The following is a 72,089-nucleotide window of genomic DNA, read 5'->3' on the forward strand; positions in this document are numbered from 1 at the left end:
GTATACATCCAACCATCCATCCATTCATCCATCAATCTATGTATACATCCATTCATCCATCAATTTATGTATACATTCATTCATCCATCCATCCATTCATCCATCTATGTACGTATACATCCACTCATCCATCCATACGTCCGTCCATCAATCTATGTATACATCCATTCATCCATCCATCTGTGTATACATCCTTTCATCCATCCATCCATTCATCCATCAATCTATGTATCCATCCATTCATCCATCAATATATGTATACATCCATTCATCCATCCATCCATCAATCTAAGTATACATCCATTCATCATTCAATCTATGTATACATCCATTCATCCATCAATATATGTATACATCCATTCATCCATCCATCCTTTCATCCATCAATCTATGTATTCATCCATCCATCCATCTATGCATCCATCCATTCATCCATCAATCTATGTATACATCCATTCATCCATCCATCCATTCATCCATCTATCATGTATCATCCATCCATACATCCATCCATTCTCCATGTATCATTAGACATCCATACATCCATCCATCTATGTATACATCCATTCATCCATCCATCCATCCATCTATGTATACACTATACATCCATCATCCATCCATACTATGTCCATCAAGATTTATTCATCCATCCATTTATGCATACATCCATCCAACATCCAGTATTCATCCATGTCCATTCCATCTATCTCGTATACATCCATCCATCCATCCATCTCTGTATACATCCATATCCATCCATATGTATTCATCCATCCATGTATAAATCTAAGTATACCCATCTAATCCATATAATCCATCCATCCATCCATTCATTCATCCATCTCATGTATACATCCCATCCATATATATGTATACACATGCATCTATCCATCCATGTATGCATCCATCCATCCATCAATCTATATCCATCCATCCATCATCCATATACATCCATCCATCCATGTATACTACATCCACTCATCCATACGTGCATCCATCCATATATGCATACCCTGTGCATGCATCCATCCATCAATCCTCTGTATACATCCATTCATCACCATCCTGCATATCCCATCTGTGTATATACATCCATTCATCTATCCATATCCATCCATCCTATTTGTATCCACCCATCGCACACATCACTTAGAGGGATCCATTGAGGTGGGCTTGTCTATGTATACATCTTATCCAAACACTACGCACATCCATTCATCCATGCATCACGCATGATATATTTGCGTAAGCCCGTTCTCCGTCTATAATTCTCTGTATACATATATCATCCCGATTCATCCATCCATGCATAATGCAGATCTATGCATCAATCCATCCGGGCCATTACATCCCCTGATGCATATGTGATGCTATGGATACATAAAAGCAGAGCTTGCAGTATCAAAGACGCTGACCTAGGCCATCCATCCAAGTATCCCATGATCCATCATGTATGCATCATCCATCCTCCAACACATCCATCGCCTCCGTCCATCCATCCATAGCCCATGTATACATACACTCAGTGCATTTAATAAGTCCATGATAGCATACACCTGTGAGCATCCATCCTAGAATCCAGAGAGAGAGAGAGAGATGCATAATATAGAGATTCAGATCCATGTATCCATGATCCATATCGCAGACAATCATAGAGGGAACAGAGATGGGCTTGTGAGGGCGTTCTATACAACAAACACACGCACACACATGCATCACGCATGCTATATTTGCGTAAGCCCGCTCGTCTATAATTCCCCCGTTTGAATCATCCCTGTTCCATAAACGTAATGCAGATGTGCATACGGCGATGACGTGATGATGATGTGATGCTATACACACCGATACAGAAGCAGAGCTTGCAGATCAAAGACGCTGGACCTAGGCCTATATTAGATATAGATGACCTGGTTGCGCTGAACCCAAACACCGCTCCCTAGCCTCCGTTATCACCTAGCACCCTGTCAGTGACAAAAGTTCATTTAATAAGTTTATGAGAGTTATTTATAGATATAGAGTTAGAGAGAGAGAGAGAGAGAGAGCGAAGAGAGAGAGAGAGAGGAGAGAGAGATATAGAGAGAGAGAGAGAGATAGAGAGAGAGAGAAACGGAGGAGAGAAACGGAGAGGGAGAGAGGATTAAGAGAGAGGGAGAGGGAATAGGCAGAATAGACAGAGAGACATCGTATGGAGATTGGAGAGGAGGACAATAGAGACATCGAACACACAGATAGAGCGACAACGTGAGAGAGAGAGAGAGACATACATAGAGAAGAGAGAGAGAGAGAGATGGGATTTCAGTATATAGAGAGACTTGGATAGAAAGGAGAGAGATGAGAGAGAGAGAGACACACACACACACAGATATGCATATTATAAAATATATACTATATATATATATGAGATAGTTAGAGAGAGGAGAGAGAGAGAGAGAGGAGATAGAGAGAGAGAGGTTAGACGAGAGAATAGAGAGAAGAGCAGAGATAGGATTATGGAAGGTAGACTTATAGATATCGTTTAGGTATTATGGATGGAGAGAGTCTAGTTATATACAGAGTCGTTATGGTCGTCTTAGATAGTTCTTAGAATCCCATAGACTTGATTTTTGTCAATCAGAATAAGAGAGATATAGCGAAAAGGACAATAGACCGAGATGTAAATAAATGCAAATATAAATAGTATAAATATTAGATCGATATATAAAATTCATAGAGAGCCAGAGGGAGATAGACAGTTTTTCGACCAGAGAAGAGAGAGACACAGATAGAGCGACAGACAGAGAGAGATAGAGGCCATACTAGGAGAGAGAGTTAGAGAGACATTCTGAGAGAGGAGAGAGAGAGAGAGATAGAGGAGAGAAAGACATCTTTAGAGAGCAGAGACAAGAGGAGAGAGAGAGAGAGACATACATAGAGAGAGTTATCGAGAGAGAGAGAGAGAGAAGAGAGAGAGAGAGACGAGAGAGAACACACACACACACACAACAGATATTATATATATAATATTATATTATATATATTGTTAGAGATAAAGAGAGAGAATTCAGAGAGAGAGAGAGAGAGAGAGAGAAGAGAGAGTTAGAGAGAGAAGAGAGAGAAATTGAAGAGAGAGAGAGTTAGCGCAAATATGAATCCCTTTACAACCATTACTAAGCTACGAAAGACAGACAGAGGGATAGAGATAACAGAGTCATTCTTTTGTATTTCTGTCACTTCAAGAGAGCGTTTTTAAACTCATATTCATAAATGAATAAATATACAAGTTAATAAGCTTTGTATCCATATCGGGAAACATAACATTGCTTGTACACAATATGTTGAAACTAACGATATAAACAGATTGTAATATGGTCTGAAATAAATGAGTCGTGACGGGCTTATGTCATATGACCTATATTTTAGGTCAGTGACCGAAAATATACAAATATATCTTGTCATGAGATCTTGCCAATATATTCAAAACTTGCAGGATAAATATAAATATATACTGAGGGATAAAAAATAAGGAGAACGCATCGTATTTAAGGCCAACTTAATTCATTGTTATAGTAGTTATGTCTACAAGGAGCGGGGCGTAGCCCAGTGGTAAATCTCTCGCTTGATGCGCGATCGGTTTGGGATCGATCTCCGTCGGTGGGGCCACTGGGCTATTTCTCGTTCCAGCCAGTGCACCACGACTGGTGCATCAAAGGCCGTGGTATGTGCTATCCTGTCCGTAGGATGGTGCATATAAAAAGTATGCCCCTTGCTACTAATAGGAAAATGTAGCAGGTTTCCTCTCTAAGACCATGTCAAAATTACCCAATATGTGACATCCACTAGCCATGTCATGCCATGCCATGCCATGCCATACCATACCATACCATACCATACCATACCATACCATACCATACCATACCATACCATACCATACCATACCATACCATACCATACCATACCATACCATACCATACCATACCATACCACACCATGTCATACCATACCACACCACACCACACCACACCATACCATACCATACCATACCATACCATACCATAACACCATACCATGCCATATCATACACCACACCACACCACACCACACCACACCACACCACACCACACCATACCATACCATACAATACCATACCATAATTACCATGCCATAAATTCTATACCATAATTTCCATACCATACCATACTATAATCTAATCATATCATATAATTTCCACCAGATATTTGTAAAATGTACCCAAAATGCATGCAAGAAGAAACTACAGTGTTTACATTTTCAACATAATGTAATAGGGTTTGCATTATGAAGGTTCATTTCGCAACTACAAAGCTATTTTTGCCAAACAACAAGGATAAAATGATTTTAAAAGGATACATACAAATCTAGCGTACCTGTACTTCGCTGTTCATTTCACACACACACAAAACGCCGTACATGGCTGACATTTTTTAATGAAGTATTATGATGAAGAAAACACTTTAAAAAAAATATATATAGGTGTTCATTAAAATTATACTGATGAAAAGTATGAAATTGTATTTCCATCCGACACCAAAACTAAAGTGCCTGTAGAAGACAAACGGTTAATCAGAGAAGTAAGTTTGTTAACGGCTCAGACCCTAGTTTATACCCGTGAAAATGGACACTAAGTTTAATTAATCTACAAACCTGCAACACACATTTAAATAAGGATTTATTAGACAGAAGCTAAAGTCTGTGATGTTTAAACAGGGAAATACCGTCTGAAATAACTACAGCTTATCTCAATAACCATTACTTCTCAGACGAACGTGCGTTTTTACAAACTAGGGTCTGTCACTTTAATCTTCATTTCAAACATGTTTCTTGGATACTGAACAAAAAAAGTTCAAAGTTCCCTCACATACTTTTGATAGAATGTTTCATTGATTATGGTAAGTTGGCAACTTTGATTTCTATCAATGTCAGACATCAAAACTATCTGTACTTCAACTTTGATTTCTATCAATGTCAGACATCAAAACTATCTGTACTTCAACTTTGATTTCTATCAGTGCCAGACATCAAAACTATCTATATTTCACTAAGTCAAAATGGGTTAATTAAGGAATTTGTTGTGCATGGTTACATCATCCTGCCTCTTACAAAACTATATTATATTACTTCCTAATCTGGATTACGAGGACAAAGAATTAAAATTCCATCCGACACCAAAACTAAGGTACTGGACGTAACTCAGTGTTACAGCGCTCGCTTGATACGCGGTCGGTCTGGGATCGATACCCGTCGGTGGGCCCATTGGGCTGTTTCTCGTTTCAGCCAGTACACCACAACTGGTATATCAAAGGCCGTGGTATGTGTTATCCTGTGTGTGCTAATCGAAAAGAGTAACCTATGAAGTGGCGACATCAGGTTTCCTATCTCAATATAGATCTATGTGGTCCTTAACCATATGTCTGACGCCATATAACGTAAAATAAAATGTGTTGAGTGCGTCGTTAAATAAAACATTTCCTTTCTTCCAAAACGAGTATTTTGAAATATGCCCTAACGTGGAATTGAATGGCAGTTATTATGGAACCGACTGAAACAAGCACGGTCAAATTCCTGATATTGTGGATGGTGCAGCAGACATTATTCAGTTTTACTACAAGTATTAATGTGTATCATTTCTTTTTTCCCATCAGAATACTGCCTGATGCGTTGTCGGTCTTTGATCGATCCCCATCATTGGGCCCACTGGGCTATTTCTCGTTTCAGCCAGTGCACCGTGACTGGTATATCAAAGGTCGTGGTATGTGCCATCCTGTATGGCCTCCACGAGTCCAAAATATTGGACTCGAGTACCCTAGGGCCAGAGTACCCGACACGTACACTTGATAATAATAAGACTAAGGAATACAGTAAAATAGCAATATGTATCTTAATTCCAGACCGGCCTCGGTGGCGTCGTGGCAGGCCATCGGTCTACAAGCTGGTAGGTACTGGGTTCGGATCCCAGTCGAGGCATGGGATTTTTAATCGAGATACCGACTCCAAACCCTGAGTGAGCGCTCCGCAAGGCTCAATGGGTAGGTGTAAACCACTTGCACCGACCAGTGATCCATAACTGGTTCAACAAAGGCCATGGTTTGTGCTATCCTGCCTGTGGGAAGCGCAAATAAAAGATCCCTTGCTGCCTGTCGTAAAAAGAGTAGCCTATGTGGCGACAGCGGGTTTCCTCTAAAAACAGTGTCAGAATGACCATATGTTTGACGTCCAAAAGCCGATGATAAGATAAAAAATCAATGTGCTCTAGTGGCGTCGTTAAATAAAACAAACTTTCTTAATTCCAGCGCTGAACATGGATGGCAAATCATGCCATTGTATTGCATCCCACACACTCGACTTTTCCCCCTCCATATGACGTTAAAAACAATTATAAATTTTGTTTAGATAATATTTAATTGAGAGTGCCTGAGTACTCGTGGAGACACTACAGGTCTGTCTGTGGAATGCCGCATATAACATATCACATGCTGTTAATCGGAAAGAGTAGACCATTGCGTGGCGGTGGCGGGTTTCCTCTCGTATTATCTGTGTGGAACATATCCATGTGACCAAAGTCATATAACCATACGCGTACGGGCTCCCATTTCGTAAGGAGGGAGGGGGCTTAATTTTTGCCGGAATACATGACAGTAGCGTAGGGGGGGGGGGAGGGGTCAGTCAAGGGGTGCATGAGCCCCCCAATTTATAACAGCATCGATGTTTTTGTTATATATATTTATACATGTATTTATACAGATACATGTGTGTGTGTGTGTGTGTGTGTGTGTGTGTGTAGGTAGCGCGCACCCCTCCACCCACCTTTTTACACCTTCTTACATGACACTAGCGTAGGAAGCGGGGAAGGGCAAGGGGGCATGTGACCCCCAATTTATAACAGCATCGATGTTTATATATATATAATCATAATCATAAACCGTGTTAAATAAAACATCCCTCCCTTCCCCAGTATACACACAAGCTATTTTCTCGGCGCAGTTAGTGTATTGGTGATTGACGGGAGTGTGACTTCTTTGTCTATCAATATCAGTGAACTTGTATGTGGGTTAAATCAAAGTCGGTCAGCTGGAAACGAGTAAACAAGATGGGCTGTTACCGAGTCAAGCACTGGCACACAATAACACGTCAGATCGGCAGCATCTCAGCAGGAAGTGGGTAAATGCGTACATGGAATACTGAGGGTTATAGAGTCTATACGCAAAAACGTGCATACACTCACAGATATACAAACACAGAGATACGCAGACCATAAACAGAGTGGAAGCGAGGGGAGAGAGAGAGAGAGAGAGAGAGAGAGAGAGAGAGAGAGAGAGAGAGAGAGAGAGAGAGAGAGAGAGAGAGAGAGAGAGAGAGAGAGATTCATGCATGATTTCATCCATCCATCCAAGCATCGATGCATTATTCCTATCTATCCATCCATGGATATATCCATCCATCCATCCATCCATCCATCCATCCATCCATTTTTCCTCTCTATCCATCCATTAATATATCCATCCATCCATCCATCTATGCATGCACCCATCCATGAATACATATATTCATGCATACCTCTATCCATCCATCCATCCATATATGCATCCATCCAACCATCCATATATACATCCATTAATCCATCTATGTATACATCCATCCATGCATCCATCTATGTATACATCCATCCATACATACATCCATCTATGTATACATCCATCTATGCATCCATATATGTATACATACATCCATTCATACATCCATCAATGTATACATTCATGCATCCATCCATCCATCTATGTATACATCAATCCATATATCCATCTATGTATACATCCATCAATGCATCTATCTATGTATATCATATACTTACCATTTGTGACACCCAATAGCCGATATGTATTTTTGTGCTGGGGTGTCGTTAAACAAACATTCAATCAATCAATCTATCTATGTATACATCAATCCATGCATCCATCTATGTATACATCCATCCATCCATACATGTATACATCCATATATGTATACATGTATCCATGCATCCATCTATGTATACATCCATCCATCCATACATCCATCTATGTATACATCCATCCATCCATCCATCCATCCATCTATGTATACATCCATCCACCCATCTATGTATACATCCATCCATCCATCCATCTATGTATACATCCATCCATCCATCTATGTATACATCCATCCATCCATCCATCTATGTATACATCCATCCATCCATCTATGTATACATCCATCCATCCATCCATCTCTGTATACATCCATCCATCCATCTATGTATACATCCATCCATCCATCCATCTATGTATACATCCATCCATCCATCTATGTATACATCCATCCATCCATCTATGTATACATCCATCCATCCATCTATGTATACATCCACCCATCCATCCATATATGTATACATCCATCCATCCATCTATGTATACATCCATCCATCCATCCATCCATCAATCTATGTATACATCCATCCATCCATCCATCTATGTATACATCCATCCATCCATCTATGTATACATCCATCCATCCATCTATGTATACATCCATCCATCCATCCATATATATATATATACATCCATCCATCCATACATCCATATATGTATACATCCATTCATACATCCATCTATGTATACATTCACTCATCCATCCTTACATCCATATATGTATACATCCATCCATCCATCCATCCATCCATCTATATATACATCCATCCATACATCCATCTATGTACACATCCATCCATCCATACATCCATCTGTGTATACATTCAGCCATCCATACATCCATACACTCACTCAGGGTTAGGAGTCGGTATCTGGATTAAAAATCCCATGCCTCGACTGGGATCCGAACCCAGTACTTACCAGCGTTTAGACTGATGGCCTAACCACGAAGCCACCGAGGTCGGTCATCAATGTATACATTCACTCATCCATCCATCGATCCATCTATGTATACATCCACCCATACATTCATCCATCTATGTATACATCCATCCATCCATGTATACATCCATCCATACATCCATCTATGTATACATCCATCCATCCATTCATCCATCCATCTATATATACATCCATTTATCCATCCATCTATGTATACATCCACTCATCCATCCATACATTCATTCATCTCTGTATACATCCATTCATCCATCCATCTATTTATACATCCACTCATCCATCCATCCATTCATCCATCAATGTATGTATTCATCCAATCATCCATCCATCCATCCATTCATCCATCAATCTATGTATACATCCATTCATCCATCCATCCATTCATCCATCAGTCTATGTATCCATCCATTCATCCATCAATCTATGTATACATCCATTCATCCATCCATCCATCAATCTATGTATACATCCATTCATCCATCAATCTACGTATACATCCATTCATCCTTCCATTCATCCATCCACAGATCCATCCATCCATCCATGTGTCCATCAATATATGTATTCATCCATTCATCCATCTATGTATACATCCATTCATCCATCCATCCATCAATCTATGTATACATCCATCCATCCATCCATCCATTTGTCCATCAATATATGTATTCATTCATCCATCAATCTATGTATACATCCATTCATCCATCCATCCATTCATGCATCAATCTGTGTATACCTCCATTCATTCATCCATCAATCTCTGTATACAACCATTCATCCATCAATCTATGTATACATCCATTCATCCATCAATCTATGTATACATCCATCCATCCATCAATCTATGTATACATCCATCCATCAATCAATCTATGTATACATCCATTCATCATCCATCAATCTATGTATTCATCCATTCAATCATCAATCTATGTATACATCCACTCATCTATCCATCCATTCATCCATCAATCTATGTATACATCCATTCATCCATCAATATATGCATACATCCATTCATCCATCAATCTATGTATACATCCATTCATCCATCCATCCATTCATCCATCAATCTATGTATACATCCATTCATCCAACAATATATGCATCCATGCATTCATCCATCAATCTATGTATACATCCATTCATCCATCAATCTATGTATACATCCATTCATCCATCAATCTATGTATTCATCCATTCATCCATCAATCTATGTATACATCCACTCATCCATCCATCCATTCATCCATCAATCTATGTATACATCCATTCATCCATCAATATATGCATACATCCATTCATCCATCAATCTATGTATACATCCATTCATCCATCCATCTATATACATCCATTCAATCATATGTATGTATTCATCCATTCATCCATCAATCTATGTATACATCCATCATCATCCATCCATCCATTCATCCATCAATCTATGTATACATCCATTCATCCATCAATATATGCATACATCCATTCATCCATCAATCTATGTATACATCCATTCATCCATCCATCCATTCATCCATCAATCTATGTATACATCCATTCATCCAACAATATATGCATCCATGCATTCATCCATCAATCTATGTATACATCCACTCATCCATCAATATATGTATACATCCATTCATCCATCCATCCATTCATCCATCAATCTATGTATTGATCCACTCATCCATCCATCATTCATCTATGTACGTATACATCCACTCATCCATCCATACGTCCATCCATCAATCTATTTACACATCATACATCCATCTATGTATACATCCATTCATCCATCAATCCATGTACAGATCCACTCATCATCCATTCATCCATCAATCTATGCATACATCCATTAATCCATCAATCTATGTATACATCCATTCATCCGTCCATCCATTCATGCATATATGTACGTATACATCCACTCATCCATCCACACGTCCGTCCATCCATCTATTTATACATCCATCCATCTATGTATACATCCATTCATCCATCAATCTATGTATCCATCTATTCATCCATCAATCTATGTATACATCCATTCATCCATCCATCAATCTATGTATACATCCATTCATCCATCCATCCATTCATCCATCAGTCTATGTATTCATCCATCCATCCATCTATGTATCCATCCGTTCATCCATCAATCTCTGTATACATCCATTCATCCATCAATCTATGTATCCATCCATTCATCCATCTATTCATTCATCCATCAATCTATGTATACATCCATTCATCCATCAATCTATGTATACATCCATTCATCCATCAATCTATGTATCCATCCATTCATTCATTCATCAATATATGTATCCATCCATTCATCCATCAATCTATGTATACATCCATTCATCCATCAATCTATGTATACATCCATTCAACCATCAATCTATGTATTCATCCACTCATCCATCCATCCATTCATCCATCAATCTATGTATACATCCATTCATCCATCAATGTATGCATACATCCATTCATCCATCAATCTATGTATACATCCATTTATCCATCAATCTATGTATCCATCCATTCATTCATCCATCAATCTATGTATCCATCCGTTCATCCATCAATCTATGTATACATCCATTCATCCATCAATCTATGTATACATCCATTCAACCATCAATCTATGTATTCAGCCACTCATCCATCCATCCATTCATCCATCAATCTATGTATACATCCATTCATCCATCAATCTATGTATACATCCACTCATCCATCCATTCATCCATCAATCTATGTATCCATCCATTAATCCATCAATCTATGTATACATCCATTCATCCATTTATCCATCTATGTACGTATACATCCACTCATCCATCCATACGTCCATCCATCAATCTATTTATACATCCATCCATCTATGTATACATCCATTCATCCATCAATCTATGTTTACATCCACTCATTCATCCATCCATTCTTCCTTCAATCTATGAATACATCCATTCATCCATCAATCTATGTATACATCCATTCATCCCTCCATCCATTCTTCCATCTATGTACGTATACATCCACTCATCCATCCATACGTCCATCCATCAATATATTTATATATCCATCCATATATGTATACATCCATCCATCCATCTATGTATACATCCATTCATCCATCCATCCATTCATCCATATATGTACATATACATCCAATCATTCCTCCATACGTCCATCCATCAATCTATTTATACATCCATCCATCTATGTATACATCCATCCATCCATCCATCGATCTATGTATACATCCATTCATCCATCCATGCATACATCCATCCAACCATGTATTCATCCACTCGTCCATCCATCCATCCATCCATCCATCCATCCATCCCTGTATACATCCATCCATCCTTCCATTCATCCATCCATGTATACATCCATCCATCCATCCATGCATCCATGTATATATCTATACATTCATCCATCCATCCATCCATCCATCCATGTATCCATCCATCCATCCATCCATGTATACATCCATCCATCCATCCGTGTATACATCAATCCATGTATACATTCATCCATGTATACATCAATCCATCCATCCATGTATACATCCATCCATCCATGTATACATCCACTCATGCATGCATCCATCCATATATGCATACACCTGTGCATGCATCCATCCTTCAATCCATTGATTCATCACCCATGCATAATGCATCCATCCATCCATCCTCGCACAAAATCACTTATAGAGGGATATAGAGGTGGGGTTGTGAGGGCGTTCTTATACAAACACACGCACACACATGCATCACGCATGATATATTTGCGTAAGGCCGCTCGTCTATAATTCCCCCGTTGAATCATCCCTGTTTCCATGCATAATGCAGATGTGCATACGGGGATGACGTGATGATGATATGATACTATGACACACGATAAGAAGCAGAGCTTGCAGATCAAAGACGCTGACCTAGGCCTATATTAGAAGTAGAATGACCTGGTTGCGCTGAAACCCAACACCGCTTGCCTCGCCTCAATTATCACCTAGCCCACTGTCAGTGACAAAAGTTCATTTAATAAGTTTATGAGATACAAATACTAAAGGAGGGGAGTGAGAGAGTTACAGTTAGAGTTAGAGAGAGAGGGAGAGAGAGAGAGAGAGAGAGAGAGAGAGAGAGAGAGAGAGAGAGAGAGAGAGAGAGAGAGAGAGAGAGAGAGAGAGAGAGAGAGAGAGACATGCAGAGATCGAGAGAGTGAAAGAGAGAGGGAGAGAGAGAGAGAGAGAGAGAGAGAGAGGAGAGAGGGAGAGAGAGTGAAAGAGAGAGGGAGAGATAGAGAGAGAGAGAGAGAGAGAGAGAGAGAGAGAGAGACATGCAGAGATCGAGAGAGTGAAAGAGAGAGGGAGAGAGAGAGAGGGAGAGAGAGAGAGGGAGAGAGAGTGAAAGAGAGAGAGGGAGAGATAGAGAGAGAGAGAGAGAGAGAGAGAGAGAGAGAGAGAGAGAGAGAGAGAGAGAGAGAGAGGGGGGCAGAAACAGAGAGATAGAGACGGAGAGATAGAGTCGGAGAGATAGAGACGGAGAGACATAGACAGTGAGATAGAGACGGAGAGATAGAGACGGAGAGATAGAGACAGTGAGAGTGACACATTACAAAGCTATAGGCGTATGGGCTCTTAGTTTTGTAGGGAGACGGGGGAGGGGGGAGTGCGGGGGTGGGGAGCTGAATTTTGTTTGCCCTAATTAAACAAAAATGCCGCAATCTGAATAACAACGTTCAATCATGTTACCACTACAAGGATTGCAACTAATATTGTGAGTAGAGCGATTGAAAATTATGGTGAAAGGTTCCAGGCCAGCTCATTTTGCTCGAATATTCCCATCATAACTCGAAGATTTGCTCCAGAATTGACAGATAGGGGGTGGGGGGTGGGGGTGGGGCAATTGCCGTGCCTGATTCCTATCTCGTATTTCTCGTTCCAACCAGTGCTCCACAACTGTTTAACAAAGGCCGTGGTAGGTACTATCCTGTCTGTGGGAAGGTGCATATAAAAGATCCCTTGCTGCTAATCGAAAAGAGTAGCCCATGAAGGTGCGACAGCGGGTTTCCTCTCTGAATATCTGTGTGATCCTTGATGATATGTCTGACGCCATATAACCGTAAACAAAATGTGTTAAGTACGTCGTTAAATAAAACATTTCCTTCCTTCCTTCGTATATGGTACGCTGAACACAAAGAAATTAAGAGAGACCACGGAATAAAAATAAAATCCAATAGGATCTCCGCAGACATAAAAGTGGCAACATCTGGCAGTATTTCCAAGGTAATTTTCCTAAACATATTTAAAATAATATAAATAGAAGTATCTATATATACTACTCAAAAGAATTTAAGGGTCAAAAATTTATAACCAAATAAGTTTCAGAGTGTATTAGATTGATGATGTAAACTACACCAACATTTTTATTTATTGTTCCATATTTACAAAAAAACCACAAATAAACGTCACTGTATACAAGAAAGTCACATGACATGCTGTCAAAGTTGAAGGTTGTCAAACATGGATTTTACACATTAGAACATTCGTTTAATAGTGTGTGAATCCACCCCTGGGGCGAATACACTCGACACATCGTTGCCTCATGCTGTTGATCAGACGTCTGAAGAACTCTTGGGAAATGGCCTGCCACTCTGCCATAAGAAGTTGACCCAGATCATGAAGGTTGGCCGGAGGGGCATGGTTATCCCGAACACTCCTGCCTAATTCGTCCCAGGCATGCTCTATTGGGGCCAAGTCAGGCGAATATGCTGGCCAATCCATCCTGGCGATACCTTGTTGTCTGAGAAAGTCCGTTACCACCCTGGCGCGGTGGGGTCTGGCATTGTCATCCTGCAGAACTGCCCCGCCGCCAATCTGCTGAAGGCCTGGGAGAATCAACGGCCGGATAATCTCATTCAGATAGCGGATTCCATTCGGATTGCCATCCACCACAAAGAGGGGGGTCCTGTGGTGGATAGAGATACCGCCCCACACCATGACGCTGCCACCACCGAACCGGTGACGTTGTCTAACGTTAATGTCAGCGAAGCGCTCCCCAGGACGTCTGTAGACACGAACCCGACCGTCGTTGAACTGGAGACTAAACCTGGACTCATCAGTGAACATCACTCGACCCCACTGAACACGTTGCCACCGCAGGTGAAGCGTGCACCAGTGACGTCTGGCCGTTCTGTGACGTGGTAGGAGTGGTGGTCGAACAGCCTGGCGACGGCAGCGTAGATTATTGGCTCTCAGACGATTGCGTATGGTTTGATCAGACACTCGAGTTCCAGTCGCAGTCCGCAGATTGTCACGTAATCGGCGTGCAGTGGTTGTGCGTTGACGTAGAGCCATATTGGTGATGTAGCGGTCCTCTCTATTTGTAGTGCTTCGGGGTCTTCCCGAACGTGGACGATTTCGAACAGAATTCATTGCTTGGTACCGTTGCCACAGTCGGCCAACGACACTCTGACTGACACCAAGTCTCAGAGCAACATTTCTTTGCGTATTGCCATCCTGAAGCCAAGCAATAGCCCTTCCTCGATCTTCGATAGTCAGTTGACGTCGTACCATTGTCGAATTTGGAGTGTGCACCGTACACGAACGCAAGCTCCAATTATACAGAAATTCAGCATTGGGAACATGGAATACACGTGCAAAGCGTGCAAATGAAGCGCTTTGTGAAAAAGCAAGTTATGGGCACTTAGCAGACCTTTCGCTTTCGCCCTAATTTACATGCAAATGTAAGCATGTTTTCGCCATTAGAACTAGTCGACAGTGTCAATGACAGTGGATTTTAATTCATTTATGGGTTGCTTAGACCCACTTTCGTCAAAATGGAACAATACCATGCGTGACATTATGGTCTAGCTAATATAATTGACATTCAGAAAATAATGTCGAAAATATCGTCTGACCCTTAAATTCTTTTGAGTAGTATATAATAAGCTGCAAGCTGTCTTAAGAGCCCACTTTCACACAACCTTATAAATCTTCTCAAAATAGATTTATATATTTGCCGCACTCAGCTGACAAATATACATGGAGGAAATTGATTTGAATGTTTTCTGTTCTTTTCCTCATTCAGAAAATAGCGCATAGTCAGAAATATGCACATTAAAGGGACATTCCTGTTTTGAACCGGCCTCGGTGGCGTCGTGGTTAGGCCATCGGTGTACAGGCTGGTAGGTACTAGGTTCGGATCCCATTTGAGGCATGGGATTTTTAATCCAGATACCGACTCCAAACCCTGAGTGAGTGCTCCGCAAGGCTCAATGGGTAGGTGTAAACCACTTGCACCGACCAGTGATCCATAACTGGTTCAACAAAGGCCATGGTTTGTGCTATTCTGCCTGTGGGAAGCGCAAATAAAAGATCCCTGGCTGCTAATCGGAAAGAGTAGCCCATGTAGTGGCGACAGCGGGATTCCTCTCAAAATCTGTGTGGTCCTTAACCATATGTCTGACACCATATAACCGTAAATAAAATGTGTTGAGTGTGTCGTTAAATAAAACATTTCTTTCTTTCATTCCTGTGTTTGCTGCATTGTAAGACTAATAAAATATTTCTACGATTAAACTTACATATTTAAATATATTTTTTTGTTTAGAATATCAGTGTCTGTATATTCAATGTGTTTCTTGTCGTCGTTTTTTTTTTTGTAGGAAATACAATGAAATTTTACCTAGTACAAATATTAGAACGATCAGAAACACGCTTAATATACAGCCATTAATATTTTGTGCAGAAATTTTTTTAAAATATGTAATTACAATTGCTAAAAAAAGTCTCTGTTAGTCAATAACATATTTTTCAAATTGCAGCAAACTCAGGAATGTCCCTTTAACTGTACAGTTGTAACAGTAAGTAACCAACCAATCGCTGTCAAGGTAAGTCTACTAAAACACGACGTCATCGAGATCCGATATGTATATATATTATTAATATAACACGAACAGCTGACTGTGACAAAGAAATATAACGGTAAACACACGTGGTTATTATGAACTTTGACCTTTGAGGCAAGGTCGCAATGACACGTAAACAAACGAGTTAATTGCAAGTGTATTACCACAGCCGAGATTCGCCCTGTAAGCAAGTTTTTTTTTATTTGTTTTTATCTAGGCGAGTTACGAGTCAGTTTAGATTCTGACGGCCTACCATAGTGATCTGTTTCCACTTTCCAAAGTAGACGTCGTGGTGGATGCTGCATTCTGCAATCACTGGGATGATGTATGCGACGATGTAGATAAGAACTAAAGACAGAAGACAGCTGCAACTTTATCGATGTTCGAGGGAGACATGTGAATACGGTAGGGGTGTTCGATAGTTGCTAGGTCTCTCTCTCTCTCTCTCTCTCTCTCTCTCTCTCTCTCTCTCTCTCTCTCTCTGTTTGTCCCTCTCTGTGTACATCTCTTTGTCTCTCTGTGTGTTTCTCTTTATGTGTGTCTTCTTCTCCCCTCTCTCTCTCTCTATCTGTGTCTCTATCTCCTTCCCGGGGGCGGGGCGTAGATCAGTGGTAAAGCGCTCGCTTGATGCGCGGACTGTTTAGGATCGATCCCTGTCGGTGGCCCCATTGGGCTATTTCTCGTTCCAGCCAATGCTCTCTCTCTCTCTCTCTCTCTCTCTCTCTCTCTCTCTCTCTCTCTCTCTCTCTCTCTCTCTGTGTCACCTTTTGCTTCTCTCTCTCTCTCTCTCTCTCTCTCTCTCTCTCTCTCTCTCTCTCTCTCTGTGTCACCTTTTGCTTCTCTCTCTCTCTCCTCCTCTCTCTCTCTCTCTCTCTCTCTCTCTCTCTCTCTCTCTCTCTCTCTCTCTCTCTGTGTCACCTTTTACTTCTTTCTCTTTCTCGTATTCTACCTTCATAAATATTGACACAAATAACATGTCAGGCTGCGTCCATGTTTTCCGTTTGGCATTTTTGTTTTCAATATAAATATAGTATCTTTATATATCATTGCTTGTCTTGCGTACAGTTACTGATACATCACTATAACTATGAATAACGGTGAAACTGATTACATATTTATAAAATTTCTGTGTATTGATTGTATGACCTACATCATTGACCCATATCATAAATCAATGACACGACAGGATTGGGAGCAATGAATCGCAGCTGTTCATGTAAATACATGAGTGGCCGTTAGATACCATTTATCTCACAACGAGTTGTTTTAAAATGTATCTAGTTCGATAGGTTTTTAAACAACGAGTTGTGAGATAAATGGTACCTAACGGACACGAATGTATTATTCTATTTCTTACATATCCTCAAAAACCAGCTTTAAGCAAATTAAAACAAAATTCGACAAAAATATATTTACAACCCTTTGCACTTGTAGCTGATTTACTCATCACAGACACACAATTGCCAGGTTAACTATACGTCACAAGGTAATCGATTTCCATCGTGTAGTTTTTTTATTGGATGTATGGCAGTGGTGACCTGGCCATCACCAAGGAGGGAAAGATTTCCGGCCGAACCCCCTTTGGGGTTTTGGATTAGTGATATCAAGTGGACATTGCATTAAACACTACAAACGGTATTGTATATAACTAACCCTAACCATAACCCTAAACTTACACCAATTCTAACAAATATTGTTGGGGTGGGGGGTGGGGGGGGGGGGGGGGTCGTCGGGCACTAACAACACCAGGACAAAGGCAAAAAAGCCAACGACTAGTATATCAATACCTATTTTTCTTTATACTTATGTTCGTGCTTATATCCAATTAAGGTTCAAGCACGTTATCCTGGGCAGTGTGGGCTGTTTTGTTCGGGACAATGGGTTAGTGGTTGGTAAAAGTAAATTCGGCGTAGTGGTCTTACACCTACTTTACACACACAGTCACACGCGCGCCCACACACACACACACACACACACACACGATACACACACACATACAAATACACACACACGCGCGCACACACACACACACGCATATGATACACACACACACAAACATATGATACACACATAAACACACACACACACATTCATACATTTACACGCAAACAATCACAGACACACCAACACGCTATGCATGCATGATGGACGGACTCATGTATTGGTAAATTAATGGATGGACGGACGGACGGACGCACGGGCGGATGGATGAATGGATAAATATAATGTTACAATCATAATCATAATTATACGTACATGTATTTATACAGATACGACTTTCATTGTTTTGTCGCCTAGCCGTAACACGATTGAGCTGTCAACGTCGTGTATTTAGTCAGTGTCGTAATATCGTTATTCATAGGTAACAGCGACTCGCGGACTTTGTACGGCGCTCTAGTTGTATTGTTAACCTGTTATCGACTGTCTGTGTTATTACAGTGTCGTTGTCCTTTTGCACCCTGCAAGTTTTGCTGATTGAATACATTGAGAGAGAAGGTCGGGCATGGGCGTACATGGGGGGGGGGGGGGGGGGGGGGGGGTCGATGGGTTCGACCGAACCCCCCCCCCCCCCCCCCCCTCGAAATCGCTTTTTTATAATTTAATGTATCTGACATTGATATCTGACATTATTATATTTATTCAACATAGAAATATATGCCCAATATCTCTGCAATCTATTTTGGAACCCCCTTTTCAAAACTCAACAAAGAAATATATGCCCAATATCTCTGCAATCTATTTTGGAACCCCCCTTTTGAAAATCCGATGTACGCCCATGTCGGGGGGGGGGGGGGTAATAAAGTTTAAAATTTGTTTTTGTTTGACGAAGGAAGAGAGGAAATGTTTTATTTAACGACGCACTCAACTAATTTTATTTACGGTTATATGGCGTCAGACATATGATTAAGGACCACACAGATATAGAGAGAGGAAACCTGCTGTCGCCACTTCATGGGCTACTCTTTTTGATTAGCAGGGCGATCGATCCTGCGTTCGTCTAGAATGGCAGAAACATATATGGTTGTCTTGAACTAAATCAATTTCCATTGCCAATAATGTTTACATTATTGATCAAACTGATATTCATTCATTCATTCATTCATTCATTCATTTACTCTCGTGCATTCACTTATTCAGTATCTCAGTGTATTCATTTATTCATTCATTCATTCATACATGCATAGGGGCGGGACGTAACCCAGTGGTAAAGCGTTCGCTTGATGCGCTGTCGGTTTAGGATCGATCCCCCGTCAGTAGACCCATTGGGCTATTTCTCGCTCCAGCCAGTGCACCACGACTGGTATATCAAAGGCCGTGGTATGTGTTATCCTGTCTGTGGGATGGTGCGTATAAAAGATCCCTTGCTACTAATCGAAAAGAGTAGCCCATGAAGTGGCGACAGCGGGTTTCCTTTCTAAATATTTGTGTGGTCCTTAACCATATGCGCGACGCCATATTACCGTAATTACAATGTGTTGAGTGCGTCGTTAAATAAAATATTTCTTTCTTTCCACTCAGACAGTAACTGTTCATTCATTCATTCATCCATTCATTCACTCACTCACTCACTAACTCGTCCATTCAGCCATCCATCCATTCATCTCTTTTTCTCGAATTCATGTTTCATGTTTAACAAACAACAGCCAAATGTTAGCTACAATACATGCTATTTATCTAAACCCTAACCCCAGAAGAAGAAAAAAAACCCAAACACCTATTGTTTTCTATTTGAAGTGAAATAACGTCAGAATTCTATAGCTCGGTTCATTCATTCATTAAACCATCATTCGTTGCTTCATCCATTTTTTTCATGCATCCCTTGCTCATGTTTCGCTCGATGCGCAGTCGGTGTGGGATCGATCCCCGTCGATGGACCCATAGGGCTATTACTCGTTCCAGCCAGTGCACCACGACTGGTATATCAAAGGCCGTGGTATGTACTACCCTGTCTGTGGGATGGTGCATATCGGAAAGAATAGCCCATGAAGTGGCGACAGCGGGTTTTCTCTCTCAATATCTGTGTGGTCCTTAACCATATGTCTGGCGCCATATAACCGTAAATGAAACGTGTTGAGTGCGTCGTTAAATAATGCCCGGCGCAGACGAGCGTTTTTTAACGCATGAGTCTTGCGTTAAAAAACGCATCCGTTCGAACGCAGTAAAAACGCATCGTGTGCGACCCCCTCTGCGTTGCAGTTTTTCAGCGCTGAGTCGATTTTTCAAATATCAAACATGTTTGATTTTAGACGCACAAACGCGTCCGTCTCCTGCCGCATCTGTCTAAAAACGCACGTGTGCGCCTACTTGCCTCTGCATTGCGTTCATATTTTTATATTGACCAATCATCTGTCTATTCAGTAACATGCCTTTCGGTGGCTGCCATTCTGGACATGTCAAACGAAGTGTTATTCCAAATTCACTTTCTATTAAGTTAGAGTATTTATAGCCATATATTACGAAAGCGTATTGTGAAATAAGTGATCCAGTAAAATCACGGTATTTCGTGCATACCACCGTAGGAAATGTATTGCAATTTAAGGCAATGTCATATATCAGTGTGAAACAGCATATAACGAAATTAACAATTATTGGTTTCAATGATGAATAGAACTGTGAAAACAGACCCGACCATTAAAAATGACTAACATGTAAATATTTCAACACAAATAATTTCCAACTGCTCATCTTTGAAACAAGACTAGGCATGTGTAAGTAATGACATTTCTAAATAGATGAAATTAAAAAATATAAATTATTGCATTCATTGTACTATGCCTAATAATAATAATTAAAACAAAGAATTGTGAAATAAGAAAGATTTATATCGTAATAGTATATTGTACATAATGTTTTAAATAAAGTTTATTATGTTTTAAATTGTATTAATAAATTACATTTAATCTTTGTTATTTTTCCTAGAGTAAAGTATAAATAAAGTAATTAATAAAAGAAATCGTCAGTGGATCGCAGGAACGCATCGCAGGTAGGCGCACACGAGACGCATCCGTCTGCGTTGAGTCTGCGTTTTTTTTAACGCAGACGCATGCGTTAAAAAACGCTCGTCTGCGCCGGGCATAAAGCATGTCTTTTCCTTGCTCATGTTTAACAAACAGCTGTCAACCATTAGCAATAATACACGTTATCTACCTAACCCATAACCCAAGAAGAAGAAAAAAAAACAGAAAAAAATCTACCCGTGTTTTCTACTTGAAGCAAAATAACATGGGAGATTTCTATAGGTTATTGCTCTGCCTCGATAGTGTCTATATGTACGTGTACTCGAGAACCCTGCAAGCTGGATCCTGCATAAGTTGTCTTAATTGTAGGTCAGTCGTTATAATCTGTGTGAGGGATTAGTCGAGATAGTCACTCTGTAGTGCGGACACGAAGATACTGGAGTGCGACATCTAGCACGTGGGGTTTGTACACTAGCATTGATTAGGTGCTTCTTAATTATATCAAATATAGTATATGCAAAATACTTGTCTCTGTCTCTGATTTTGTCTCTGTCTCATCTATGTCTCTGTATGACTGTATGTCTGTTCATGATGTAACTGTCACTATCATCCTTGCATCTCTCTCTCTCTCTCTCTCTCTCTCTCTCTCTCTCTCTCTCTCTCTCTCTCTCTCTCTCTCTCTCTCTCTGCCCCCTCTCTCCCTGTCTCATCTCTCCCTGTCTCCTCTCTCTCTCTCTCTCTCTCTCTCTCTCTCTCTCTCTCTCTCTCTCTCTCTCTCTCTCCCACTGAGTGTGTGTGTCTCTTTCCCTCTCCCTCCTTCCCTTCCCAAAATCTAAGTACATTTAGTTGACTTAAAACTGCGGTGTCAGTTGTCTATTGTGTATCAAGTGTTAATACCAAAGATGTACCCCGGTGTAAAGATACGACACGTTCTACTATCAATAGCCCTCAGAAACAGTTCCACTTGAACGGTGCATCAAAGGTAGCAACATGAGCTGTCGTATTTATCTAAAAGTGCAGGTAAAAATGTCCTTGTAGCGACTCGTATTCGATAGCCAGTGGCGGATCCAGAAAATCCATCTAGGGGGCCCCAATGACATGAGGAGGAATGCCAAGGGAACTTTGGGGGAGGTTTGGAGAGGGATGAAAATTAATATATAATAAAATTATAACTGTCGCAAAATTTACGGGGGGGGGGGGGGAGGGGGACGGGGCGGGCACATTGATGTATTAATCGTCTGCTACTGGATGTCAAACATTTGGTAATTTTGACACGTGGTTTTATTTACGACACACTCAACACATTGTAATTGCACTTATATGGCGCAGAACATATGGTTAAGGACTAAACAGTTAACGAAAGAGGAAACCCCCTGCCGCCACGCAATGGGCTCCTGTTTTCAATTAGCTGCATGGGGTCGTCTATATGCAGAATCTCAAAGACAGGATAGTACATACCACGGCCTTTGTTAAACCGGATGTGGATCACTGGGTGAAACGAGAAATAGCCCAATGGGCCCGCCGACGGGTATCTGTCCTAGACCTCGTTAAACAACAGCAACATTATTAACAACAATAACAACAACAAAAAGTTCTCCTTTTCTTTATAAAATTAAAATTATGGGGCTACCAAATTTTACAACCTATTAGTCCGATGGGCTGCCACTGAAACAAAAGTTGAGGTCAAGGCCTCATAATACCACGAACATAGGTATAAATTAATGAATGAATTGTTATTTTTGTTGTTGCCACATACACTCAAATATAAACACACATACATATATATAAATACACTCGCACACACTCAAATACAAACACACAGACACATATATAAATACACTCGCACACACTCAAATACAAACACACACACACATATATAAATACACTCGCACACACTCAAATACAAACACACACACACATATATAAATACACTCGCACACACTCAAATACAAACACACACACACATATATAAATACACTCGCACACACTCAAATACAAACACACACACACATATATAAATATACTCGCACACACTCAAATACAAACACACACACACATATATAAATACACTCGCACACACTCAAATACAAACACAAACAAAACAAGCATGCACATGTACACACACAGACATAGACGCACACATTCAAATACATTTTAATTTTAATATGCAGTACACACACAAACAACACACACACACACACAAACACAAACAACACACACACATGCACACACACACACACACACACACACACACACACACAAATACACACACATACACGCACACACACGAACACAAACACAAACACACACACATGCACCCACACACCCACAAACACAAACAACACACACACATGCACCCACACACACACACACACACGCACACATATACACACACATACACACACATACACACACACATATACACATACACACACACATACACAAACACAGACACACACACATAAATACGCATACAGACACATACACACACGCATTATACCTCATCTCCTTTGTAATTTAGATAAACCGTTTGCCCTATTTTCAATATGGAAATGTCAAAACATGTTACACGACGGGAAACAAGCAATCAAACAATCTCTCGGCAGGGGCGAGTTCAGGGGATGGGTTTTGGGGGTCGAGTTAAATTTAATTTTGTTTTCAATACGTTTTTCCGCGGAAGATATCTCGACCCTACTATAAATTTCGCTCGTCATAGTCTAGACACCCCCTCAGACGCGTGTGCAATGGTTGGTCTCTGGAGCGGAAACCCCTCCCTGCTCGAACAAATTGTCTTTTTTTAAATACCCGGGGGGAGTACATCTCGTACCTCTTATAAACTTCGCTCTCCATAGTTTAGACACGCATACACACACACACACACACACACACATACACAAACCCTCATGCCCATGTGCAGGGGGATGGTTTCGGGGGTGGGGTCGAAAACTCCCTCCCTCCTCGAGCATATTCTTTTCAACACATTTCCCGGAGGAGAATATCTCGATCCCTTATAAACTACAGTGGCGTTGGAAGGTGTCAAAAGTTGGGAGGGATGCACACCCACACCCACATATATATATATATATATCATCGCTGCTTCCACTGCATTAAGAAAAGTGTGTGTTTGTGTTTGTGTGTGTGTGTGTGTGTGTGCGGGAGGGGACAAGCTTCATTCCCCCTCACCCCTCACCCCGCTTCCTACGCCACTGAACTAGACCCCCCCCCCCCCTGCTAAAATTACTGCACACGCGCTAGCTCCGTTAATCGTAAAATAGTACTAGTCGCATACGTGCACATGTACCTATCGCTGGTTTACTCTAGTGTCATACAATACGCCCCCCACCCTCCACTCTCTTTTTCATTCACCGGTCGACTCGACACCTTTATCAAATACATCATATATAGTATGCATTACACAGTTAGCACACACTCTATACTATTACACTCTCTTTACCGTGAAATATGTTTGCTGCTATTGGCAAGTGAATGCTTTGCCGTGTAGATAAGTCATAGATAATTAATATGCTGAATTGACAGATTTTTTTTTCCAACTAAGGCCAAACAGAAAAATATAATTCGATTTTTCTGAAGCCTAACTTATCACGTGTGGGGCCACTTTCTTTATTTATTGTATGTATGTATTTAAGAATGAATGAACGCACTGGCTCAGGAATTTTTTAAAACTAAAAAATTGTTATTTTCTAATTTTGCCCCAGGAATTCGAAATTGATTTTAAATTGACCGTTGTGATATACAAAATATAACAGTTTTTCGGTCTTGTTTTAAGTTTATTTGGCTAGTACTATGTTTTGTTTACAGCCGGATACGATGTATTTGTTTTAAAAAAAATTGTTAGGAAAGGGATAACAACAAACCAACCACTGAAAAATGGACTGGCTTAGAGGCTTAAGCGGCGTGTAGTCGGGTGGAGACTAAGATATCCTTGAGACTTGGATTTTTTCTATATGCAATAACCGGACGTGCTGTAATAGGGTTTTTCATAACAGTTTGCAGATTTAAAAACTCCTCCTTCATAAGTTTACCAATATCAACGCTACGTCGACTGTAAATTATTGGAAAAATTATTTTTACAGCTTTACCAGATTCAACGTTGATTCCAAATGGCTGTTTTGTCTGTAATGTACGAATCCAGAAGGCCTCTCGTTCAAGTCTCAAGAGGTCTGTTTCGTCTTTTGAACCAAGTATCAGGGGTTGTTCAATTGGAATTATTTCAAAATTTTCATCTAACGAATGGTCAGGTAGACTGAAGTGATTGGCGACAGGGGTGTCAACTTCATGCCGAATATCATACTTGTGACAAACTGCTCTAATTCTCAGTTGGTTTTGCGTTTGTCCTACATACTGTTTTTTACATACATTACAGGTGATTAGATATACTACATTTTTCGAATCACAGTTCATGTCTGTCCGAATTTGATATTCAATTTTGGTCTGTTCACTTTTGAAAGTCGACTGCGTTTTAAGTAAGTTGTGAAGTCTACACCTGGTTTTGGCACAAGTAGTAGAGGAGCCAGTGCTTATTTGAGGTGATTGGTTATGCTGAAGTGTGTATGGTTTATAGTCTTCAGTTGCCCTAAGGGGATTTTCTAATTCTCGAACAGTTTCAGATTTAATTTTCTTAAAAACCGTTTTGAATATCCCCTAGGTTTTAAAGCACTAAATAAAAGTGAACAAGCCTCATTAAAATTCTGTTTGTTACTCGAATTTCTGTGAAATCTAATATTCTGACATTTAACAATGTCTTTAAAGGTGTAGAGTGGGTGAAAAGACTTGCAGTGGAGACGTTGGTGTGTGTCTGTGGGTTTGAAAAACACTTTGTAGTCTAGGTAACCTGATATTTCAAACCTTTATAAATTGTTACATCCAAAACGTCAACTGATTTATCTGATATGGTGGCCTTAAGCTTGATATTGTCATCCTGTTGATTTAATAGCTCAAAAAAAGTTCTAAATTTCTTGTTTGGAATGTGGCCAGATGATAAGTATATCGTCTGGATACCTGAGGTACAAAAAAGGTGTTTTATTCGATTTCTTTAAAGCAGCCTCTTCCCATTCGGCGACATAGATAGATGCAAAATGTGGACTAAAACGTTTGCCCATAGCACAATCACACACTTGCTGATACATTTCTTCATCAAACTCAACTTTATTTCCTTTTAGGCTTAATTCTAACGGCTCAGTAATGTTTTTATCTGGTCTGTTTGGATCTGGGTACTTATCAAATGCTCTCTTAACTTAATCAATGTCCGCATCAATACCTATGTTGGTGTACATAGAGTCAATATCAAGGGTAACCCAAAATGAATCTTTTGGGATTTTTGTTTTTGATAATTTTGATAAATCTTCAGTGTTTTTCACAAATCTTTCATGTCTATTTGCAATTGGTTTTAAGTGAAAGTCTATGTATACTGAAATATTGTACGATTCTGATCCACAGTCTGAAATGATTGGACGATCGGGTAGTGTGTTAATATCGATTTTTGGAAGTAAATAAAATTTCCGGGTTTGTGATTGTGACCTGTCTTCTAAATATTTTACTTGGTTTTTTAAAATTAATATGGCCCTGATCGTTTAGATATTGAATAATTGCATTGACCTTTTTACAATTTTCAGACCAAATAGCCTTGTCTAATTTGTTGTACTACCTTGAATTATTAGGCTGTTGATGGGCTTCCCGAATATATTTCTCCTTTGATAGAATGACAGTGGCTGACCCTTTATCTGCAAATTTTATAACAATTTTGCGGTTTTTGCGTAGTTTGGTGAGAGCACGACGTTCCATGATAGAAATATTTTGCTGACTATCATATCACCCACGTTTTGCACTATCCTTTTATGATCTATAATGATTTCTGGATCTACTCTAGAGTTTGGGAGTAACCAGCCGGAGTTTTCCGTGAATGGGATTTTTCTCCAGTTAAATACCAAAAACAATCGGCCAGTTTCATTTTGTGGTCAAAAACTGCCGTATCCATTACACCATTGTCGAGTTTAGCCTCTAAGCCTGTTTTTGGTTGGGGGTGGGAACAAAATTCAGACCCCTGTCCAGTAATGATTTTCGGCGGATGTTAGAATGTTAGTGTCACCAGTTAGATTAATATTGTTAGTTCCTAGTCCTAAATCAGGGTGGCCATTACCGTTTCCGCGCCTTAGTTTAAATTTAAGTACATCATCCAACTGCGATAACGTGAGAGAGAAGAGGATGTAGTGGTCTTATAGCTACCCACTGTGTCGTTAAACCGGCCTCGGTGGCGCAATGGTTAAGCCATCGGACTACAGGCTGGTAGGTGCAGGGTTCGCAGCCCTATACTGGCTCCAACCCAGAGCGAGTTCTTAAGGGCTCAAAGGGTAGGTGTAAGGCCACAACACCCTCTTCGGACATAAGGCCGGTAGGTACTGAGTTCGCAGCCTGGTATCGGTTCCCACACTGAGCGAGGTTTAACGACTCAAAGGGTAGGTGTAAGGCCACTACACCCTCTTCTCTCTCACTAACCGCTAACCAACTAACAACTAACCCACTCTCCTGGACAGACAGCCCAGATAGCTGATGTGTGTGCCCAAGACAGCGTGCTTGAACCTTAATTGGATATAAGCACAAAAATAAGTTGAAATGACATAAATGAGTCGTTAAAACTCGCTCTGGGCGGGAGCCGGTACCGGGCTGCGAACCCGGTATCTACCAGCCTTAAGTCCGATGGGACCGGCCTCGGTGGTGTCGTGGTTAGGCCATCGGTCTACAGGCTGGTAGGTACTGGGTTCGAATCCCAGTCGAGGCATGGGATTTTTAATCCAGATACCGACTCCAAACCCTGAGTGAGTGCTCCGCAAGGCTCAGTGGGTAGGTGTAAACCACTTGCACCGACCAGTGATCCATAACTGGTTCAACAAAGGCCATGGTTTGTGCTATCCTGCCTGTGGGAAGCGCAAATAAAAGATCCCTTGCTGCCTGTCGTAAAAGAGTAGCCTATGTGGCGACAGCGGGTTTCCTCTCCAAATATGTGTGGTCCTTGACCATATGTCTGACGCCATATAACCGTAAATAAAATGTGTTGAGTGCGTCGTTAAATAAAACATTTCTTTCTTTTTGTCTTTTTAAGTCCGATGGCTTAACCACGACACCGCCGAGGCCAGTAATCACTATTTACTCTCGCTGCGTAGATATCGCCGAGGTAGTATGCACAAAGATATGTAAGAAAGCCCGATAGCTAAGTTGTACTTGAAGAGAAATTAAACTAGAACGGAGCTCGCCGAGTGTGGACGAATTGTCCTGATTTTAAACGTGTGCAGTTTGTCTCAACAACCTGGCACATTGGGGCACGATGACCTAGGTACATTGTATCTCATTCTATTATCCTATTGCATTTGATGTAGCGCTCCGAATTAAGTATATTATATATCGTTCTATTATTCTATTGCTATTGATGGCACACTCCGAATTAAGTACAATGTATATTATATATCGTTCTATTATCCTATTGCTATTGATAGAGCGCTCTGAATTAAATATATTATATATCGTTCTAATATTCTGTTGCTATTGATGGAGCGCTCCGAATTAATTATATTATATATCGTTCTATTATTCTGTTGCTATTGATGGAGCGCCCCGAATTAATTATATTATATATCGTTCTATTATTCTTTTGCTATTGATGGAGCGCTCCGAATTAAGTATATTATATATCGTTCTATTATTCTGTTGCTATTGATGGAGCGCTCCGAATTAAGTATATTATATATCGTTCTATTATTCTGTTGTTATTGATGGAGCGCTCCGAATTAAGTATATTATATATCGTTCTATTGTTCTCTTGCTATTGATGGAGCGCTCCGAATTAAGTATATTATATATCGTTCTATTATTCTGTTGCTATTGATGGAGCGTTCCGAATTAAGTATATTATATATCGTTCTAATATTCTATTGCTATTGATGGAGTGTCCAAGCTATCGAACCCAAGGCTGGTATATACTGGGTTCACCTCCTGGTATCGGCTTCCACCCAGAGCGAGTGTAATGACTCAGTGGGTAGGTGTAAGACCACTACATCCTCTTCTCTCTCACTAACCACTAACAAGTAACAACTAATCCTCTGTGTTGGACTGACAATCCATAATATATCTGTACTGTGTGTCCAGGACACTGTTCTTGAACCGTAATTGGATATAAGCAAGAAAATAGGTACAAATAAATGAATTCATGCTATTAATAGATAATTCTGACCTAAGTTTATTATATATGTTACTATTACCGTATTCTATCACTTTTAATAGAGCACTCTCACCTATACTATATTGAATATGGTAATATAATTCTGTTACTGTCAACTGACCTATTATGTATGCTATTTATTCACCTGCTACTATCAGGAGCACTCTGACCTGAATATGTTATTTATGGTACTATTGTTGTTACAGGTAGCTACCACTCTTGAGAAGTTATTTACGGTGTACCGTAAATTTTCTTCAGTGCGCGGGACAATTCCTGCGTAAATTTATGCAGATGTGCGCTTTTCATAATAATATGGCGTTGGAGGTAGTTCATTGGTAGATTGCTCGCGTAAGGAACGAAATGTCATATTATGACTGATCGCCTCTAATAGAGTTATTTTGTTCCCCATAAGACTGATAAATACACGTACATTGTAAAATTATATTTATTTTATCTATGTATAATGTAAATTGTGCACCATCGCCCGAAGTGCCTCGGTCGTAGGATCAAATCCCAACGGTAAACTCGGGTGGGTTTTTTAAATGCCAGTGCCCCCTTTCCTTTCTCTAGTTTGAACTCCATCTTATTTCTTCCCGATCTGGCAACTCCTCCTATCTTTCGCTGTCCACCTCCACATCCCAGTCCTTGTCTCTCCAACCGCGACAGATGCTTGTCTCTTGTGGCTATATGTGCCACACACCTGCCATTCCCCATGGCTTACTCCCATTTAGTCGAATTCCCAATTGGTCGAACTGCTAAAACAACAATAGATATGGTTCAATGGTCTTACTGACATGCATGTTGTTACCTCAGTCATTATAATGAAGTATTCCAGATTATTTGGAAACCGATTATTATTGTATAGATGGTATAGATATCGCTTAACGCATAAAGTATGCAAATATGACAAATATCGAAATAATCCATGTATTGAATGTAGTGAATGTCTGTAATTAATTAAAAAAGAAGGTCTCCATATTGGTAAATAAGCCATTGTCTGTCTCTAATGAAAATTTGTATCAACAGTTTTATTCACAAGAGGCCATGGAGAAACTATGAAAAACTCTAGAAAATATGTTTATGTACATTGGTAAATAAATCACTATCCGTCTATAATCAAAACTTGCATAAACATGAAGAGGCCATGCTCATTACATACACAGGTAATCAGGTAGTGGTTATATAACAGACGAGTACTTATTTTTCGACCAATTGGCATTTCGACCAATTGGGAATTCGACCAAATGGGACGACACCTTCCCCATCATCTTTTAGCTGTGGGCTTAGTCTGACCACTTCGGGGAGTGTTCAGTAGTTACTTCTGGCATTGTTAACAGGCACTTGTAACCACCTACTATACACCCCAGTGGCGGATCCAGAAAATCCATTTATGGGGGGAGGGGGCAGTGACATGAGGTGGAATGCTAAGGAAACTTTTGGGGAGGTTTGGAGGGGGATCGTAAAAAAAAAAAAATAATAATATATAATAAAATTATAACTATCGCAAAATTTAGGGGGGCGGGCCCCTACCCCCCTAGATCCGCCTCTGACCCCAACTACCGGCGGTCGTTAGTTAGTGCCGTGGGTTAAACCAGCTTTATTAGCGGCAGAGGACGATGAGGGAAATACACAGAGACTGCACCCGTGGAGGGCGTTGATACAGGTAGGCGATGGTGTGGACAACTCAGAAGACAGAGTCGAAGAAAACTGACAGAAAGGTTCAAAACAGATTGAAATCGTGGGAAAGTTTTTTTATATTAAGATAATGAGAATGATAGGCAGAGGGTGATAGATGAGAAAGATGAATGAATGTGTGAGCCAGCTTTGACGGGACTTGAACTCGGTGCGTTTTTAGCCATCCCAACCACAATCTGATTAAAATTAGCTCTACTGGTCTCACCAGTAGATCTAACAGCATTGCATGGACTCCCATGTCAGGTGACATTTTATCTATAATTCATAAATAACCATTTTAATATCGACCAATTACACTTCGCCTTTCATAACGTTATTCGGGAGCATACAAATTCTAAAAATATCGGTCGAGACTATTTATGCAATAGGCAGGGGGAAAAGTGCAGTAATAAACTCTGGATTGTATACTAGTATAAACAGATTTTATGGCTATATCATCACATTTTTTTCGTCTTCAAACGAATTTTATATAAAATTTTATATTGAAATTAGTTTCCGGCATACTTCGTAATTCACCCGAATCATTTCGTATACCCTCGGCATAATCCCGAATGTTTTCAAATTATTTTCAAATCACTGGCATGATTTTGCAAGTAAGGTTTTGATTGGTCGAATGAAAGGTCAAACTGGGCATGATCTCAAACGGGCTGCTGTTAGATCCACGTGTAATAGTGGAGCTAATTTTAATTAGATTGTCCCAACCAGTGCCACAATACTAGCACTGGTATACCAACGGCTGTGGTATGTCCTGCTGGTGGAATATATAATACAATATTTTCCCACTGTTTCAAGTTTTCTCTTTAGATTATGTTGAAAATATATATTAAATGTTTGACACCCAATATACATTTATTGATTACTCAGTATTCAGAAGTGATTTTGATAGACAATTGAAAAAAAAACCTTTCCCAAAAGGAACACAAAAACAATCAAAAACAACAACATCACACACAAAAATCCACCCATAAAACAAAGCAAATACCCCCCTTCCCCCCAACAAAAAACAAAACAAAACACCCAACCCCCCAAACCCCCCCCCCCCCCCCCCCGCAAAAAACCAAAAAGAAACCAACACAAGACAGCACAACAACCAACAACAAACAAAGAAACAAACAAAACCCGCCCCCCCCCCCAAAAAAAAAAAAGCGCTTCTAATTATAGGTTAATTAACTAATATACTTTTGTACCCATTGAACCTTTGTTTTCATAATTCTCTTTATATATTCCAGCAAGTGGCTTGAAACTTAAAAAAACGTAGAACTGAAAACCAGACGAAAACGTACGACGATGACGTAATGATTATCCATACTTAAAAAAACAAACACAGAAGCAAAACACGAAACCGAATATGGGCGGACAGAAAGCTACGAAAATACACAAGGAATCGCCGGAAGATGTCATAGTCCCAGCGCCCTCTGCCGACGAAGTAGACAACTTTATCCCCGAGCCCCCCGACGGCGGGTGGGGGTGGGTGATCGTGGCCAGCTCCCTGGTGTGTAATATCATAGTGGACGGGATCGGATACACGTTCGGGATACTGCTGTTGGAGTTCGTCGACTATTTCCAAGCGTCGAAAAGCAAAGTCTCGCTGATCGGTTCCTTACAAGTGGGAATGTACTTATGCGTGGGTATGTGTTATTTGTTAATATTATTAGACCAACCAGTGCACCACGACTGCTCAAAGGCCGTGGTATGTGCTTCCCTGTCTGTCGGAAAGTGCATATCAAAGATCCCTTGCTGCCGATGGAGCGAGTTTCCTTTGATGACTACAATTCGGTGGGCCCTTTGGGCTATCTCTCGTTCTAGCCAGTACACCGCGACTGGTATATCAAAGGCCGTGGTATGGGCTATCCTGTCTGAGCATATAAAAGAAATCCCTTGCTATTAATGGAAACATGTAGCGGGTTGTCTCTGATGACTACAATTCGGTGGGCCCTTTGGGCTATTTCTCGTTCTAGCCAGTACCCCGCGACTGGTATATCAAAGGCCGTGGTATGGGCTATCCTGTCTAAGCATATAAAAAAATCCCTTGCTATTAATGCAAAAATGTAGCGGGTTTCCTCTGATGACTACGAGTCATTGGGCTGTTTCTCGTTCTAGTCAATGCACCGCGACTGGTATATCAAAGGCCGTGGTATGTGCTATCCCGCCTGTGCTTATAAAAGATTCCCTTATGTATGTAGCCGGTTTCCTCTCTAAGACAATAATGTAAAAATTACTAAATGTTTGACATCCAATAGCCGACGACTAATTAATCAATGTGCTCAAGTGGTGTCGTTAAACAAAAGCAAACTTTGTTTTGTTATTATTCCTCCCCATCCAACTCTAGATTGGAACTGGTGGTGTATTGGTTATACAGTGGGTTATGTCCTGTGCTAGTTTTGATTTAGTAAATCAGTGCCTAAGTCTGGGAGTGGCAGTCCTCTTTTGGGCGGTGCAAAAAAGATGTATTGCCCATTCAAAGATCTTCTCGGGAGTGGCTGTTTTCCTGTAGACGAGGCTCTAGATAGAGGTAAAGTTTGTTTTGTGTAACGACACCACTAGAGCACATTGATTTATTAATCATCAGCTATTGGATATCAAACATTTGGTAATTTTGTCATATAGTCTAAGAGGAAACCCGCTACATATTTTTTTTCCATTATAAGCAAGAGATCTTGTATAGGCACCATCTCACAGACAGGATAGCACATACCACGGCGTTTGATATACCAGTCGTGATGCACTGCCTGGAACGAGAAATAGCCCAATGGACTGGCACTAGATAGAAATTCATGGAATCGATCACTATTTTGTCAAATGTCCATTCGACTCTGCATTGTGCAGAGATACGGCCCTGATCATGTATTACGGTTTTGTCGTTCAGATTTATAAAACGTGTACTGAACTGATAACACCACGGCAAATATATATATTAAATGTGTGTATATATTTCCATAAGCGTACGAGACAGGATGGAACGTGGGGGGGGGGGGGGGGGGGACTATCGAAAATTTCGGGCAAAACAATAGAGATATTCTAGCAAAATAAGCTCGCCTGAAATCTTTTCACCATGTATTTCCATTATTCTAATTACAGTTTTAGATGTAATACATGTCCAAATGCGTAGTGATTTGTCTGCAACCCTGTACAGCTGTTACGAATTAATGATAATATGAATAAATGTTTAATTCCGGCAAACATTAGCCTGCCCCCTAACAAAATGGGAGCATGTACGCATATATATATATATATATATATATATATATATATATATATATATATATATATATATATATATATATATTCCAATGTGAGTGGCGGTGTTAAAGGCGCAGACCGTAGTTTCAACTCGTGGAATGGACACTAAGTTCAGTTAATCTACAAACCTGTAACACACTTGGATAAAGTTGCAGTACAGTGAAAGAAGTCTGTTACGTTAAAACAGGAAATATCATTAAAATATAGACTAGAACTCGAATCAATAACCCATACTTCTCAGACGCACGTGCGTTTTTAAAAATATGAAACATGCATTTTGTGATATTAGTAACACCAGGATGACCAGAAACACTTTGTTTCTACGGAAATGGATAATCTAAACAATAAAATATAAGTAATGTTTGATTTTTCAGTGATGATAAACGGTTCTAATAGTGAAACAAATATGTTGTAGTGTTTAAACACTAGAGTCTGTCCATTTAATGTTGATGCTAAGAGATCTAAAAACGCATACAAAATATATTATCAATATTAGATTTGGAGTAAAAATATGCTGTAGTGTTTAAAAACTAGGGTATGTCTCTTTAAAGTGCTTCTATGAAAATAATACAAGTAAACAGAAACGACATGACCGACTTTGATTCAGTAACAGTAATTTAGGTGGTCATACGTAAGTGGCAAATCCATCTTGTGTTTGTAAGAACCCTTTTGGAGATACAGAACACTTGTTAAGTTATTGTCCAAAATACAACATAATTTGTAACACCCATATATCAAGTCGTCATAAAAGACATAAACCTGACTATAGAAAAGACGAACAAAACCCCCCTAAAATATATTTCATATTTATGACACTAATCTGATACTTAACATATTGCATTGTTAGTGCCCACTATCTCAATTATCTAACGGGATTAAACCGGTGCGAACTTGCTTCGGATTCGCTATCTTCTTGTCTTGTAACAGATAATATGTCTGGACGTTGGGCTCGTCTCAAGACGTGTCATCATGTGATGTACACCGACTTGAAGATCAGGGGCGGATACAGGCTATTTCTAGGAAGGGGGTGCAACGTTTAAAAAGGGCACTTCAAGTACTCACGAAAGAGTGCAACATTGAAAAAGACACATACTGTATTCAAAAGTACACTGGCAATCATCCACAGAAATACCAAGCTAAAGTTATAGAGACATCCCTGAGTTTGCTACATTGTAAGATGTTTCCGACTAATAAAATATTTCTACGATTAAACTTACATATTAAATATATTTTCTTGTTTAGAATATCATTGTCTGTATATGTAATGTGTTTCTGGTCGTCTTGATATTTGTAAGAAGCCCAATTTGGATTTTGATATTTTAGGAAATAAAATAAAATTTAACCTAGTACACATATTAGAACGACCAAAAACACATTTAATATACAGCCACTAATATATTATGCAGAAAAATATATTTGATATGTTTTACAATCGTTAAAACGTCTCTGTTAGGCGATAACATCTTACCAATTGCAGCAAACTCAGGAATGTCCCTTTAACGTATGTTTTATTTAACGACACCACTAGAGCACATTGGATATTGTATGCCAAACATTTGGTAACTTTGACATTGTCTTAGATAGGAAGCCAGCAGCATTTGTCTATTATTAGCAAGGGATCTTTTATATGCGCTATCCCACAAACATGATAGCACATACCACGGCCTTTGATATACAAATGGTGGTGCAATATCTATATAAATAGCCTACAGAGATCGATCTTAGACAGATCGCTTTTGTATTCATCTGCCGAAAGAAGGTTTGTTTTGTTTAACGGCACCACTAGAGCACATTGATTAATTAATCATCATCTATTCGATGTCAAACATTTGGTAATCCTGGCACGTAGTCATCAGAGGAAATTCGCTACATTTTTCCATTAGTAGCAAGCCAGACATCTTTTATATGTACCATCCCACAAACAGGATAGCACATACAATGTCATTTGATATACCAGTCGTGGTCTTCTGCCTGGAACGCGAAACAGTCCAATGAACCCACTGACGGGGATCGATACCAGACCGACCACTCATCAGGCGAGCGCTTTATCACTACTACTACTACTGCTACTGCTGCTGCTGCTGCTGCTGCTGCTACTACTACTACTGCTGTTGCTGCTGCTGCTGCTGCTACTACTACTGCTGCTGCTGCTACTACTACTACTGCTACTGCTGCTGCTGCTACTACTACTACTACTACTACTGCTACTGCTGCTGCTGCTACTACTACTACTACTACTACTACTACTACTACTACTACTGCTGCGGCTGCTGCTGCTGCTACTACTACTACTACTGCTGCTGCTGCTGCTGCTGCTGCTACTACTACTACTACTACGACTACTACTGCTGCTGCTGCTTCTGCTGTTGCTACTACTACTACTACTACTGCTGCTGCTGCTGCTGCTGCTGCTACTACTACTACTACTACTACTACTGCTGCTGCTGCTGCTGCTGCTACTACTACTACTACTACTGCTACTGCTGCTACTACTACTACTACTACTGCTACTGCTGCTGCTACTACTACTACTACTGCTGCTGCTGCTGCTGCTACTACTACTACTGCTGCTGCTACTGCTGCTGCTGCTACTACAACTACTGCTGTTGCTGCTGCTTCTGCTGCTACTACTGCTGCTGCTGCTGCTACTACTACTACTACTACTACTACTACTACTACTACAACTACTACTACTACAACTACTGCTACTGCTACTACTACTGCTACTACTACTACTACTGCTACGCCTACTGTTACTACTACTACTGCCACTACTACTGCTACTGCTACTACTGCTACTACTACTATTACTGCTACTGCTGCTACTACTACTACTACTACTGCTACTACTACTACTACTACTACTACTACTACTACTACTGCTACTACTACTCTAACCATATTGTTGATTTTAGTGAGAAATCCCCCCAAAATTAAAAGTATATTTGTATGTATAATGGACAGACGTAAATAAGCATTGACTTAGATATTGTTGTTTTATATAGGACCAATCGTCAGCGCCCTTACAAACAGGTTTGGTTGTCGACCAGTGTGCATCACCGGAAGTCTCGTTGCCACGACCGGCTTTATACTGAGCACGTTCTCGCCCAATGTAGACATCTTGATTCTTACGTATGGAGTGATGGGAGGTAAGAAATATATTTTTTTTTATTTCGCTTCAAGCAACAAAAAGAAATTCCCACCTCAAAAAAATAAATAAAAATCATTCTATTTAAATGTTCATCTTTAAGGAGAAATTTTAGTGGCTAATCTGATCTATGAAAAATCAGCGTTAAAGTATCAGAAGTCACAGGAAACCCCCCACAGAAAAACTAACCCACCAACATCCACCAACCCTCACAGAGAAAACAAAACCAACAACAACAACAACCAAAACCCCCACAACAACAACCCCCGAGGTATATCTATGGAATAAGAAAGGAACGAAGGAAATGTTTTATTTAACGACGCACTCAACACATTTTATTTATGGTTATATGGCGTCGGACATAAGGTTAAGGACCACACAGATATTGAGAGAGGAAACCTCATGGGCTACTCTTTTTCGATTAGCAGCAAGGGATCTTTTATATGAACTATCCCATAGACAGGATAGCACATACCACGGCCTTTGATGTACCAGTCGTGGTGCACTGGCTGGAACGCGAAATAGCCCTATGGGTTCACCGACCGCGCATCAAGCGAACGCTGTACCACTAGGCCACGTCCCGCCCCTTCTGTGGAATAAAGTCAGCCTATATAGAGTAGTCATAACCTTAGCATACTCTGCCCTTATTACTTGGACATTACTTTTATAGTTTTATGCCAGCAACGTTCAAGGAAATGCGAATTACATCTTCGTATATTGTAGCCTATTTCAAACGTATTCCCTCGAAGAATCAAGAAGCTATATGTGTTGTATGAGCCGATTTCCGGTCATATGTTTCCTAGTGAAATACCAGTTTGTGATTTGATTCCTTAGGTCTCACTACACAGATGTCATGTGCCATTGAATCCCATGTTAAATTGCCCAACTTCAAATGAAGATTGCCAATAGAACGGGTTCTCGTTGGCACCAACAACATACACCATTGCGAACATACATTATATAAGCACTTATTTTCATTCCAAAATTGAGAACATTTCCGTCTCAGTTTTTTGCTATATGACCACATCTGGCTGTAGTACCGGTACGAACAGGTGGTTCATTAACCGATTCACTCCGGCTGTCTCTTGCGCTATACACCCATGTCCCAAAAGGTCAATGCACAATATTACAAAATAACATGGGTAAAATACAGCCAGGCTTACCATTAAACACACATATTGTTTTAATTCTTCACCATTTCCTGGAAGTGAATATGTGAACCATAACATGAGTCACAATTAAGACCTATAGTGGACCGTGATGAACTCTCACCCGGAGGTCACCTGTGTAGTCAGACCTTAGCAATCGAACGATTTCTACTTTAACTCTAGTCAATTAATTGATTCCAACTTTCGCTTTCGTTTTCAGGTATTGGTTTCGGTATGATGTATCTCCCGGCCATCGTCAGTGTTGGGTTCTATTTCGAGAAGAAGCGAGCCATCGCTACTGGAATCGGCGTGTGTGGATCAGGGATCGGGATGTTCATCTTCGCGCCTCTCACCAGATACCTATTGGACGCCTATGACTGGAAGAGCACCATCTTAATCCTCGCCGGAATAGTCTTTAACGGCATCGTATGCGGCGCGCTTATGAGGCCGCTGGAAGCAAAGAGAAAAAAGAAACCCAAATCTGGCGAAAATGGCCTAGGAAAACACGACACGAAATTCTTGTTTGACAATTCCGGCACGGAGTATACACGTTCAGTGCCGAATATAGTCCTGTCATCCGTGAACCAGGACAAACCGGGTCCCAAAATAGAAATCGTGAAACTGAGTCCATCGTCTTCTAAGCGCTATTTAAAACCTGAACTGATTACCGTTCTTGACGGAAATGACGCAGATGCGCCGGGGCCTCATATAAGACTGTTGGACATGGAGGACATGATTCACCATAGCAACCAGTCAGCTCAAAGTCAGGCGAACAGAACTTTCATTTCGGAGGCAAACCTGAACAAACTGAAAACCGAACTTTCCCGACCAATGTACCGGAAAGACATTTTCTACAGCGGGAGCATTATGCATATCCCAGAATTCCGCGTGCAACCGAATATGAAAAACTACATCCGGAGCGTCACAAGCATTCAGAGCGAACAGGAAATGTGCGATATTCCGTGTTTTAAGTGCCTCCCTCGTTCATCACGTGACACGCTGGCAGACATGCTGAACCTCCATTTGTTTAAAAACGTGACGTTCTTACTCATCTGTCTCGGGAATATATTAGCTATGTTAGGATTCTATGTGCCGTTCGTCTATTTGGCTGACAGGGCTATACGACTGGGCATCGCAGAAAACAAGGCGGCCTTTCTTCTGTCGGTGATTGGTGCGTATAATTTCGTTAATGATGGGTGGTAGGTTTTTGTTTGAACATGATTTAAGCTGTCGCTAAATTGTTATACTTATATAATTACATACAAACTGAATTTGCCAAATAGATCTTTCGAAACTGTACTTATTCACCGAGTCCTCTATGATACTGTCATAATGTTACATTTACCACTATATTCAAATGCAATTTATATATTCAGCTGTTCGATTGAATTATTTGTTATTCTGGCTCCTGCCATCCATGCAATAACTTAGTCTTTAGTTAACTAGAGGCTAGCAATCAGACCAATTAGTGTGAAACTAAATTACAGCAATCAGAGCCACTATGGACTTTAATTGTTGCCCCCAACTTAACAGCTAAGGACTGTAAATTCAGTGTCAACAATTAAATGTATCTTTTGAATATTCGTTTTCTATGCATGAAAGAAAAACCCCAAGGATGACAGCTCTGCTGTTCGTGCCATTGATTGAAGTTTTCAGTCGCAATGTCAACTCTATTGGGTGACCTGTGTGTCATCCACCCCAAGAGACCGGCCTCGGTGGCGTCGTGGTTAGGCCATCGGTCTACAGGCTGGTAGGTACTGGGTTCGGATCCCAGTCGAGGCATGGGATTTTTAATCCAGATACCGACTCCAAACCCTGAGTGAATGCTCCGCAAGGCTCAATGGGTAGGTGTAAACCACTTGCACCGACCAGTGATCCATAACTGGTTCAACAAAGGCCATAGTTTGTGCTATCCTGCCTGTGGGAAGCGCAAATAAAAGATCCCTTGCTGCTAATCGGAAAGAGTAGCCCATGTAGTGGCGACAGCGGGTTTCCTCTCAAAATATGTGTGGTCCTTAACCATATGTCTGACGCCATATAACCGTAAATAAAATGTGTTGATTGCGTCGTTAAATAAAACATTTCTTTTTTTCTTTCCACCCCAAGAGCGGAGACCTATATTATTGGTATTACCACGTTGGTAACAATATTTCAGGTTGGAAAGGAAAATAAGAACCTGCCACCCAACTTGTGACTTCTGTTACTCATTTAACATTCCGGTAAATTAACACAAGGAAAAGCAGGGCCGTACCCTCCGGGGTGGGGGGGGGGGGGGGGGGGGGTGGGGGGCAGGGGGCATTCTTTTTTACTCCAGAATATAGCATACACATCTCCAGGTTTAATAATTTGTATAGTGTTTCATTTGTTTATAAAAAGTAATGCCCCCCACTAGGATTTTTATCAGGGTACGGCCCTGAAAAGCTACGCTGTTAATATTAAGAACAAGTGTCATTTGGCACAATTGAATTCGAACCTTATACATCGACTCGAATTGCAGGGATGTAATTCACTAAACTCACTAAATTTTAGTTATGGCATGGTGCAGTGCGAAATACTTTCACGGACGATGCGATCTTGCTTAAGCCAGTTTAAGCGAGCTTTATAAATTAAGTACCAGGGCCCCGTTCGAGGAAAAAATCGTAGCTAAGGTTAATTGTAGTGACTTAAGGTGAGGTTTACAGCTGGCACAGGCACCGTAAACTTTACAGCCGTACCACAAAGCAGCCTTACGGTAATCCTAGAATTAGTTATATAATAAATTGGTTTCCTACTAATTGGAATATTTTGGATGTATTCAGTGGTACTGAAGATCCACCAAAGAACTTTGTAAATTTATTTGCTAAGCGATAATTGCCGAATGCATAAGACATGAGAGTTATTTGCCATATGTTCGTGTGAAGGTCGTAAGCACTAGAATATTTTTCATCGAACGCCGAGTTTCATAAATGTTATTATGTGCATAGTAGATCCTTTTTACAGAAACAGTTCGTATAGTTCTTTGAAAATGATCAAATTATCATCTAACTGCCATTTGACATCAACGTTAGTGGTTTACAACTACCTCTTACCAATTGTAAATTTCCACCGTAATTTACGACAATAATGAGCTGGCGATCGTAGAAAAAAAAATTAAGGTCGCGGTGGTACATGTAGGTATTTACGACGATAGTAGGGCTATAAGATCGCCTCGTGGGACGGGCTGGCGATCGTAGAAAAACAATAAGATCGCGATGGTAGGTATTTACGATAATCATAGTGCTATAAGAACGCCTTGTGGAAAACGTCACGGTCGCGATCATAAGTACTTACGATGAAATTGCTCGACCATTGGAATATCCTCAAAAAGAGACTCACTTAACTTCCCCTTAGAAGTCGAAAGTCATCCAGTTAAAAGCACCGGTATGTCATATTAATATTTAGACAACTTGGTCGACAATAGCATTCATCATATTTAAGCTCATATATCCTGGACAGAGAGGACGTGAGTCAAGAAAGACAACTGTCTAGGAGAAGCAATCTCCAAAATCAAAACTGGGCTGGAGAGGCTGAGAATCCTAGTAAGGAAACTCTCCTAGTAGAAGGAAAACTCCAAACTCAAACCAAGTCCACTGAAGTCAGAGTACAGAAGCTATCCATCAGCATTAGCGTGGGAACCGAAAGGAAATGTCTGTACATCCATCAAGTTCTATGATCATCAAGCTCATGTATCGTCACAGGACAAATTACCCAGGTCCCCAGGTTCACAAAACATCGTAAGCCTAGTTTTGCACGACTGTCACTGAACCGCAATTCTTATTACTGTTATAGATATATAAATATAGGTAGAAGTACACATATTTCTTCTTCTTTTTTGTGTGTCCTTAAAATGCTCAATTTTCCGTAATGATGTATTTTCTGCGTGAAATAGATACCAAACACACGTAAACACCAGGGCCCAGTTTAACAAACATTATAAGCCTAGTTTTGCACGACTGTCACTAAACCGCAATTATTATTTATATTATAGTTATATAAATATAGGTAGAAGTACACATATTTTATTTTTTATTTTTTTGTGTACTTAAAATGCTCCATGTTCCGTTATGATGTAATTTTCTGCGTGGAATAGATACCAAACACACATAAACACCAGGGTTCAATTTCATAAAACAGCGTAAGCCTAGTTTTGCACGTAAACGCAAATCTACGACCAAACTGCAATTCTTGTTACTGTTAGAAGTACACATATTTCATTTCATTTCCTCCTTTAAATGCTCCATCTTTCGTAATGATGTAAATTTTTTCGTGAAATAGATACCAAACACTTGTAGATACATGTATGGTATAACTGCCATTAGGGTCTACACGAGTCAAAAATACTGGACTCAAGTACTCGAGTGTCAAACTCGACCCGGACCCGAGTACCCGACATTTACACTAGACGATAATGACACTAAGGAATAAAGTGAAATAGTATATCATAATTCTAGCGCTGAAAATAGATGCCAAATCATTCTATTGTAGTGCATTGCACACATTCTCATAGCTCTGTAACGTTACGGGCTGCAAGCATATGTCAAAATGACATATACAAATATAATTAAATAAGAATGCTCTTCCTTGCACGGTGCTTGAAACTTAATTGCATATAGGCACGTTAATGTGTTATTGTCACGGGGATTCTATAATTCCCGTAACCGAATAAAACACGATTATCAAAATGTCTCTCCTACTTGTATATCTATTAGATCTCTCTGTAACAGGCTGTTAAACCCTAGTATGGCTCGTCTCTAGGTATGATCAGAGATACGATCTTATATAAAGTATATATTATTATAGCACGTTAGTTCTCTAGAAAACACAACAAAAACACAATACACTTTGGAATCTGTATTGATCTACGCTGACAAATGTACAGCCGTAGTAGTTAATTAATAACAGCAATAATAACAACCCAGAACTGATCACTTAATTAGTTAATCTCTAGGTGTCTAGTTACACAATATGCGAATCACTTCACCGTTACACCACACCCACACGTGTGATAATTGAGAAACGCTTCCAGGAGAAGTTAATTAATAAAGGAATTACAACACCATTCCTAACTGGTTAATTTTTAATTAACCCTTACTACTCGTTCAGTAACGTGTGATAATTTAGAAACGTTTGCAGGGGAACTTAATTAATAAAGGAATTACAGCTCTATTCCTAACGGGTTAATTTTTAATTAACCCTTAACTACTCTTTCAGTAATCTTGTAACACAGAATTAATACTTATCACAATAAAGACAATAACCTACAGTGTACCTAGGTCCGCTAGGATGACTGGCTAAGCTTTATATTACCAAATACTCGTATAATGTTAGAACAAAAAGTCTACGATTTACTTCGTCATATGACCGAAGACACTGTCTAAAGAATATTGGTATAATACAGTATTAAAATATTTAAAGTCACATCAATCACATCAAGGTTATACACAGAGCAGAAAATATATTTACCAAAGTCCAAACGGACTAACGTTCCCTCGGAGCCTTCCTATTCGTTCTCATCGATATCTCTAAAACACTAGCTATTTATTATAAATCAGGATTTTGCCTGGGGATACAAGGTGGTACCTCACGTATCATCTCATATTCTACATCTACTAGAGTCGATATATTTCTCTCTGATCGTCAGTCTGGCTGTCGCCAACCGCGAGCAATCTCCTGGCCATAAACAGCACTACCGGAGATATTACGTAACTACTAGCCACATGGCCTCCGCACCTGGCTGAGGGTGTGTATTAGGCGTACCGATCGAGGACGGTCGCGCAGAAGTCTTACGTAACAAGTTGCCCATCTGGGCTACGGGCAATAAACTGCACACGGCCCTCTAACACAATTAAAATCGCCACAGGCGAAACACATATAAGAGCATGTTCCGTGACAGTTATCCTATCACATTTCTTTCATGGGTACTCAAGTACTGTGAACGGACTCAGTCTTGCTAGACTCGACCCGTGCCCGAGTACTCGAGTACTCGTGGAGACTCTGTTAGTCGCAGACGGAAACTTACGATGTTTTTGTGAAATGGACCCCTGACTGGTATAAACTGCACGTCGCAGACGTAAACTTACGATGTTTTGTGAAATGGACCCCTGACTGGTATAAACTGCACGTCGCAGACGTAAACTTACGATGTTTTTGTGAAATGGACCCCTGACTGGTATAAACTGCACGTCGCAGACGTAAACTTACGATGTTTTTGTGAAATGGACCCCTGACTGGTATAAACTGCACGTCGCAGACGTAAACTTACGATGTTTTGTGAAATGGACCCCTGACTGGTATAAACTGCACGTCGCAGACGTAAGCTTACATGTTTTTGTGAAATGGACCCCTGACTGGTATAAACTGCAAGTCGCAGACGTAAACTTACGATGTTTTTTGTGAAATTAGCTTAAGGTTACCAATGTTTTAATGGCGTGAATCATTATTAGTTGTTTCGCATTACGAAAGCCACTCTCCAGCACCACAATATATTATTTCTAATCATTTGCAGGAGGACTGCCATTCTAAGACTGACATAGTCTAGCGGACATTTTGGAAATGATGTAGGTGTTGAAACTGTCGTTAGCTACGCGTCCTTGATATATCCAATTAATATTCAAGCACGCTGCCCTGTGCACACACGTCAGCTAGCTAAGCTGTCTTTTCAATTCGGGATCTTTTGCATGTACCATCTCACAAACAGGGCAGCATATACCGCGGCCTTTTATATAACAGTCGTAGTACACAGGCCATAGAATAATTGTGCCAGTGAACATTTAAAAACATGAAAATTGCTTATCAAAGACTTCTTGATGCTACTGGAAAAACTGTAGCATATTTTCTCTAATACTGCAAGTCACTAATAAGAAATCCAATAGCGGATGATTAAAGGGACATACGCTAGTTTTTAAACACTAAGGGTTATTTTTCACCGAGTCCCTAGTTTCAACCCGTAAACATGGACACTAAGTTTGGTTCATTTACAAATATGTAACAAATTTGGATACAACAGAGTGAAACAAGAGTCTGTAACGTTGAAATACCCATAAAAATAAGAATAAAACGCGTCTACATAACCGTTACTTCTCAGACGCACGTGCGTTTTTAAAAATAAGAAAAATGCACTTATTGGTATTAGAAACACCAGGATGACTAGAAACACTTCGGTCGTACGGAAATGGATAATCTATACAATAATATATACTCTTCAAAAAAAGAAACGCAAAAGGGTACAAATGGGTTATAACTCCGATTTTATGTTTCCTACCGGTTCATGCTTTGTGAATATAAGGTCATTGCATGTCCCAAACACATTCCCACGGTTACATTCGATAAAACGCAGCTACTGTAAAATAAAGTTTCAAAATGTGAATATTCGCAAAAACGCAGCCACGTGCAAACCATGTCACCACTGCACGTGCGTTGTCTGCACGTGCAACATGAACACCGACAGTATAAAAGTGCAGGGTGTTCGCTTGCCTGGCCTCTGTATCTGGCCGACAGTTGACAATCCAGGACATGCCACATCTCAGTGAACCGCATAGAAACAATGCCATCGGCCGACTAGACGCAGGCGAATCCAGAACGGCCGTTGCCAGGGCATTCCATGTGTCCCCAAGCACCATCTCCAGACTGTGGGACCGTTACCAGCAACATGGATCAACACGTGACCTCCCTAGATCCGGTCGACCACGGGTCGCTACCCCCGGGCAGGACCGCTACATCCGGGTACGCCACCTTCGGGAACGATTGACTACTGCCACCTCCACAGCCGCAGCAATACCAGGTTTGCGCAGGATATCCGACCAGACCGTACGGAACCGCTTACGTGAGGTAGGAATTCGTGCCAGACGTCCAGTTCGAGGTGTCATCTTAACACCACAACACCGTCGACTCCGACTGCAGTGGTGCCAGATTCATCGACAATGGCCTCAACTGCGATGGAGACAGGTGTGGTTCAGTGACGAGTCCCGATTTCTGCTCCGACGTCATGATGGAAGATGTCGCGTGTATAGGCGTCGTGGTGAACGTTATGCGGCAAACTGCGTGCAGGAAGTGGACAGATTCGGCGGGGGTAGTGTCATGGTGTGGGCAGCCATCTCACACACTGGCAGAACTGACCTGGTCCACGTGCAGGGCAACCTGAATGCACAGGGCTACATTGACCAGATCCTCCGGCCACACATCGTTCCAGTTATGGCCAACGCCAACGCAGTGTTCCAACATGACAACGCCAGGCCTCACACAGCACGTCTCACAACGGCTTTCCTACAGAACAACAACATTAATGTCCTTCCTTGGCCATCGATATCACCGGATTTGAACCCAATTGAGCATCTATGGGACGAGTTGGACCGACGCCTCCGACAGCGACAACCACAGCCCCAGACCCTGCCCGAGCTGGCAGCAGCCTTGCAGGCCGAGTGGGCCACCATCCCCCGGGACGTCATCCGTACTCTGGTTGCTTCAATGGGCAGGCGGTGCAGTTGTCAACACACGCGGAGGCCACACCCGGTATTGACTCCAGATGACCTTGACCTTGGTGGTGTGTCCTATCACTTACTCACAATGGACTAGAGTGAATTGTGAACAATCCTGCAACATTTGGTAATTATCGGACTCACCATTCAATAATTAAATCAATTCTCCAAATGTTACGACAATGTGGTTTTGCGTTACTTCTTTTGAAGAGTATATATATAAGTAATTTTAGTGACCATAAACTGCCTCTGACTGCTCTAATTGTGAAAAATATGCCTTTATATGAGTTTAAAAACTAGGTTCTGTTCCTTTAATAAATTAGTATGTCCCGGTTGTGTCGTTAAACAACACTACCATTAAATATTAGTATTGTTTTTGTTTTTTTCAGGTATAACCAACACAATTGGACGAGTTTTAGCCGGTTTCCTAGCTGACCTCAGAAAGGTGGACAGCCTCGTTATAAACAACATTGCCATGGTGATCCTAGGCGTCGGAACCATGCTGGCGCCACTTTGTGATACCTACGCTCTCTTTTGTGTCTTTGCTGCTGTATTTGGCCTCTGTGTGGGTAAGTCATCGGTCAGGTCAGGTCAAGTCATAGGTTTTAACGTGCTCATTCACACGCCTGTCCACCACGACTGGTATATCAAAGGCCGTGGTATGTGCTATCATGTCTGTGGTGGTGGTGCATATAAAACAACCCTTGCTACTAATGAAAAAAACTATTTAGCGGGTTTCCTCTCCAAGACTATATGTCAAAATTACCGAATGTTTGACATCCAATAGCCAATGATTAATAAATCAATGTGCTCTAGTGGTGTCGTTAAAAATAATTACCCCCCCCCCCCAAAAAAAAAAAAAAAAAACAAAAACAAAAAAAAAACAAAAAAAACAACAACAACAAAACAACAAACAAACAAACAAAAACAAACAAAACAAAACAAACAAATACACGCCTGTCATGGGCGCAGATGTCGACTTTGGCCGGTTCCTCCGTCCAGGACAAGAAACGGGTTGAGTGTGTGGATGGATGGGGGTGTGGGTGTGAGGGTGGTGGTGATGGTGGGTGTGTGTGTGTGGGGAGAGTGGACCGCCCGCGCTGTGCAAGGGCAGGGAAGCACATGCAGCCCGACCAGTGTCGGTAGCGGGCGAGGGCATTTGTGGTGCTGTGGAATTTGAGGGCGAGTGGTAAAGCGCTCGCTTGATGCGCGGTCGGTTCGGGATCGATCCCCGTCGGGCCCATTGGGCTATTTCTCGCTCCAGCCAGTGCACCACGACTGGTACATCAAAGGCTGTGGTATGTGCTATCCTGTCTATGGGATGGTGCATATAAAAGATCCCTTGCTGCTAATCGAAAAGAGTAGGCCATGAAGTGGCGACAGCTGGTTTCCTCCCTCAATATATGTGTGGTCCTTAATCATATGTCCGACGCCATATAACCGTAAATAAAATGTGTTGAGTGCGTCGTTAAATAAAACACTTCCTTCCTTTCTTTCCTATTGAATTTGGAAAAAGTCCCGTAGGATTAAATAGTTTTCGCAATTTCGTGAGGTAATTTTGGCGTATTTCATAACCGGGTACGGACATTTGATCATGCTAATATGTCGTTAGACGCGGATCCAGGGAGAAGGAGCCGAGGGGCGCTACCCCTGTCCTTTTTTAGCTGACGTTAAAACCCCCACAAAAACCCCTGCTACAAGCACCTGTTACCTTATCTGCTCCCTCCCCCCACCTTTCACAAACCCCATGATCCGCTCCTGGGGTGGGCGCTATGAACCGTTTAAATGATACATACTTGCATACATACTCAATATTTGAGAGGTGGAAATTTGGTGTTATTTCCATCTATGAGATTTTATTTAGTAGTATTAGGCCCGTAGGAACGATATCTTGAGGGGAGGCAGGAGGGATGGGGTGGCAAACTCTAATGGAGAGGCCACAGTCTCTTGGGGGGGGGGGGGGGCACAATATTATAAACTTTATTTATACAGAGTTGGACAAACAAAACCACGTATACTTTCGTCCTCATAGGGGCACAGTCCCCCCCCCCCCCCCCCCCCGTCCACCCCCGCCGGTCCCTACGGGCCACAGTATACATTCTGTATTCATGCTACATGCGAGCCAACCAAAAGTATTCACTTGTATATTTTATAAGGGACTGTAACAGGCAATTTGTCGTAATATAAAGCGACGATCGCTGTTTTTATTATGTATTAATGCAAATTCAAGTACTAAATTTCATAGCATAAACGCGGGGGAAAAAAGAAAGAAAATAAAGGTTAAAAACATTTTCATGACGCTATTGGGAAAGGACAAAATACTCATCTCCACATGACAAACTATAAACTATAAACTGATATTTTTTATTGATCTATAAATCAAATAGCGTGGCGGATCCACAAAATGAAATCGAGAAGAGGTCGCAACAAGGCTGTGATGCTGGCGGATGGGAAAAGGGAAGTAGTAGTAATTTTGTTTACAATAGGCAGGGGCAGATGCAGGATATTTCTTGGGACGGGTGTAACGTTTGAAATGGTCACCTACAGTGTTCAAAAGCACACCAACATGTATTATCCGTATGGTAAGTCCGACGCCATATAGCCGTAAATAAAATGTGTTGAGTTGTGTCGTGAAATAAAACATTTCTTTCCATATGGTAATCTACAGTCAGAAATATTAAGCTGACAAACAAGTTCGTTACTTAAAACCAATAAATGCATTTCTAAGGTGGGTGCAAACCTCCAAATTTGTTCCTTGGATTCACGCGTGCAGTCCTTCGAGCATAAGCTGGAGCAAAACCTCAAATTCCAGCAAAAAGTATACAGATATTCGGGCAAAATGTGCTAACCTGAGACCTTTTTACTATGTATTTCTACCATTTTACCCTCAAAATTAGTTGTAGTCCATGTAAAATGCGTAGTGATTCGTTTGTAACCCTATATAACTGTTCAACAGTAATGCTAGTAATGAATAAATGTTGTTATCCAGATTCGGGCAATTCCGTTTAATTCAGGCAAAAACCAGCTGGACCCACAACAAAAATGGGAAGGAAGGAAGGAAATGTTTTATTTTAACGACGCACTCAACACATTTTATTTACGGTTATATGGCATCGGACATATGGTTAAGGACCACACAGATATTGAGAGAGGAAACCCGCTGTCGCCACTTCATGGACTACTCTTTTTCGATTAGCAGCAAGGGATCTTTTATATGCACCATCCCACAAACAGGATAACACATACCACGGCCTTTGATATATCAGTCGTGTTGCACTGGCTGGAGCGAGAAATAGCTCAATGGGCCCACCGACAGGGTTCGATCCCAGACCGCCCCCGCATCGAGCGGGCGCTTTAACACTGGCTGCGTCCCGCCGCTACAAAAATGGGAGCCCGTGTGTCTATGCCTTGGATCCATGCACGCTTGCAGTCCTTCGAAGGCCGTTCTAATGGTTAAATTGATGCAATATATATTAAACTTGGATTAGCATTTCGAACACGTCTTGTTGATATGAATCACCGGCCTCGGTGGTGTCGTGGTTAAGCCCACAAGGATACGGCTGGTAGGTACAGGGTTCGCAGCCCGGTACCTGCTCCCACCCAGAGCGAGTTTTAACGACACAGTGGGTAGGTGTAAGGCCACTACACCCTATTCTCTATCACTAACTTCTAACAACTAAAAAGTCACTAACTCACTGTCCTCGACAAACAGCTGAGGTGTGTGTCCAGGACAGCATGCTTGAAGCTTGATTGGATATAAATACGAAAATAAGTTAAAATGTGTAGCCATGGCGGAGCATAGGGGTGGGGTGGGATGGGGAATTGTCCTCCTCATTCACATTTCATTTTAACTTATTTTCATACTTATATCCAATTGAATTTCAAGCACGCTGTCCTGGACACATACCTCAACTATCTGGGCTGTCTGTCTATGACAGTGGGTTAGTTGTTAGTTGGTGCTTGAACCTCAATTGGTTAGTGAGAGAGAAGAGGGTGCAGTGGCCTTACACCTACCCATTGAGCCCTTAAGAACTCGCTCTAGGTTGGAGCCGGTACTGGGCTGCGAACCCTGTACTTACGAGCCTGTAGTCCGATGGCTTCACATATTGACATATTCCTCCCTCCACCTTATATACTAGCATGTATATGGTTGAGATTACGATAGTCGTAAGTGTCCCTTTGTCGATTAAGATCTTTTTTGCGAGGAAGTGCGAATTAGTCAAATAAATCATCGGTCACCAACCGTTCGGAATATCTTGTATGTATTCAGTGGTATTAGACATCCATAAAGAAACTTAGTTTATTTGTTAAGCGATAATAATAGCTGAATTCATAAGACACGAGAGTTATCTCCCATATTTTCGTGTGACGGTCGTAGGGCCTAGACTATTTTTCATTGAACGAAGTTTCATAAACGGTATTATTGGCAGACCTATATTAGATCCATCTGTATACAAAGAGTTCATAAACGTTTAGATCATCATCATCATCATCATCATCATCTTCACTAGTGGCTTACAACTACTTCAGGGGCGGGACGTAACCCAGTGGTAACGTGCTCGTTTGATGTGCGGTCGGTCTAAGATCGATCCTCGTCGGAGAGTCCATTGGGCTATTTTTCTTTCCTTCCAGTCATTGTACCTCGACTGGTATATAAAAGACCGTGGTATGTGCTATCCTGTCTGTGGCATGGCGCATATAAAAGACCCCATTCTACTAATTGAAAAATGTAAGACTCTCTCTCTCTCTCTCTCTCTCTCTCTCTCTCTCTCTCTCTCTCTCTCTCTCTCTCTATATATATATATATATATATATATATATATATATATAACCGTTGATTAATAAATATATGTGCTCTAGTGGTGTCGTTAAACAAACCAAAAACTATTTAAAGTTTATTTGGTGAAACGACACCACTAGAGCACATTGATTTATTAATCATCGGCTTTTGGATGTTAAACACTTTCTGACTTATAATCTTAGAGAGGAAACCCGCTACATTGTTCTATTAGTAGCAAAGGATCTTTTATATACACCATCCCAAAGACAGGATAGCACATACCACGGCCTTTCATATACCAGTCATGGTGCACTGGCTGAAACGGGAAATAGCCCAATGGGTCCACCGACGGCGATCGATCCTAGACCGACCGCGCATCAGGTGGGCGTTTTACCACTGGGCTGCGCTCCGCCCCCAAACAATGATCAAACCAGACTGATAGGAAGGGTATCTGGAGTCGGCATCACACTCTCTAGAGCGGGGGCCATATAGTAAAGTAAAGTAAAGTTTGTTTTATTTAACGACGCCGCTAGAGCACATTGATTTTTTATCTTATCATCGGCTATTGGACGTCAAACATATGGTCATTCTGACACTGTTTTTAGAGGAAACCCGCTGTCGCCACATAGGCTACTCTTTTTACGACAGGCAGCAAGGGATCTTTTATTTGCGCTTCCCACAGGCAGGATAGCACAAACCATGGCCTTTGTTGAACCAGTTATGGATCACTGGTCGGTGCAAGTGGTTTACACCTACCCATTGAGCCTTGCGGAGCACTCACTCAGGGTTTGGAGTCGGTATCTCGATTAAAAATCCCATGCCTCGACTGGGATCCGAACCCAGTACCTACCAGCCTGTAGACCGATGGCCTGCCACGACGCCACCGAGGCCGGTGGGCCATATAGAGTAGGACGAAAAAGCATACACTTTCGCCCCCTCGTTTCCTATCGGCCTGCTAAGAAACCAAAAATAAAATACTTACCTCTTTTGATATATTCATTCAACACAACGGACCTGTGTAGTAGTTCGATGTCGTCATTAGGTAGTAGTAGATCCTTGCCCAGATGTTTCACATTTAAAATAAATATGCTTATAAATGTTGAACAGCGATGTACGATGTACGTAGTGTCGCTTTGACATCAAGAAGCATATTAATTTAAGACGTCATAGCATTGTTGACGTCACGTCAAATGAGCGTTTTTATGGTAATGTGTTCGGGAATTTTCGTAACATAACGGAAAATGTCCAAATATCTTTGAAATACGCACTCCAGCACCCTCCGGCTCCCCCTAGATCCGCACCTGACAGGGAATAAAGATAGCACAGTACTATGTATGTAGTGAAAATCACCGGCAGGATTGATGGCGCAGATAATGTAAAGTGCATTAAAATAGTCAATCACTGACACATCTTAAACTTTCATTGGATGTTACAATAATATAAATTTTAAAATATTGTAGTAAATGAAATTATTATTATTATTATTATTTTATTTTGTATTATTATTATTATTATTATTATCGTCTTTTTTGTAAAATTTATTATTATTAAAAAAAAAATATCGGGCGTGGTGTTCTTTTTGTTTTGTTTTTGTGTGATTTTTTTTTTGGGGGGGGGGGTGGGGGGTGGGTGGGGGGGGTGGGGGGTAGATACAATTCAACACACAATCTTTACACTTGACAAAAAAAAATTGTCATTATGCGACTATGTTTAAAGGGACATTCCCGAGTTTGCTGTATTGTAAGATGTTTCCGACTAATAAAATACTTCTACGATTAGACTTACATATTATATATATTTTCTGTTTAGAATATCAGTTTCTGTATATTCAATGTGTTTCTGGTCGTCTTAATATTTGTAAGAAGCCCTACGTACGAAAAAAATATTTTTTAGGAAAGAAAATGAAAATTAACCTACTACAAATATTAGAACGATCAGAAACATGTGTAATATACAATCACTAATATTCTAAACGAGAAAATATATTTAATATGTAAATTTAATCGTAGAAATATTTTATTAGTCGATAACATCTTAAAACAGTGCAGCAAACTCCCTTTAAGTGCATGTATCTTAAACCTGTAGTACCGGTGTTTATATGTATTATTTAACCATTTAGAGCATTTTCTTAGTGCCGGTGTAAGCATTTCTAAAGAAGGGGGCGGGGTTTAGCTCAGTCGGTTGAGTGCTTGCTTGTGGTGCTCGCGTCACAGGATCGAACCACCTCGGTGGATCCATTCAGCTGATTGGGGTTTTCTCGTTCCAACCACAACTGGATAAAGGCCGTGGTATGTGTTTTCCTGTCTGTGAGGAAATACATATAAATAGAGAATAACTAGATATTTGCTTTATCCTGTGAAGGTAAGAATTGGACAATTCCGCGAGGCTATGTCGAGCGGAATTTCTCATTCGGCCTGAACTGGATGAAGCAGATATCCGACCGACGTCATTAAAGGGACATTCCTGAATTTGCTGCAATTGTTAAGATTGTTATCGACTAACAGAGAGTTTTTAGCGATTGTAATTTCATATCAAATATATTTTTCTGCATAAAATGTTAGTGGTTGTATATTATACGTCTTTCTGATCGTTTTAATATTTGTACTAGGTTAATTTCATTTTATTTCCTAATTATTATTTTTTTTCGTACGTACGAAATTATTTCAAAACAAAATCCAGTTTCGGCTTCTTACAGATATTAAGACGACCAGAAACTCATTGAATATACAGACACTGATATTTTAAACAAGAAAATATATTGAATATGTAAGTTTAATCATAGAAATAAGTACGTTTAGTCTGAAACATCTTACAGTGCAGCAAAGTCGGGAATGTCCCTTTAACTAGTTATAATCTTTATCTTGCAGACCATAAAAATTAAGGAGAAAAGCTATTATTTCTGTTATTTCAGCCACATTGTACGATGACCTAGATTTTGTAAAGTAGCTATGCGTATGACGTTAAATGCGTAACGTCAAAAATTATAACCTGCTAGTAGCTGGCAATGACTTTGCTCTATCCATCATCATATGCTGTCAGTAGAAACGGTGATAAAAGATCCGTTGCTGCATTAGGGAAAAAAAATGTAGCGGGTTTCCTTTGATGACTACGAGTTAGAATTACCAAATGTTTGTCATTCAATAGCCGGTGATTAATTAATCGATGTGCTCCAGTGGTGTCGTTAAACAGAACAAACAAACTTTAACTTAGTGTCGAACGGTATTCTTCAATAACGCTACCCCAAAATTGTCTTCTACATTTTAAAGTCGATAAGCGGTCTGCTATTTCAGTCATCATCAGCACCATCATTATCATCATCATCATTGTCGTTATAGTCGTCATCATCATCATCATCATCATTTAAACCTAAATATAATGGATACGGTTTAATGTTAATATATATGTTTATACATTTTTCGATTTAATGGGGCGGAACGTAGCCCAGTGGTAAAAAGCGCTGGCCAGATGCGCGGTCGGTCTAGGATCGATCCCCGACGGTGGGCTCTTTGGGCTATTTCTCGTTCCAGCCATAACACCAAACAATGAAGCGGATTTCCTCTCTAAGACTATATGTTTGACACCCAACAGCCGATAATTATCTCTAGTGGTGTCGTAAAACAAAACAAACTTTAACTTTTTCTAGATTTAAAGAGGAAAAAAACATTTCAGGGGCGTAGGTTGGGGGGGGGGGGGGGGGGGGTTCGGACGAAAAAACACTCTGAAGCAAATGGTCCGCTTTCAGTACTAAAACATACAGGTTTATAAATATGGAGTTTCGGGTGGTGCAAAAACAAAATAGAAAAAAGTCCACTTGGTTCATATTCGAACCCCATAGGTCCAGATCACGCTACGCCCCTGCATTTCCCCCTTGTTCTCCGATGATTTATGGATCTGCCCTCATTCACACTATTTTCGTTTTCTTTTTTCTTGTGACAGCTGCTTATATATCTCTCACGTCAATCATCCTGTGTGACTTGCTTGGATTGGAGAATCTGACCAATGCCTTTGGACTGCTGACGTTAGCACGTGGTATTTCGTCAGCTGCCGGACCGCCCATTGCAGGTAAGTCGCTTAGTATATATTGGGTGTTCCACCCCCACCAACACCCCCCACCGCCAAAAACAAAAACCCAACAAAACTAATATTATTGATATTAGAATAGTATTTCGTAAATTGCCGTGTTCAGAGCATTGCTATTATTACTACCTAGTGGCGGATCCAGGGTGTGTGTGAATATGGTGGCTAGCCACCCCCTCCCTTCCTTGGCACTTTTTGGTTGTTTTATGTTCATTCCAAACATATTTCATGAATTTTACGAATTAAACGCAGTCGGTGTACTGATCGACATTTTCCATTTTCAGAAAAATACATTAAACATGACGTCACAGACAAAATATTACGTTTGTATCAGTGACGTTTAATATTATTTTTACCGTTTGCCCCCGCCGGTTCACTCCATCCCAATCCAGCCACACCCCCACACCCCTTATTATTTTCTAGATTCGCCATTGCTACCGTTGTGTAATTTATTTCAGGCTCTATTTCTTTTCTTAAAATATATATATATATATTTCGTTTTCCTAATTTGATATTTAGGTAATAGTTCTTAAAGTACTTTAAAGGGACATTCCTGAGTTGAAACTTTTCAACGACTGTAATTACATATCGAATATATTTTTCTGCATAAAATATTAGTGACTGTATATTAAACGTGTTTCTGATCATTCTAACATTTGTACTAGGTTAAATTTCATTTTATTTCCTAAAATATGTTTTTCGTACGTATGAAATTATTTGACGACGCAATCCAGTTTGGGCTTCTTACAAATATTAAGACGGCCAGAAACACAATGAATGTACAGACACTGATATTCTAAACAAGGAAATATATTTAATATGGAAGTTTAATCGTAGAAATATTTTATTAGTCGGAAACACTTACAATGCAGCAAACTCGGGAATGTCCCTTTAAACAACAACAACAACAACAAAAAATACTCCCCCACCGCCCGCCCCTCGCAACATTCCTATTTGTATTACTACGACCGTTGTTTTATTTATTTCAGGCGCTGTGTTCGAAATCAGCCAGAACTACAACATTTCATTTTACATGGGCGGCGCCTTTATCATAGGTGGCGCCCTCTGTCACATAGTGTTACACACGCCATGCATGACGCGACGGACGAAAAAGGCAACGCAAGATGCGGCAGTTGTTACAAAAGTCGGGATCGAGGCAGATAGCCCGGATGTTGCGCAGGACAGAGTTTAACAGACACTATTAAAGCACCAGTCTATAATTTATTACACACCCATTGGAGATAACACATAGTTGTTTACACACATACGTGTGTTAACAGTTCGAAGACATACGACTGGCTGCTCCTAGGTGATGACCAGGTCACCAATGCCATACCTCCAATAAAAAATAACAGTACGTGGAAGTCGATTACACTGTGACGTATAGTTAACCTGGCAATCATGTGTCTGTGACGCGTAACTCAGCTACAAGTGGAACGGCTGTAAATATTTTTTAGTCGAAAAAGATGTTAAAATTTGCTTAAAACCTGGTTTTTGAGGATATGTAAGAAATAGAATAATACATTCGTGTCCGTTAGATACTATTTATCTCATAACACGTTGTTTAAAAACGTATCAGACTCGGTGTAGCTCGCTAGATATATTTTAGACAACTCGTGAGATAAATGGTATCTAACGGCCACTCATGTATTATATATATATTATATATATATATATATATATATATATATATATATATATATATATATATATATATATATATATATATTATAATGTGCATTTGTGAATGGTGTAAGAGGATCACTGAAATGTCAGTAAGATATAGTAAATATTATTCGGAACACCTCGTCCCATTACGGATTCTTCCGTAGGATTCAGGAAATGCACCGAAAAGTTTCGAGTACATTTGTATGTGATTGTATATCTGTATCGTGTGCATAAGGGGAATGAACTTGTTTTAAAGAGAGGTCCTTGTGAACAGATTGTCGAATGATTCACGGTGATATAGAGGTGAGGGACTTTTCAATAAAGAAGACTTCCATAAGACAGGACGGGTTCCCACAAACTCTGTAATAGGCCGCAGATATTTCGTCTGCGACGGCAACGGAGGCGGCGACGGCGACGATGCTCTGCAATATGTTACCTATGTTATGGAAGCCACGTTTAGTGTATCATTTTGAAAAAAAAAAATACTGATTAAATACCTGCGAATGGGTGCATAACATTGAAAATTTGTGAACGTGTTCTTTGGGCTTTGTCTTGTGCAAAGAATTGTGGGTTTTTTTTTCAGTAGACCCACCAGGTACTAAAATAGATAAGTATAGCTAATTGAAATGTGTGACATTTTCTCCTCGTTTCACGTGATATTTACCGTAATATACTCCCCAGAGAGAACAAAACAATTAATCGTGCAGGCGCGTATCCAGAGCGAGTACTGGGGGTGCGCTCCACCTTCTGAACTTCGAAATGCTGCGAATATGATTATATAGTTTTAAAATGGATGATGTAACTATGTAACACACACATACAGACTCACACATACACACACACACACACACGCACGCACACACACACACGTTATTACCAGAGTGTTTTTCGGTATCGTCGGTATCATATATCAGGAACAAAAATTGCTAATATATGATACCGGGTATTGACGATACCGAAACACACGAGGGTAATAATCTCTTTATCATATAATCTTAAGCTTAATACAAAGTGTTTTCGTAAAATGTACACACAACTTTAATTCCAGTCCGCCATTACTAGATATTCAAATGACGTAAGAATATGTGGCCAGAAAGGATTTGATTATCCCCTGTGCCAGTGCGTTAATATCTATGTATGTAACAGTCAACCTCGACATACATACAATGTATAGATATTCATACATCAATACATACGTACATACATACATACATACATACATACATACATACATACATACATACATACATACATACAAACAAACAGTAAAAATCGCCACAAAATCGCCGTATATAATAATATATATTTGGAGTTTCTTTATGCTGTTCAGTAAATAATATTTGTTGGAGATCTTTATAACGTGGTAAATGCCTTTTTCAAAAGTCACACCCCATTATTATTTTTAAGAAGAAGAAAAACACCTTCCCCGGTGTTATGAAATAAACGCATCCAATCATAGACCCAGTAGTTGTAGAGTTATTCTGTTGGGAATTTGTAATCAGATTTTGACATGCCGATACTGGCGTTTCAGTGTTCGTGAACGATATGTTGATTGTTGTGCCTATGATAGGGGTAGGCTTCTTCAACAGAAGCACGCCCAGAATAACGCACAACAGGCGTGCTTAAACAGCTTTCTCGTTAAAGGGACATCCCTGAGTTTGCTGCATTGTAAGATGTTTCCGACAAATAAAATATTTCTATGATTAAACTTAGCTATTAAACATATTTCCTTGTTTAGAATATCAGTGTCTGTATATTCAATGTGTTTCTGGTCTTCAAATAATTTTGTACGTACAAAAAAAAAATATATATATTTTCGGAAATAAAACGAAATTTAACCCAGTACAAATATTAGAACGATCAGAATGTTTAATATACAGCCACTAATATGTTATGCAGAAAAATATATTTGATATGTAATTACAATCGTTAAAATGTCTCTGTTAGTCGATAACATCTTAAACATTGCAGCAAACTCAGGAATGTCCCTTTAAATACTTAGTTTAACTTATGTTGCTAGCTTTTGACTTAGCGCTGCTTTATAGTAACTGAAACGAAATGGTATCAACAGTTAAAGTTGTTTTTGTTTAACGACACCACACGAGCACATTGATTTATTAATCATCGGCTATTTGGTGTCAAACATTTGGTAGTTTTGACATGTAGTTTCAGAAACCCGCTATGTTGTTTCCATTAGTAGCAAGGATTCTGTTATATACATCATCCAACAGACAGTGTAGCACATACCACGGCCTTTGATATACCGGTCGTGATGCACTGTCTGGAACGAGAATTAGCCCAATGGGCCCACCGACGGGGATCGATCCCAAATCGACTGCGCATCAAGCGATCGATTTACCACTGGGACACGTTCACCCCCACCCCACACCCCCACCCCCAACCCTCCGAAATTGTACCAACTGGGTGGGAACTGGATGGAGTTTGGGCTTTGGAGCCGTTCGCAATTGTCATCGTGTTTGTCACGGGGATTCTATAATACCCGTAACTGAATAAACACGATTATCCAAATATCTCTCCTAACTGTATATTTATTAGATCTCTCTGTAACGGGCAGTATTTACCCGAGTATGGCTCGTCTTGGTATGATCAGAGATACGATCTTATATAAAGTATATGTAATATAGCACGTTTAGTTCACTAGAAAACACAACACAAACACAATACACTTTGGAATCTGTATTAACCTACGCTGACAAATGTACTGCCGCAGTAGTTAATTAATAACAACAATAATAACAACCCAGAACTGATCACTTAATTAGTTAATCTCTAGGTGTCTAGTTTACACAATATGCTAATCACTTCACCGTGACACAACACCCACACGTGATAATTGAGAAACGCTTCCAGGGGAACTTAATTAATAAAGGAATTACAACACTATTCCTAACTGGTTAATTTTTAATTAACCCTTACTACTCATTCAGTAACCTTGTAACACAGAATTAATACTGGTACCTATCACAATAAAGACAAATAACCTACAGTTTACCTACAGTCTAAAGCATATTGGTATAATACAGTATTAAAATATTTAAAGTCACATCAATCACATCAAGGTTATACAACAGAGCAGAAATAATATAATTACCAAAGTCCCGTCTGAACTAATATAGATCGTTCAGTGGACGACGTCCGTGATCCCCTGGAGCCTTCCTAGTTCTCCCAGATATCTCTAAACCCTAGCTATTTATTATAAAATGAATATCGCCTGTGGGTAGATCGCGGCACCGAATCTTATCATCTGATATTCCACCTCTCCCAGAGTCGGAATATTTCTCTCTGATCGTCAGTCTGGCTGTCGCCAATCCGCTAGCAATCCCCTGGCCATAAACAGCACTACCGGAGATATTACGTAACTACTAGCCACATGGCCTCCACACCTGCTCTGGGTGTGTATTAGAAAAGCTCAATGACCGTCGCGCAGAAGTATTACATAACAAGTTGCCCACCTGGCTAAGTGCAATTTGGAACTGCACACGGCCTTCTAAAACAATTAATATCGCCACAGGCGAAAAGATAATTAAGGGCATATACCGTCACAGTGTTCGTCGCAGTGGGGGTTTATTAACAATATTTATTACCCCTGCAGGCACTCATAACGGGAACAATACAAATCATAATTTCTCACTGAGACATTATCATGCATTGGTTTAACGTACACTACTATTGGACGAGTTGACGCCAACAAACCAATCACCTTGCCGGTACTCAATATGACGTCATCACAATTTGGCAAAGCACACACAATGACGTCACGTAGTTTGAAGCGTTTGCGTCTTTCTGGTTTCAGTGTTAAACTTGTAATAAAATGGCAGTTTAATGCAATTCATTATAGATTTTTGTTTACAGAATATATAGAACTTCGGGTTTTGAAAATTAGCTGTGAACCATGAATAAAATACAAAAGTTAAAACAATACCCAGAACAGTAAAGTAGTTTACGTCGTTTCTATATACATGGACGTGTAGCCGATGTAGGCTATATCGAAAATAAAGGGTTTCAAAAACCCACAAATAGCTGGAGTAATAAATAGAATAAAAAAACTCGGTACCAGTTATTATCAAATTATTTCACTCGGGACATAAATTTGATAATAACTGGTAACTCGTTTATTATCCTCAATATAATTACAAACTTTCCGAATTTATACGATTTACTGCATTCTGATTGGCTGACGTCACTAAAAAACCAAGCGTTATCCTTCCATAAACCTCATAAAAATACGTCATCACGGAAGACCAAGATCGAAATAACCGCACAACACCGACAGTCACTACACGTAAACAAAAGTTAATATCAAGGTCACTTCAAATCTGCACATGAAATTGTTTCATTTTTTAAAAAGAAGTTATAATAAAGATATATACACTGTTTTTGTTGATTCAATACTTATTTTTATTTTTAGCGGACAATTTCCAATAGTATGTATACATGTATTCCTACGCTTATTTACAGAACATGGCTACGCGATATTATACTACATTTGTGACTTTTATACATCGATAAATTCCTAAAAAATGAGAAACAATTCTTATATACTACACAACAAAAACAAAAACGGACTTTATGAAAAATAGTATCTAAATCAGGCACGGCGTAAGCATGTAGACACTGGGTGGGGTTAGGGGTGGAGGGTGGGGTGTGTGACTGAAATAGAGGGCGTAAAACTAAATTTCTAGGGGACGGAAACGTAACGAGACCACTAGATCAAAGTTAAAGTTTCTTAAAGTTTCTTTTGTTTAACGACTCCACTAGAGCACATTGATTAATTAATCATCGGCTATTGGATGTCAAACGTTTGGTAATTCTGACACGTAGTCATCAGAGGAAACCTGCTACATTATTTGTATTAGCAGCAAGAGATCTTTTATATGCACTTGACCACAGACAGGCAGCACATACCACGACCTTTGATATACCAGTCGTCACAATGCTTGTACTCCCGGCCACGACTCCAAATCTAATATCGATTGCCAACAACATTAAAGGAACACACTCTTGTTTTTAAACTCTACAGCATATTTTTTCAAAATTAGAACCATTTATTTTCAATGAAATCAAACATTACTTACATTTTATTCTTTAGGTTATAAATTTCCGTAGAACCGAAGTGTTTCTGGTCATCCTGGTGTTTCTCATACCAAAACATGCATTTGACATATTTTAAAAACACGCATGTGCGTCTGAGAAGTAGCAGTTTATTGATTCGAGTTGTAGTCTATGATTAAGGATATTTCCTGTTTTAATGTCACAGACTCTTCTTTCACTCTGTTGTAACTTTATCCAAATGAGTTACAGGTTTGTAAATTTACTAAACTTAGTGTCCATGTTTTACAGGTGAAAACTAGGGTTTGTGCCGTTAAAATGTCGTATATCAGTACGGATTGAAACAAAAGGGCTGATAGGGTTATATACGGGGCCTCTTTTAAATCAGCACTGCCTAGTAGTAAATAGATTCATTACTACCTTCGACTGTGTGTATTAAATCAACACAGCCTAGTAGTAAATAGATTCATTACTACCTTCGACTGTGTGTATTAAATCAACACAGCCTAGTAGTAAATAGATTCATTACTACCTTCGACTGTGTGTATTAAAATGGTAATGTTTTGTATCTTTGTTATTTGCTCTGTTTTTGGAAAATATATATTCGTGTCTTGCAAAACGTTAGTCTTTGTTTTTGTTCTGGTAGTTAACATGTTTATTTTGAGAGAGAGAGAGAGAGAGAGAGAGAGAGAGAGAGAGAGAGAGAGAGAGAGAGAGAGAGAGAGAGAGCGAGAGAGCGAGAGAGAGAGATAGGGGTGAGAGACACGGGGGAGAGAGAGAGAGAGAGAGAGAGAGAGAGAGAGAGAGAGAGAGAGAGACAGACAGACAGAGACAGAGAGAGCATTTCTGTTTGTTATTCACATATTCAGTTTTCTTTGTACAATTTTCAAGGGACACTACTCTGGCATCTTACACTTAAAACACCAACACAGATGAAAATAGTGCGCCAACGAGCTATCGACCTAAGCTATGTACTCGTGCATGTCGTGTATAACATGTCACCAATCATATAGTGTGTGGGAACACTTGTACACATGCGTGCGAGTGTGTATAGTCAATAGAAAGCAAATAAATGTTTGAAACTTACACACACAACACACACACACACACACACACACATGTTCACACACAGCCAAGACACACACACAGAGACAAATACACACACACAGACACACACATACACACAAAGACACACACACACAGACACACACACACAGCCACACATACATACACACACACACAGACACACATTACACACACAAACCACATGCACACAATATTACACAGTACACACACACACGTACACACACACACGTCTCCACCACCCCCACACGTACACATACACACACACACACACACGTACACACACACACGCTGTATGTATATATTTATGTATGTGTGAATTATACACACACATACATATGTACGTACGTATGCACGTACGTACGTACATATGTTAATACTAAATCTAAACGTAAATATATACTCATGTTGGCCTACGTTGAGGGGTGACCGCTGGCTTTCTAGGTCTAGATACATTACAAACCACATGCACGTATGTACGCACACGCTCACACACATATTAAATTAACTACATAACTCGGAAAATAAGGATTTGTGACATGAGGAAGTCTGTAAACAAGCATGATACAGATACAAGTAAAATTATTAACTGTTATCACACACGTTGTCGTGTTGTGTAGTGTAGTATACTTTGAGCCTATTTAGCTGCATGGCACCAGTCGTTTAGCCGCACTCTACACACCCACGCTACTGTCAACCCAGTAGGGTCCACAGGGACCTGGAACAGATTAGCATACATATATAAAATTGTTATACAGTAAAACCTCTCAAAACCGGACCCTCTGTAAACCGGAATTCTTACAAAACCGGACGTTTTTCATGATTCCTTTTTAAATATAGATGCAGAAGAGAACCTCTATAAACCGGATACCTTTTAATACCGGAATTTTTACTTGGTAATGAGGGTGTCCGGTTTAGAAGTGTTTTACTGTATATGGGTAAATTTGATATATTGATATATTTGGTTTATACTCTCTTCATACATGTTAATGTTATAGCCATTTAACATGTATTTATTTTTTAAAAACATTTTTCGACCCCTACTATGTAAAAGATAATAGAACGGGTGGTAAAGCGCTCGCTTGATGCGCGGTCGGTTTGGAATCGATCCCCGTCGGTGGACCCATTGGGCTATTTCTCGATCCGGCCAGTGCACCACGACTTGTATATCAAATGCCGTGGTATGTGCATATAAAGGATCCTTTACTACTAATGGAAAAATTATATACCAGTCGTGGTGCACAGGCTGAAACGAGGAGTAACCCAATGAGCCCACCGACGGGGATCGATCCGAAACCGACTGCGCATCAGCTGAGCGCTTTACCACTGGGCTACCAGAGGCGGATCTAGGGGGTGGGAAGGGGCCCAGGCCCTCCTATAAATTTTGCGACATTTATAATTTTATTATATATTAATTTAAACATTTTTTGCGATCCCCCTCCAAAACTCCCCCAAAGTTCTCTTGTCATTCCGCCTCATGTCATTGAGGCCCCCTAAATGGAATTTCTGAATCCGACACTGGCTACGATCCGTCCCTGATTAAAATGCAATTGCAAATGGCCGTCAAATATAACCTGTAAATAGGTGTCGGGTTCCAGAGTCCGTGTTTTCGACCCCACCCCACAATGGTGTCGTTGCAGTGGTCGTGGACTTGACAGCACCGGTCTGTCTCAGTGTGGTATCCCAGGTCCTGGTCGTGGTCGGCGATGTTCCCTGGTCCGCACCATTTCGTCCCTGGAAACAAATATTAGTAAACCCCCCCCAGTAATCTTGTTCCGTCAATCCCCGCCCCCCTTTGGGATTCTTAATACCTGCTCAGGTTTATTTGTGTCGTCCATAGGCCACCCCCACCCCCCCCTGTGGTTTATGCGATTTGTTATCGGCATGGACCTTTTACACAAATCCCCTTTTGATCATCTTTCTTTTTTTTTTGGCATTACACTGAATACCCCACCTACCCACAATTCTTTAATTCTTCTCCCCTAATAAAATGACATTAAAGTGTCAATGATATCATCGGCTTTTTGTTAATAGGCATTAAATTCATGAGGTATTTTCTAAATAGATGAGTTTGGAGGAGTTTACTATCTACTTTGGATTTACAGAAATACAAGAACTTTCATCCATTTACTGGAAACAATTAACTGTCACGGAATCGACCAAGTCGGACTAAGCTCAACGGCGAGCTATACGTGTTATGAGAGGTTGAAATACATTATTATTTTTGGGAATGCGATACATCACGAATTGAACTTTTATCCCATATATAAGAACGTGTTAATAACACTCAAACATTCGTAAAGGGAGGACATTCCTGAGTTTTTTTCTGCATTGTAAGATGTTTCCGGACTAATAAAAATATTTCTACGATTAAACTTACATATTAATTTATTTCGCGTGCGTTAGAATCTCAGTGTATGTGTATTCAGTTTGTCGTTCTGGTCCCCTTAATATTTGTAAAGACGCCCAAAAACTGGATTTTGTTTCGCAATAATTCCATACCTAACAAAAAACTATATCCGGAAATGACCAAATGAAATGTTACCTAGTACAGAAACCCGTTTAAGATACAAGCACTAATACTTTTATGCAGAAATATGCCTATTTGATATCGTTAATTACAATCGTTTAAAAAGTTTCTGTTAGTCGATAACATACTTACCATTGTAGTTAAACGTCAGATATCGTCCCTTTAATCATTTTTTTAAATAAAGGTCAAAAATCAGCATGCCAACAAACAGACGTTTTTAATCTTGTGAGAAACCTTAACGACTCTGCCAGTATTTAAACGGAGTTGGCAGGTGGTTACGAGTCCCTCTTTAAAAAATGTCAGATATAACCACTTTAACATTCTCCGAAATGAGTCAGGACTACTTCGAAGACTACTAACTGTCATGACCGAAGTTGTGAAACTCGCGTTGTAAGAGCGCTCAGGACTAGGTCATGCGTAGAATAGAATAGAAGTGTCAGATCGGGAATTGGCCAACTCCATCGTGACAGTTGGTTAAAGTAAAAACGTTGAAGTTTGTTTTGTTTAACAACACCAGTAGAGCACATTGATTAAAGGGACATTTCTGAGTTTACTACAATTTTAAAGTTATTATCGACTAACATAGACATTTTAACGATTGTAATTACATTTTTCTGCATAAAATATTAGTGGCTGTACATTAAACGTGTTTGTGATCGTTCTAATATTTGTACTATTTGTACTACCTTAAACATTTATTTCCTAAAATATGTTGGGTTTTTTTGTACGTATGAAATTATTTGAAGACAAAATCCAGTTTGGCCTTGTCACAAATATTAAGACGACCAGAAACACATTGAATATACAGACACTGATATTCTAAACAAGAAAATATATTTAATATGTTAGTTTAATCGTAGAAATATTTTAGTAGTCGGAAACATTTTTTCCCCCATCATTTGATAATTGACGTGAACAAACGCAGAAAGCGCCTTTAAGGCTCATAGCGATTGTTTGCGTAGCGTGCGTACGGTCCGGCTAAAATATAAAACTCGAAATACATTTGTTAAAATGCGTTGAGTGCGTAGTTAATGTTTTCCTTCCTTCCTTTCTTTTTTTTTTCCTTCTTTCTTTCTTTCTTTCTTTCTTTCTTTCTTTTACAGTATGAAGTAGGCCTTAGCAGTGTTAGGGTTAATTTCTTTAGACTAGCACTATAAAAGAAAACTTCATGTCCAGAATATGAATTAGAAATGCTAGGGTTAACTTCGTCACGTCCAGTAAATTATGGTCAGAATATGAACCAGCAGTGTTAGGGTTAACATTGACCCGTCCAGTAAATTATGGTCAGAATATGATCTCGCAGTGTTAGGGTTAACATTGAACCGTCCAGTAAATTAATATCGAGTAGTCCTCGGGAAGATTAAACTTGTTTATGACCTGTTATTTCAATATCTTGCCGTTCAGTTACAAATCTTGAGATTGACACGTGTTGACCGTCACTTACTACCAGTGTCAGTGAACTCTAACGTGTACTTGTTAAATGAAATCAAATATATTTTATATTTTAATGCAGGCGCAGATCGGGGGTGGATGGAGTGGAGTCGGTTTTGAGAATCCCTCTGTTTCCGATTTAAAAATAAAATAAAAATAAAAAATAAAAAATTAATTGAAAGTACTTATGCAAAAGTGCAAAACGTTATTTATTTTTTTCTATTTGTTCTCAGGCATAAATAGTTTTGGATCCTACCCCAGTAAATATATTTGGACCCGTGCCTTGATGACATCGTGGCACAGTGTAGTCCAGTGTTAAAGCACTCGCTTGATGCGCGGTCGGTTTGGGATCAATCCCCGTCAGTGGGCTCATTGGGCTATTTCTCGTTCCAGCCACTGCACCACGACCGGTACACCAAAGGCCGTTGTATGTGCTATCCTGTCTATGGGATGGTACATATGAAAGATCCCTTGCTGCTAATCGAAAAGAGTAGCCCATGAAGTGGCGACAGCGGGTTTCCTCCCTCAGTATCTGTGTGGTCCTTAACCATATGTCCTACGCAATATAACAGTAAATAAAATGTGTTGAGTGCGTCATTAAATAAAACATTTCCTTTCGTAGCACATTTTATATCAATTCCAAAAATTGAATTCAGACGGAGAGCGAATGTTATTTTTATTTTATTTTTTTTGCGGTCTACTTTAAACTGAATGATCAGGAAACAACACAACTTCTCTGTGAACGTTAGCGTTGGTTGTTGCTACTGAACGCAGCATTGCTGTTCAGCGTTAAGTTTAATCTTAGTTATTTCATTAGTAACAAATGACCCAATGTCAGAACAGCATGGGCGGGATTTAGCTCAGTCGGTTGAGCGCCCGCTTGAGGTGCTTGCGTCGTAGGATCGAACCAGTGCACCACAACTGGTCAAAAGCCGTGGTGTGTGCTTTCCTGCCTGTGGGAAAGAAAGTGCATATAAAAGATCCCTTGCTGCATTAAGAAAATGTAGCGGGTTTCCTCTATTGACTACGAGTCAGAATTACCAATTTAATGTTTGACATCCAATAGCCGATGATTAATATATCAATGTGCTCTAGTGGTGTCGTTAAAAAAACAAACACACTAAGTATCTATTGTCAGAACGGCATATACCACGAATTTTGATATACCAGTCGTGGAACACTGGTCGCAACGGATGATGTTCATGGAACTGGACATGGTAGGGATTAAACTGTAAGAAAACAAAAAAGAAAAAGAAAGAAATGTTTTATTTAACGACGCACTCAACACATTTTATTTACGGTTATATGGCGTCAGACATATGGTTAAGGACCACACAGATTTTGAAAGGAAACCCGCTGGCGCCATTAGCAGCAAGGGATATTTTATTTGCGCTTCCCACAGGCAGGATAGCACAAACCATGGACTTCGTTGAACCAGTTATGGATCACTGGTCGGTGCAAATGGTTTACACCTACCCACTGAGCCTTGCGGAACACTCACTCAGGGTTTGGAGTCGGTATCTGGATTAAAAATCCCATGAACCCAGTACCTGTAGACCGATGGCGTAACCACGACGCCACCGAGGCCGGTAACCCCCCCCCCCCAAAAAAAAAAAACCCCACAAACGACACCCCCCCCCCCCCCCCCCCCTCCCCCAACAACAACAAAAAAACAACCAAGAAAGAAACTTAGAATAATCAAATCACAATTACTTGAGTACACATTTCGGAATGCTATTATAAAAAGTATACCGGGCTCGGTAGCGCCGTGATTAATCTGGTAGGTACAGTGTTCGCAGCCCGGTACCGGCTCGCATCAATGGGTAGGTTCAAGGCCACTACACCCTCTTCTCTCTTACTAACCACTAACAATAATTAACCACTAACTAACTGTCCAGAGCCCCGTTCCACGAAGCGATCTTAGCACTAAGATTACCATTTAACATTAACAGCATTGTGCAAGCGTGGATTTGTTTGTTTATTTGTGTTGTTTGTTTGTTTCGTTTTGTTTTAACGACACCGCTAGAACACATTGATTTATTAAATGGACATTCTGAGTTTGCTGCACTTATTAAGATATTATCAACTAACAGGGACTTTTTAACGATTGTAATTACATATCAAATATATTGTTCTGCATAAAATATTAGTAGCTGTATATTAATCGTGTCTGATTGTTCTAATATTTGTACTAGGTTAAATTTCATCTTATTTCCTAAAATATTGCTTTTCCGTACGTACGAAATTATTTGAAAACAAAATCCAGTTTGGGCTTCTTATAAATATTAAGACGACCATTGAATATACAGGCACTGATATTCTAAACAAGAAAATATATTTAATATGTAAGTTTAATCGTAGAAATATTTTATTAGTCGGAAACATCTTACAATGCAGCAAACTCAGGAATGTCCCTTTAATCATCGGCTATAGGATGTCAAATATTTGATAATCAACATATAGTCTTAGAGAGGAAACCCGCTACATTTTATTTCCATTAGTAGTAATGGATCTTTTATATGCACCATCCCACAGACAGGATACCGTTGGATGCCTTTGGTATACAAGTCGTGATGCACTGGATGGAACGAGAAATAGCCCAAATAGCTCATCAGGCGAGCGCTATACCACTTGGCTACGTCCTGCCCTACAACAACAATGAGACGAGTAGAGTACACAATTAATTTTAGCTTGCTCGGCATCTTGTGTTATCTGACAACCAGACTGTCATGGCCACCTGTCTGCCGTCTTAGACAGCTGCTCGGGCGATCATACGGGTGACGAGGTCAGAGGTCGGAGGTCAGAGAACACCTGTAAAGGCACAACACCAAAAAAAGTAAAGTTTGTTTTATTTAACGACGCCACTAGAACACATTGATTTTTTTTTATCTTATCATCGGCTATTGGATTTCAAACATATGGTCATTCTGACACTGTTTTTTTCAGAGGAAACCCGCTGTCGCCACATAGGCTACTCTTCTACGGCAGGCAGCAAGGGATCTTTTATTTGAGCTTCCCACAAGCAGGATAGCACAAATCATGGCCTTTGTTGAACCAGTTATGGATCACTGGTCGGTGCAAGTGGTTTACACCTATCCACTGAGCCTTGCGGAGCACTCACTCAGGGTTTGGGGTCGGTATCTGGATTAAAAATCCCATGCCTCGACTGGGATCCGAACCCAGTACCTACCAGCCTGTAGACCGATGGCCTAACCACGACGCCACCTTAGGCCGGTGGGCGAAACACCAATACCAAATGAACTTGATCACTTAAACGTGATCACCAAAGAGGAAGGTTTCATATTGTGTTAAGTAGCTATAAAGACTTCGCCCATTACACGCCCTATATTGAATTTAACACTTGCGGTGTACACTCCTCTGTAAAAGTTAAGCATAGCTTACGAGCAAACGCAATTGAACGCAATAATAGAAAATGTCACCATTGTAATAGTTATGTTGAAGATGAATACCACTTCATGCTAGTTTGCCCATTATTCCAAACGATATATCTAGTTATACTACAGACGAAATCCTTTTGTCGTTAAATATATACAGCTGATGCAAACCCAAAACCCAAAAGATTTAATTATTATTGGTAAATATATTTGTTTGGCATACAAGTTACGGCACTCATTTGTTGTCTAATACTATAAAAGTTATTACTTGTCAGACGCATATGTTATAACTTTGAA

The 72,089-nt window shown here is 40.1% G+C and overlaps 1 protein-coding gene across 2 annotated transcripts; it reads left to right on the top strand.

Moving 5' to 3' along the window:
* The first annotated feature begins 17,008 nt into the window (after positions 1 to 17,008).
* On the top strand, positions 17,009 to 57,957 carry LOC121386632 (monocarboxylate transporter 14-like). Of its 2 annotated transcripts, XM_041517597.1 has the most exons (8): positions 17,009 to 17,252; positions 22,175 to 22,267; positions 32,960 to 33,358; positions 37,976 to 38,119; positions 39,487 to 40,437; positions 48,148 to 48,327; positions 56,475 to 56,600; positions 57,605 to 57,957. In XM_041517597.1, the coding sequence occupies exons 3-8, from the start codon at positions 33,079 to 33,081 to the stop codon at positions 57,805 to 57,807; spliced, it is 1,884 nt and encodes a 627-aa protein (XP_041373531.1). In that variant the 5' UTR covers positions 17,009 to 17,252; positions 22,175 to 22,267; positions 32,960 to 33,078; the 3' UTR covers positions 57,808 to 57,957. The 2 variants fall into 2 exon arrangements, with proteins under 2 accessions (XP_041373531.1, XP_041373530.1); XM_041517596.1 differs by lacking the exon at positions 22,175 to 22,267.
* The last annotated feature ends 14,132 nt before the right edge of the window (positions 57,958 to 72,089 follow it).

The sequence above is a fragment of the Gigantopelta aegis genome, chromosome 12, assembly GCF_016097555.1.
Source record: "Gigantopelta aegis isolate Gae_Host chromosome 12, Gae_host_genome, whole genome shotgun sequence".
Classification (NCBI taxonomy): domain Eukaryota; kingdom Metazoa; phylum Mollusca; class Gastropoda; order Neomphalida; family Peltospiridae; genus Gigantopelta; species Gigantopelta aegis.

Excerpts from the sequence above, each read along its gene's own strand:
- LOC121386632 (XM_041517597.1), top strand. The coding sequence starts at position 33,079 with ATGGGCGGACAGAAAGCTACGAAAATACACAAGGAATCGCCGGAAGAT. Across the intron at positions 38,120-39,486 it reads TACGTATGGAGTGATGGGAG|GTATTGGTTTCGGTATGATG; the intron begins GTAAGAAATATA and ends TTTCGTTTTCAG. Across the intron at positions 48,328-56,474 it reads TGTATTTGGCCTCTGTGTGG|CTGCTTATATATCTCTCACG; the intron begins GTAAGTCATCGG and ends TTCTTGTGACAG.